This window comes from Balaenoptera acutorostrata, chromosome 15, assembly GCF_949987535.1.
Source record: "Balaenoptera acutorostrata chromosome 15, mBalAcu1.1, whole genome shotgun sequence".
Taxonomy (NCBI): Eukaryota; Metazoa; Chordata; class Mammalia; order Artiodactyla; family Balaenopteridae; genus Balaenoptera; species Balaenoptera acutorostrata.
The window spans coordinates 44968246-45037378 of NC_080078.1; the positions used below are offsets into that span (position 1 = coordinate 44968246).

Here is a 69133-nt window from a genome sequence, read left to right on the forward strand (position 1 = left end):
CAGTTCCCAAAGCATGTTCAAGAAATACTGATCCCTAAGCCCCTCGCTCTTTGTATTGGCATCTCGTGGAGCTGGAGTCTAGGAAGTGTACGTTTAAGAAAGAACACCACTATTCTGAAGCATGCAATTCTAGATTCTCAAATCTGTAGTCAGCGGAGAAGGAGGCAGGATGGACTGCCTCCTCTAAACCAGAACTTGACGTGATGGGTGGCAGGGGACATCTGGACAGTTTTGATGTTTCTGGGTATTTCGCTCAGTCTCTTCTTTCTCACGGGCACTCCCAGCCTTCCCCCCAGACCACACCCCTGTGGGAAAAAACTCCAAACCTTCATTGTTGTGTCAAGTGCGTGTTTTCTTCTCCCGGCGGTTGGGTGAGGGGAGGTAGCAGGGCAGAGGGACAGACGTCTCAGAATGAGCACTGACCAGATGGACAGAGGAGGGATCCTCAAAGCAGGAGGGAGGAGCTGTAGTGGACCAAGGAGGGGGCGAGGCCCTGGAGTAGATCCGAAGGAGCCGTGGCCCGCACCTGTGCCAGCCAGGATGGTGGCCACTTAAATTTAGATCAGATGATATGAAATGAAATGTAAATTTCACCCCTCAGTCAGGCCACATTTCAACTGCTCAACAGCCACATGTAGCTAGCGGCTGCCATTTTATCACTGCACAGAGTTCTAGTGGACAACACTGGCCTGTGCATACCTTGCCTTTCGGCAGCTCTGCACACTTTGAAGAAAAGAGGAAGACGGCTTCAGAGCTTCTGAGAAGATGGAGCTGGAAAAGAGGAGCTTCACCCCGAACGAGACGGAACCAGGCAGAAGCTGCAGGCCTATCCCTGTGAGCAGGTCAGGTGACGGACACACAGGAGTAGATGGAATGTCATGTCCACCCACCCACCTGAGAGGTGGTCTGCAAAGGCAGACACAGGTCCTGTGACAGCTGCAGCTCTAGGAAAGGCGGGTCAGGACGTGACCCACATGGGAATCTAGGTGTGGTGTCTGCATGTGCTCGCAGAGGGGCTGCAGCATGGGGGTCCCGTGTGGAGCCAGCACCTGCGGGGGCAGCGGGCGCCCTTGCGGCCTGCATCAGGGTGCCTCTGACTGCTCAGTGGCCAGGCGGCAGCTGCCAAGTACGGCTCACCTAGTGTCATCCTCTGTTCCAAAGTCAGTAGGAAACTTCTGACGGTGACTAGCACTTAATCTTCCTGTGCCTGCAGCTCCCACCTGCCAGCACCTGCAATTCTCCTGATGGTTCTCTCTGGCCTTCCAGCCTGCTCTGATTGGATGCTGCGGGAGGCAAGGGGGAGGTAATTAACCTCATGAACAGGGGAATTCACGCCCCTTTGCCTCCTGGGAGCAGCCCTCAATCAGCGACCGTTAGAAGTTGGAGGATAAATACCCCTCTGGTGGGACAGCTGAGGAATGTTCTACACTCTCCCCCGAGGTGCTCAGTGGGAATGAGCCCCTGTTGCCAAAAGGAGAAGGTAGCTTGTTCGGTGCCCTGCATTGGCTTCCTTCCCCGCCCTGTCCCCACACCCCTACTGGCGCTGCCTAGTGGTGTCACGCCCCCACAAACTGCTCTCACTAGAATCCTTGTCTCGAGGTCTGCTCCTGGGAGGACACCAGTCTGGACAGGGAGAGTGTGTGCTGAGGACCAGTAGGTGCGTTCCGGCCCCCGTGCTCATTGCAAGTTCATCAGCCGAGCTTCTCACCTGTGGGTCACTGCAGACGCAGGGCTCTGGTTCCCACTTCCAACGTGGTATAAAACCACAACAGCCATTTGTCACTGTCATCCCCCATGGTCGAGGCACTGCCTGGGATGCCTGGCGTCTCGCTCGGGGTCTCTCAGTGAGGGTGTAGCTGGAGCTGGGGTTGACTCTTCCCACTCACCTGGTGCCGGGGGTGGGAAGACTCATGTGGCCCCTCGCAGGCTCTCTCTGGACTCACGTGGTGGCCAAAGAGCCAAAGGTGCTGGGGGCCGGCACCCAGGCATCAGCCCCATCACCTTTAACCTAGTCTCCAAAGTTTCCAGGCATCACTTCCGTTTCCCGGAAGGAAATCACTCACCCGTGTTCAAGGGGAGGGTCTTAAAGGCTTTGCAGACATGTTAAAACCTCCACAGTTAGGTTCCAAGGAGCCAGCCCCCACCCTGGTCCACTCTGATTGTGCTGACAAAGCCGGGAAGCGGGAGCCCCCAAGCTGGGAGCCGCCCTTGCCTCCAAGGGTCCTGGAGCCCTGACAGGCTCTGCCCCGTCTTCAGCTGCCTCCTCCAAGGACATCTCGGCCTCGCTTCCATCTGCAGCATGAGTGGCTCAGAGGCAGTCAAAGCCAGTCCCCATCCCCTGCTCCCCTTTAGAAAGAGGGGAAAAGGAAGCCATTCCAGAAGGCCCTTCATCCAAAAGCATCCAAGTAACGAATTCAGGACAACGAATGTTCTCCATTCTTGTTGATGAGGTTGGGCTTCTGTACTTTTTGCAGCATTAAGGATAGAATTTAATTACTTTATTTCCAGTGGTTCTTTTCATTTTCCTCAAGGACTTGCAAAACGCAAGAGCAATTGAATGGGGAGCTTCAGAGGACTCATTGGATCTGTGTTTTTTATTACAATTGTTTTCACTTTTCAAAACAACATTTGGGTATGTGTATGCTTGAGACAGTTCACACCATGTCAAAATTTCTAGAAATATTCCCAAAGGCAGCTTTGTTAATATTATTTAACATTTCCTTAAGAAATTATTTTATAAAATTTAGAACAAAGAATTAGAAAATGTAAAATTAATTTAATACACAATATCTGTTATAGGAAACATAGAAAATCTTAAGTTAAAATAAATACTCATGAAAAAATAGTATTGTTGTTAATGTTATTCTTCTAATTAATCTATATGAAACTCTAAAACGTGTTTCGAAATTAGCTTGATGCTTTTAAATATGGTAAATAGGCATAAAAACAAAGATGACACAACTTTTATTCATATGATATGTTCAAAGACCTCTCTTCTTTCAGCTTAATATAATTCTTTTCAAAGTTATGGTTCTGAGTTACAGGTACAATGGCTTAAAGGGAAAAAATAGTTTATTTCCTGGACTGTTCTGATAGCTTTTCACATTATTTTTTTAATGGAATTTGTTTATTTTAATATTTATTTATTTATTTATTTGGCTGCACTGAGTCTTAGTTCCCTGACCAGGGATCGAACCCATGACCCCTGCATTGGGCGTACAGAGTCTTAACCACTGGACCACCAGGGAAGTCCCTCCTTTCACATTATTATTTAATGCCACATTAAATGAAATTTTAGGAAAAAAATTTTCACCCATATTTCTACCTACCTGAGACTTTCTTTTTCACAAATATGTTTTCCTATCAAATCTTTATCTTTTACACTGCTATATTTAAAATGGATGACCAACAAGGACCTACCGTATAGCACAGGGACCTCTGTTCGATATTATGTAACAACCTAAATGGGAAAATATATAACTAAGTCACTTTGCTGTACACCTGAAACTATCACGACATTATTAATCAACTATACTCTAATATAAAATAGAGTTAAAAAAATAAATAAAATGAAATAAATATTTTAAATATCTTTTAAACCTACAAATATGCAGGAATTATTAGGGTGTATATTTGTATTTTGTTTAGGAAAGAAGCATTTTCTACATTGCTACAAGTCTTTGTAATTGATTGTTCATGGGTAATAGTTCACTGCACTGAATTTAACATATCCGTTCCCCATTGTGGCATATTTGGGTTTTGTCACATTTGGCTATTACCAAAACACTCAGGGCCATCCCAAAGTGCAAGAAGGGTTTTCCCAGCAGCGGTCACGTGGACTCAGCTTCTCTAAGGTGTGGTGCTGGCCCCTCTTCACACTCCGCCCCTCTGTACCGGTGACGGGATCTGGAAACACTGGTGATGCTTGATGTCCACGGATTCTGTGCCTGCAACTGTCCCAATTCCCTAACATTTATTTGTAACCAAAATCAACACCCAGGGCACTTTTGCGGTCATTTGCAGACGTGTGCAGAGCAGGAGATATTGGCGTGCTCGATGCACACGAGGACGAGCCCACACGCTGGTCTCATGTTGTAAATGACTGTCCTTCTCGTAGTCTATTTAGTGCCACGTCTTTCACATTTTGTACTTTCTGTTGGCAATTTTGCTATTTAAACCGGCCCCCGAGCATGGTGCTGAAGTGCTATCTAGTGTCCTTAGGGGAGAAGGCGGGCCATGCCCTCCAGAGGAAACACGGCTGTTGGATAAGCTTCGTTCAGGCACGAGTTACAGGGCTGTTGGCTGTGAGTCCCTGTTAATGCGTCAACGAGATGTCAGATAAAACGATATATTTCATATACAAGATGGTGACATATTGATGGGTGACCAGACACTCACGGGAAGCAAACCTATGTTACCCTGGGATGGCGATGGTTCGGTCTTTGTTAATTTAGGGTTTGTGCTGACTTTACAGAACGGAACTACCTCGCATGATGAGAATCGACTACATTAGGAGGGTATCTGGTAAAGACAATGAAATGAAGTCAGATCAGGGAATCTCTCTTTCCCACTCTCTAAAAGAAATGGATAAAGTAAAAATCTAGCAACTCTTCCTGAGAATTAAGACTGAGAAATCTCTCTGTGTCAGATCACGTTGCCCCCAGCCCCACTCACCACCCATCTGTGAGGTGCTGTCTGTCCTGTGGTGCTGACCTGTACGGACTCCATCAATGGGGCCCTGACCTCTGACTTCCTGTTGTGTCTGGCCAAAAAGGTGCCCAGCCTGTGGTGGAGGGCAGAAGGTAAGGGACATTCCCCGACCAGGTGGCCAGCTGAGGCTCCCCTCATCCCGTAGCAAATGATGGCCCTATGCCCTGGGCTCCCTTGCCCTTGCAGCATTGTAGATCACCCCATAAATAAGCCCCCCTATTGCTAGTGTATCCTATTTACTGCTGGGACCCTGACAGACACACTCCCCAGCTCTTTGTCTGAAGGCAGTATAACCTTGAAACCCAGACCAGAAAAGGTCAGTGTGAGAAAGGACAATTTTGGGCCAGTCTCACTTAGGAACATGAACTCAAAAATTTTAAACAAACATTAGCAAACACACCATGCAAAAAAATCTTGATGGTTATGGACATAAATGTGAAATGCTAAACTTTAAAACTTTAAGAAGTTTTAAGTGAAAATACAGGAAAGAAGCTTTATGACCTTGATTTCCTAAATAGACATCAAAACTGCAAACCATAAGAGAAAAAATCGATACATTCACTCCCTTAAGATTAAAGATTTATTTTCACCAACTTTGCATGACTCTGACAGAAAGACAAAACCACAACCCAGAAAAAGATATTTGCAGCACATTTGCCCTCAGATAATTATTATTAAGGGTAAAGAAATTCTACAAATCAATGGAAGACCAACAACCAAATAGAAAACATGGGCAAAGGACTTAAAGAACTGAAGGTTGCAACAAAGTCTGGGTCCTCTTCAGCTTTTGCTGCTCATTGCCTCAGGAGGACAGTAGTTTGTTTATAGAAAACCAGAAAGACAGCAGGGAAGTAGCCAGTGGCCTGTGGGGCCTGGGTGCCTTTTCTTTGCTTTCAGGATGGGGCTTGATGGCTGTTTAAGTGGAGTAGCCTGCTTAGGAACTGGTAAACCAACATTGCAGGATTATGGACACCGTGTGCAGAAAAGCAATGTGACAAAGGACAACGGCGTGCGACAAACCCGCCACCCTCGGTCCCCAGGTGGAAGCCCCATGGAGACAGAATGCCAGCCCCTGTGACCTCTCTGACCTTCTGAGTCCCATGGTTTCTCAGGTGTCCTAGTCTGGAAAGAGCAAACGTCCGCTGGGCCTTCTGAGGTGGTACCAGCTCCGAGCCATCTGGAGCTCCGCCTCGTCACTGCTGGCTCTCTGCTGCTGGCCTGCTCCCCGGGGCCAGCAGGCCTCTCCAGCCGGGGTCAGCCACGTCCTTCCGCTGCAGCCCAGGGATCAGGGCTGCCGCCGGCGGCTGGCAGTGTCCCCTGCAGCCTCCGCCGGGAGCGTGCGGGACAGCCACCCCTCCATCCCGGGGCTGCTCCCTGCTGGGCTCTCTTTGAAGGGTTTCTGGTGGCAGGGTGAGCCTCAGATAGATTGGCTTCCTGCCTGGGTTACATCCAGGTCAGCAGCCAGGCCAGATCAGGACTATTTAGGGGACAAGGCAGAGCTTATCAGACACAAACACGAACGAAACAAAACAAAAAGACGGTGGAGAGAAGAACCCAGAGGAAGCCAGCCTGCTGTTTGCAAGGGCTCATTTGTTCCCCCAGATAGAGGAGAAGAGGCTCGGGGGCAGACGCAGGTCCCTAAGAGAGCGTGACACTGTGACCCGTGTCCCAGGCCCAGGCCGGCAGTGGCAGAGGGATGGAGGGAGGGAATGGCCAGAAGCCCAGGGCCAGTCCAACTACCTCACCTCCTCCTTCTTATTAAAACAGCTGAAGCCCTGCCCCAGGCACCGTGCTGGCACTTCTGTACCTTTTATCATTTAACTTTCACAGTCAGCTTCCTATGACACCGATTTGACAGGCCCGGAAACAGACTCAGGAGGTAAAGCAATGGCCAAGCCACAGTGGCGAGGCTGCCCCACCTCGGCCCCTGCTGGGCAGCGCCGCCCTTCACAGCAGCCCAGGCCCCACAGTGAGACCAGACTGACCACTGACCAGCCCGGATGTCTGGACCCAGCCTGGCTGGGCAGGGGATGCTCTACCTGGCAACCTGTCCTGGAGCATGCCGGGCGCCCTAGGGCATGGGTTCCCACCTGCTACATGACCTCCAGGTCCCCCCCCAACTTTGGGGAGCAATGGCACCCCACTTCAGATGTCCAGTCAGAGCGTAACACGACGAGCAGAGGTTTTGACCAGGGTGATCTGTGCCGGCCCTGAGAACTTCATGGGACAAGGGCGGCAGGGGTGGGGGACACAGCAATGACCAAGGTAGGACCAGGGAGTGGGTTAAAAGCCACAGCCAGGAAACTCCTGTCTCCAGACCCCAGCCTCACAAGCAGAGCCTTTCTGCTGAGTGCGAAGGCAGTTTCATTGCCTGCTTATCTTCCCTTGGGAGCAGCTGATAAAGAAATCCCAAGCCTGGTTGGCAACAGCAAAATGAGGAAGTTGTGCAGCTCACAGAGGGGACCCCCTTGGATCCCTGCTACCTGACCCCCACACAACCAGCCAAGGGCTCATCTGAGATAAATCCCATCCTCTTGCCACCGTGACTGGTGCAGCCATGGCTCTGCTACCAGGTTCAGCCTGTGAGTCAGGAGGTCAGGTTTGTTGGACTCTTGGGAAAGATGCTTCCTCTTTCTTAAGAACCAACTATTGTCTTCCTCTGGGTGGCGTGGCAGCAGACGAGAAGGTAGCCTGGGTCCAGGCAGGTGGAAGGGGCCAAGGTGCAGACCTCACTCTTCTCATCCTTGCCCCCGCAAGGCTCTGCAGGGGCAGCCCTTTCCCACTCAGTGGCCCGGGTACCAGTCAGGAAAAGGGGTGGTGGCAGGAGGGGGACTCCAGTCTGAGTGTCTGTTCCACAGGAAGCCCTGTGCTTCCTTCATCCATCCATCCACCCACCTGCCCACCCACTCACTCATCCATCCATCCATCCCTCCATCCACCCAACTGTCCATCCATCCTTCTATCCATCCACCTGCCCACCCACTCACTCATCCATCCATCCATCCATCCATCCCTCCATCCACCCAACTGTCCATCCATCCTTCTATCCATCCATCTGTCCATCCATCCACCTGTCCTTCCATCCACCTGTCCACTTACTCATTCATCCATCTGTCCATGCATCCGTCCATCCATCTGTTCATCCATCCATCTGTCCTTCCAACCACCTCTCCACCCACCCACTCATCCATCCATCCAAACTGCTCTTTTGAGGTATAATTGACATACAATGAACTCACATATTTAAACTCACACTTTGGTGAGCTTTGACATACGAATCTCCCATGAGATCATCTGTACAATCCATAAAAATGAACACATCTACCCCCCAAAGTTTCCTCATGCCCCTGTGCATTCCCTCCTTCCCACCCCTTGTTCCATGGACATACACAGGCCCCATATTTCCATGCTATAACCAGGCCATATTTTCCCCTTCTTCTATTGACAAGAACGGGGTTCCCATTTTTCACTTTTCATGAACATAATCAACGAATGTACCCTTATTTCATGGAAATAGTCAGGCTCCCTATTTTCCTCTTACCCCTTGGCTGTAACCAAGCAACATATTTTCCTATTATTCCATGGAAATAAATACGTCCTCTATTTTCCCCTTGTTCTGTGGACATGATTGGGCCAGATACGGAGCCAGGGCCTCTAGTTCCCTGTTAGTTATTTCATGGACATAACCAAGTTCCCTATTGTGAGATAATAGAAAATATACATACTGGTGTCTGCCCCTGGTTCCTGGCACAGGGCTCCTGGAACCCCATAACTTCCTGGGTGATGGGGGTGTCTTCTGTTCTAATGACGTGACTCTGGGTGGCTTCTGGATGGATGGAAGCTGGTCACCAGAAAGACCAAGCCATGATTGGAAGCTTGGGATTTTTAGCCCTACCTCTGCTTTCTTTTGAGAAGAGAGAAGGGCTGAAAATGGAGTTCGATCATGCCTACCTGATGAAGCTGCCGTAAAATCCCGGAAGTATGGGATACAGAGACTATCGGGGTTGGTGCACACATGGAGGTGCTGGGAGAGTGGCGCCTGGGCTGGGCGTGGAAGCTCCGTGCCCCTCTGCACACACCTGCCCTACGGGTCTCTTGCATCTCGATGGTTGTCTGTATCCTTTATCATATCCTTTTATAATAAACTGGTAAACCTAAGTAAATGGTTCCCTGAGTTCTGTAAGCCTCACTAGCAAATTAATCGAACCCGAGGAGGGGGTCATGGTGACCTCCGATCTCCAGCCGGTCGGTCAGAAGCACAGGTGACGACCTGGACTTGTCCTAGAACTGTGGGACGGGGGGCATCTTGCAGGCCTGAACCCTTACCCTGTGGGGTCTGATGCCGTCTCCAGGTAGATGGTGTCGGAATGGAGTTGAATTGTAGGACGTCCAGCCAGTGTCACAGGGAGTTGCTTGTTGTGGGGAAAACACCCACCTATTTGGGAACCAGAAGTGTCAGAAGGTGTGTTTAGTGGGAGTAGTAAAGGAGATTCATGGGAAACAAAGACACAGTCGGGGAGAAATGGGTTTTTCCTACACAGGTGGAAAGCTGAGTTTTTCCTTTATACCGATTTTCCCCTTTCCCGTAGAAATGTCCAGAGACCATCCTTTCCCTAATCCCATGGGTATGCCCAGGTTCCCTGTTTGCCCTGTTAATGGATGTGATCAGGCCCCTTCCTCTGACTTCATGGACTTGCCCAGGCCGTGGGTTCCCCCTTATTCCCCGGACATAGCCGCGTCTTCTCTTTTCTTCTCACTGCTGGACACCAAGGGCTCCACTGTCCCATGACTCCGCAAAGCAATCAGGCCTCATACTCTCCCTTTCTATGCATTTTATCAGTCTCAATATTTTTCTCTTAATTTGTGGACAGAGGCCCCTATTCCCACCATATTTCATGGACGTGACAGGCCCACGGTTTCCCCTTATTTTATGGACATTAAGTTGTCGCCTTCCCCCGCAGCGTGTTCCAGCTATTTTCCCTTATTCCATGATCTTAACCAAGCCCCTGTTTCCCCTTCTACCGTGGACATGACCAAGGCCCCAGTTTCCCCCTCAACTATGGAAACAATCCGTCCTCTGTATTTTCCCTCTGATTCATGGATGGAGCACTGCTGCCTGATTCATCTTGCCCTGTGGATGTCATCCGGCCCCTATTCTTCCCTTTCCGTGGACGGGACCAGGATGCCGTTTTCCCCTTAGTCCATGATCATGCCCTGCTGCATCCTTACTCCTGGGGAGAACCGTAGCCCTGCTTTTTCCTCATTCCACAGGCATGACCGGGACTCCTACTTTTCCCTTAGGTATAGAACTGATGGGGCCTCCTATTTCCTCCCATTTCCTCCTGTTTCCTCGGATGTGTTCACTCCCCTTCTCCCATTCCTGGGGCGTGACCAGGGCCCTGTCCTCCCCTTGTTGCATGGATATAATCAGCCTCCGATTTTCCCCTAGTCATAGTGTGATAGGCTAAATAACGTCCTTCCACAAGATATTCACATCCTAACCCCAGGAACCTGTGAACATAATCTTAAACGGTAAAGTAGGACTTTGCAGAAGTGATGAAGTTCCAGATCTTGAGGTGGGCAGACATCCTGGATTCTCCAGTCTGGCTCTGAGTGTCGTCCCTCTATCCTCATAAGGGGGAGGCAGAGAGGAGCAGGGAGGCCACGTGACCACAGGGGCAGGGATTGGCGTGATGAGGCCACGAGCCAAGGGCGTTGGCAGCCCCCAGAAGCTGGAGGAGCCAGGGAACAGATTCTTCCCTGGAACCTCTGGGGGAGGACAGGCCCGGCCGGCACCTTGATTCTGGTCCAGTGAAAATGACTTCAGACTTCTGGCCTCCAGAACTGCAAGAGAATACATTTCTATAGTTTTAATGCATCAATTTGGTGCTGCTGTGTTATAGTAGGCACAGAAACGAATACACACGACCCTGTGCTCTCAATTTTCTTCTTATACCATAGGCGCTTCAGTGGGTAGAACTGTGTTACCCCCCAAATATACGGCCATGTCCTGACCCCTAGTACCTGTGAATGGGAACTGACTTGGATACAGAGTCTTTACAGATCTAATGAAGTGAAGGATGTTAAGATGAGATTATATAAGACTGATTTTCTTTTTTTTTTTTATAAAATTTATTTGTTTATTTATGGCTGCATTGGGTCTTCGTTGCTGCGTGGGCTTTCTCTAGTTATGGCGAGCGGGGGCTACTCTTCATTGTGGCGCATAAGCTTCTCATTGCAGTGGCTTCTCTTATCGCGGAGCACAGGCTCCAGGTGCGTGGGCTTCAGTAGTTGTGACACGCAGGCTCAGTCGTTGTGGCTCACGGGCTCTAGAGCGTAGGCTCAGTAGTTGTGGCGCACGGGCTTGGTTGCTCCGTGGCAGGTGGGATCTTCCCAGACCAGGGCTCGAACCCGTGTCCCCTGCATTGGCAGGCAGATTCTTAACCACTGCGCCACCAGGGAAGCCCCAAGACTGATGTTCTTATAGGAGAAAGATGAGACAGATTTGAGACCAAGGGAGGCAGGGGAGGCCATGTGAAGATGGAGGCGTGGATTGGAGTGACACTGCCATGAGCCCAAGAACTCCGGGAGTGACACGACAAGGCTTCTTTTAGTTTTATTCTATGGACATAGCCAGGGTCTATATTTTCCTCTCATTCCATGGAAATCACCAGAGTCCCATATTCTCTTAATTTATGGGTGTTGCTAAGGCCCACATTTCTTAAGCAGATCTATTTGGTGTGTGCGTTACCCCGCGTTCACGGGTTTTCTAACACAGCTCACGGACGTCACCTTTCCCTCCTCAGGTCCACAGTCTGATGGCATGTCCAGGTGGCTGTCCACCCAGACGTCCAGGGTGGGCTGAGCTGGTCCAGGCCCAAGCATCTCGCACATCCCTCTCAATCCTTCCGTATCTGTTTCATAATGGCACTCCGGCCGCCCGGGCTCAGGTATTCCAAAGCTGCCACCTCCCCCAGCTGGACAAGCCCTGCAAGGCCATGGAGTCAGGGAGGACACCGTGGCAGGTCCTAGCAGGACTTTCATGCCAGAGGGTGGTCTGGATTCCAGGACACTTGGGGTCCGGCAGGCCACGGGCTTCGGCGTGTGGGTTCAGAGTCACAACAGAATAACACGGAGGGTGTTCTTGCCTGGCTTGAGAAACAGATTTCTCGCCTACGTTGATTGTCTCCACCCCAATCCAAGATTAGTCGTTTTCCCTGTTCTCATCTTACAGATGAGGAAACTGAGGCTGGGGAGACGAACCCAGCAAAAACCCAGGAGAGCCAGATTGCAAGGGCAGTGCCTCCCTCGCCATATCGTGCTGCTTCTCAAAGTCCAAGATCCTATTTATTTATTTTTGAACACTTTAACTTTTATTTTGAAATAATTTCGGACTTACAAAAAAGATTACAAGAATAGCATAGTGTACTCATATACCCTGTACCCCACTTCCCCTCATGCTAACATCCTGCATAACTCCAGGACAACGGTGGAAACCAGGGAGTTAACATTCTTACTAATGGAAGAAATGTTCACATACTGAGGTAAGAGGTAGTCATTCTGGCTTATACATGAGTTGACTTGAATTTTCTGCTAATTAAAACAGCCTGTTTGGGCTTCCCTGGTGGCACAGTGGTTGAGAGTCCGCCTGCCAATGCAGGGGACACGGGTTCGAGCCCTGGTCTGGGAGGATCCCACATGCCGCGGAGCAATTAAGCCCGTGTGCCACAACTACTGAGCCTGCGCGTCTGGAGCCTGTGCTCCGCAACAAGAGAGGCCGCAATAGTGAGAGGCCCGCGCACCGCGATGAAGAGTGGCCCCCACTTGCCGCAACTAGAGAAAGCCCTCGCACAGAAACAAAGACCCAACACAGCCATTAATAAATAAATAAATAAATAAATAAATAAATAATAATTTTAAAAAAACTTAAAAAAAAAAAAACAGCCTGTTTGTTGTCCATCAAACATACATTGCATATCTGCTTTCATCATTAAAGAAAAAGGCACGCTATCCAGAAGTAAAGAATGTCTGAAGATAGAGATAAATGCCTTCCTTCCTGGGATGTCAGTGCTGGGACTCTTTTGATGATAAGACTCCCTTCCCAGGTGCCAAGGCTGTACTGACTCTCTGTATGCATTTTGATCCAGTTTTTTTTTTTTGAAACCTTGAAGGAATGTATCCCTGACTTGTTGACGTTCTTTGTTCTGACAAGATATAAAACTGTGCTGAAGACCATGCTTCTCCGAAGCAGTTCTTCAGAGTTATCTGAGAGGCTGAGTCCCAGGCTATAGTCCTCAGTTTGGCTCAGATAAAACTCTTTTCTCTTCCTATTACAGATTGGCTATTGATTATTTGTATCAGCAGTATTATGCTATTAATCTACAGACTTTATCCACATTTCATCAACTGTGCCACTAATGTTCTTCTTCTGGAGCAGAACCCCATTCAGCATCCCACCTTAATGAGTGTTTTAAAAATAGGGAGCTTGGGCTTTCCTGGTGGCGCAGTGGTTGAGACTCTGCCTGCCAATGCAGGGGACACGGGTTCGAGCCCTGGTCTGGGAAGATCCCACATGCCGCGGAGCAACTAGGCCCGTGAGCCACAATTGCTGAGCCTGCGCGTCTGGAGCCTGTGCTCCGCGACAAGAGAGGCCGCGATAGTGAGAGGCCCGCGCACCGCGATGAAGAGTGGCCCCCGCTTGCCACAACTAGAGAAAGCCCTCGCACAGAAACGAAGACCCAACACAGCCATAAATAAATTAATTAATTAATTAAAAAAAAACCATGGTGCTATAGAAGCACTTAAAAAAAAATAGGGAGCTCTTACAGGCTTCTGGGTGCGGGTGATGGGGTTCAGGACATGCTACCCCCAAATATGGCACCTTGGCTTATGGACTGTCTTAAGCTGGGGGAGTCCGAAAAAATGGCAGAAGCAGGAAGGTCACTCTGACCTCCCACTGGCCCTTCCTCCCTGAAACAGGAGATCAATGTCCCAAGTGAAAGGTCCCCTCTCTGCACATGAAGATAGAGGATGTCCTGGTAACCAGAGACGGGAAGGCAGGGCCAAGGAGGCTGCTTAAACTAACTTGTTACCCTTTCACCACTGGTAACCAGAGACGGGAAGGCAGGGCCAAGGAGGCTGCTTAAACTAACTTGTTACCCTTTCACCACTGGGCACCCAGAGCCCAACCCCTTTGTCTTGGCAACTTCACAGATTTATTGTGTCCCTATCTACAAAGCATGAAAGCTCCCCGTTCTGGTCACTTCTCTGGGTCTTCATTCCCTTGTGAAGTCTCCCACATACATGTCAAAGCCAGTAAAATTTGTATACTTGTCTCCTGTTCATCTGCCTTCTGTCAGTTTAATTCTTAGGCCCAGTCAGAGACCCAAAGAAGGGAGAGGACATTTCCCTTCCCTACACGGGCAACACCTAACCTTCAGGGGTCTGCAGGGTTAATTTCTGAATAAGGCCCACAGCTCATTCCTCCCTCACAGAAGGGCTGGGATTACCTCACAAAGCTCTGCTGGGGTACCAAGATGGTAAGAGCTAGCGCTGGGGTGCAGGCACAGTGGGATCCAGCAGGCCGAACTCTGTGGTGAGTGGGTGTCAGAGATCCAGTGTCTAGAGGAAGCACGGAATAGTGGATGGCCGGGCTAGACAGCTGGAACCCACTGTAGGTAATGTGGAATGTATCCTGTTCTGTGTCCCTGATTCCTTGCATCCCAGTTCAAACACTACCTTCTCCATGGCCTTCCCCAAGTCCCACCAATGGCCCTTCTCTGTCTGATACACCAGCTCTTCTTGCCTGTGGGGTCTGCTCTGTGGGCTTTTGTCCTCACTGAGTGTGAAGGTAACGAGAGGGTCTTGCCCGCCTTGGTGGGTGTTTAGAAATCACGCTTGCCTCAATCGCTGAAGAACCCAAGAGGCAAGAAAGGTGAACGAGCTGACGGCGGGTTGGGCAGCCGCGCGGGAAGACTTCCCCGGCGCGTCCTCCGGTCAAGTCATGGGCAGGCCCCGAAGGAAGGGGTTGGGGCCTCAGTCTCTGTTTTATGGCAGGAGGGCATCTCCTGGGGACGCCTGCGTGGGTGACGGCTGCGGGGAGAGAGGGTGAGTGGACGAGGCTGGCACCTTTCTACCTGGAAGGCCCGGTGGAGAGGAGGCTTACGAGGCCACAGAGATGGGAGCTGGACCCTGGGGGAACCCTCTGCTGCTGCTGGCAGCCCTGGCCCTGGTGGCCAGGCTGGGTCAATTGCAACAGTGGAGCGGCTTGCAGGAGTCCACGAGCCCGAAGAACGTGAACTCCACCCTCGCCTTCTTCATGGAGGCGTACAACAACAACAGCAATGACTCCTACCTGTTCCGCGTGGACCAGCTGCTCCGAAGCCAGGTGCAGGTGAGAGCGGGTGCGCAGGGCCTTGTGGGCACAGGTGTGTCTCCCAGAGGGGACCAGGGGGCGCCTTCCCGGGAGCAGGGTTGTTCAGACCCAGAGCCGCCTGAGCACCGAGGTTACTCTCATTTGAACGGAAATGTCCCCGAGCTCTTTAGCTGCTCTCCCAAGGGAAGAATCGCTTTCATTCAGAAATTTGCCAGAAGGACAGCAAATGAGGATGGTCCCGTCTCCTTTATTACTCCTCTCGTTTGGCAAAACATAAGTGTTCTCTGTAGGTTCCCCTCAGCGATAGTTTTTCCATGTCCAGGGTTGTAAAATCTGAGTCTGGATGTTCTAGCCGTGTCCTTCAGAAAGCTAGAATGACACAGAGGACTTCTAGCAGGCTTCTATAGGAACCTGGAGGTGCACGTCATCTCTCATTTTATTTTACATATAAAGTTTCTCTGAAATACATCAATTGAAGGATAATAGAGGAAAGAAAAGTTGTTAAAAAACCACTTTTGTTGGTCCAACCTGCCCTCAAGTTTAGATAGTAAACTATATGAGTTAGGGCAGAGGCAATAATGCATCTTCGTTCAATTAACTGGATTTGGAAAAAAACTGACTAGGAGAAAAGGGCTAGAGAGAGGGACGGCAGGAACACAGAAACCAGCCAGGGTGGGGCAGGGCAGGCGGGCAGTGCTAGTGTGACGCTAAGGGGCCTCACAGGGCGTGGACAGCAGCCTGTCTGCCTGAGTCACACACTCTTGCTGCAAGACGGCGGCTCATGGCGCCAAGGACACTGAGGTGACATGGCCACAAGGTGGCAGCCATCCACCAAATTCTGCCCAAGTTGGCATTTTCTCCCCCATCAGTCTCTGGGGTGAAGCTGGAACCCAAGGAGGCCAGTCGTGTGGAGTTGGTCCTTTATCACTAACAGTTAACTGAAATCATTGTTTATAAGCAAACTTTTGATGTCATTCAGCCGGGTTAGTGGACAGAGCGGGTGCACCCCTGGGTAGCTGGGTGACAATCGCCTGCTGCCCCGTGATTGTGTCCATCTGTACCTCACAGAGGGCAGGGAGGGGATGCGGTGGCCGTCTCTGCTGGGCTCCTGGTCCCCCTTCTGGGTTTGACACCCAGCTCCTCCTAATCGTGGAGTCTTAGTCAAACACCATCCATACTCTCCAGGCCTCAGTTTCCTGACCTGCAAAGTGGGCAGAATAAGAGTGAAGCGGCACCTGTGAAAACATTTGTATCATCATGATTATTCCTATTATTATTTAACTAACGAGCCTAACAATGAATAAGAAAACACTGTGCACTCTGAAATGTTAGTTAAATTTGCCACCAGTGTTTTAATTTCTTCACACATGCGGGGTGTGCTGAGGGTCAGTGTAAAACCTCTTGGCACCAACCCTGCAAGCTGGATAGAGCCGTCCTTCGATGGAGAGCCAGAAGCCCTGCATCCTGAGGTCCTTCCAGTGGCTGCCGGGACCAGGGTGGTGGTCCTGCCCCAGGCCCCTTCCCCTGCTGCTCTGCCCTGAGGTTTTCTGGGGGGCTGTCCTCCCGGGGGCCACCCCAGAGAGTGCCCAGGCTTCTCACTGGTTTGACCACTGACTTTGGGACAAGGCAGCGGGGACGGAGGAAGAGGACACAGGCAGAGCCCAGGGAACAGATGAGGTTCCATCCATGCATTCTGAGGACCGTTGTGCAGACTAGGCGGGCACGATGGGGCTGCAGCCAAGTTGCCTCCCTGGTCCCAGGGATGCGAGGGAGACAGGTGAGAAGCCACCTGTGGCTGCAGCGGTGGAGCCGGTACAGAGCAGGGACCGGGCTCCGCACATGCTGGGTGCTGACTGGGGACCACTGGGCATCCTCCAGCCAGGAGGGGAGGAGGCAATGGGGACAGAGGCTCCTGGGACTTCACTCTCCAACCCAGCTCCTCCTGAGGAGCACCAGCAATGCTTGGAGTCAAAAACTAACAGCCCTTTGGGACTTCCCTGGCGGTCGGTAGGTAAGACTCCGCGCTCCCAATGCAGGGGGCCCAGGTTCGATCCCTGGTCAGGGAACTAGATCCCGCGTGCATGCCGCAACTGAGTCCACATGACGTAACTAAAGATCCCATGTGCCACAACTAAGACCTGGCGCAGCCAAAATAAATAAATATTTTAAAAACAAACAAACAAACAAATCTAACAGCCTTTGCTTCTTGGTAGCTGACGACAGGCGTGGAGTACCTGGTCACCGTGAAAATTAGCCGGACCAAGTGCAAGAGGAACAGCACGAACAACCCTTGGTGCCCCATTCAGAGCAAGAAGAAGCTGCAGAAGGTGTGTGCCCGCAGCTGTCTGAGAAGGTGCTCCAGTCAAGGGGGGAATAAACGTTTTACAAGGAAACGTGGACAGGATGTCGGAAGCTCTGGCGGCCGTGTGGCTGGGACGGAGCGAGGACGCAGCCCCAGGGCTGCCTGATGCCACCGGTGGTGCCTGGGGCCGGGAGAGGGGGAAGGGAAGCCCTCTGACTGGGTGTCTCCCCACCCTGCACTGGCACAGCCCTGGCCCCTGGCCTCCCGGCCGCTGGACGCCTCACCCACCTGGCACACTCCCCGGCCCTTAGGTGGAAGCGGCTTTACCTTCCTCGGGGACCTTGTTCTGTCTGGATCTGCACTGCTGGGTCCCTGTGGATTGTCCAGTCACCTCCTTGTCTTCCAACCTATGTCCTCCTCCTGGTCCCTCTTGGCAGCACCTCCTGCAAGCTGGCAGGTGCAGGAGGACTGGGCGGGGGAGCCCAGGGTGACACTCCTGTGCCAGCTCGGCTGACCCTCTCACCCCCAGCATGTGCCAGTGAGTAGATCTGGCCTTGCCCACGTGTCAGGCCGGGTCCAGACTCCCCAGGCAGGGGTTGGGGGTGGGGACAGGAATTTTTGTTGCCTTCAAAAAAAATATTTCCCTGAAAGCTGATTGTCCGTTTCCTTTCTCCTTCCACAGAGTTTCATCTGTGACTTTCTGGTATACACCGTACCCTGGATGAACCATTACCAGCTCTGGAACAACTCCTGTCTGGATGCCTAGGTGCATATGTGCAAAGATCCTTGATGAAACGTTGGACGGTCGTGCTGTGTGCTTTGCATTGTAGAATCTGAAAGGCCCTTGAATCCCTCATCAGGATCTCGGTACACGCTCACACGTACATGCACACTCACAGCCACCCAAACCTCACACGTGTGCACTCACACACTCATGCCCAGAGTCAATGGTCTTTAGGCGGCTGATGTGGTTTGAGTAGAAGGTTGTTAATCCTTTGGGGGAAGCTCGTCACTTAGTTTCTACCTCCAGCCTGCACCTCTGAGGCTTTTCACGCGTCAGGCACATCCTGACTTGAGCTTGGAGACCCCAGTTTCTGTCCCACGCACGTACAACTCTGTGACTGACACCTGTCTTTGTGAGTGTGCCAGGGGTCCCCACGCCCACCCTCTGGCTCAGGAATTCACTAGGAGGATTCCCAGGACGTGGCAGGTGTATAGTCGTACGCAGGGCTGTGAATTTTACAGTGAAGGATACAGGACAAAGGCAGCCAAGGGAAGAGGCTCGTGGGGAGAAGTCCCCGAAACCAGGCAGAGGATTCCAGGGTCCCCTCCGGAGGCAGCCACACAGGACACGCCTCATGCCGCCAGGAACTAGATAAAGTGTGTGCCAGGGAAACTCCCCAGGGACTCAGTGCCCCGGGATTTCACTGGAGCTGCTCACATCGGCAGCCTCTGCCCAGCATGTACCGAAATTTCAGATTTCTGGAAAGAAAGCAGGTGCTCAGCATAAATCCCATTGTTTGTATAAACATTGTAGACCTAGTGAGGCCCTCTTATCACTTAGGGAAAGTTTCATATCGGGAATGGTTTACCGTCCTAGTTCCCGGACTCCAGCCAAGGCCATCTTTGCAAGCAGGCCTTTCCAAGGACCCCGTGTCTTGGGCTGGCCGTGGGGTGGTCTTCCTGACAGAGAGTTCTCGAGCCGCTCACGGGCTCACTGCTGGTGGAGTGAGACCCACGGTGTCTTCCGTCATGTGACTCACAGTCGAGCAGAGAAGGTGTGCCCTGGACCACACACAGGGAGCGGCTGTGGGCTGAGACGTGTCCCCAGGGCAGCTGGTCTCCTCCCCAGGGAGCAGTCCCACCGTCAGTCACAATGGCAACTCGAGAGAGTGTTTCCGGAGGGGCAAGAGTAAACACACAAGCCAGAAACTCACATTTGCCGGAGGGGCCTGAGGCAGAGGGGAGGACGGAGGTGAAGGGTTAAACGTGGTGAAATTCTTGTGCAAAAAAAGAGGGAAGCTGGAAGCATCTGGTTTTGCAAATCTGATGTCACTGGGGGCTGCCTGGGGGCCTGGTGCTGCCTGCTGCCCTCACTACCTTACTTGACAGCCCTATAAAACGGCAGCTTATCCCCACATCACAGGCCAGGAGCCTCCAAAGGAAACTCTGTCCAGATCCTAACATCCCAGCCAAGGCTCGCCTATTGGCTGAACTTCTAGAAATGGAATGTAAAGGAAGGTAAACTTTCTCTCAAACTGGTAGAATACTGACACCAGTAGACCAAATTATATATACATAATGTAACATCTAAGCAACCACTAAAAAGGCTATGCAGAGATACACTCAAAAACAGTATAGAGCTTCCCTGGTGGTGCAGTGGTTGAGAATCTGCCTGCCAATGCAGGGGACACGGGTTCGAGCCCTGGTCTGGGAAGATCCCATATGCCGCGGAGTCACTAGGCCCGTGAGCCACAACTACTGAGCCTGCGTGTCTGGAGCCTGTGCTCCGCAACAAGAGAGGCCGCGATAGTGAGAGGCCCGCGCACCGCGATGAAGAGTGGCCCCCACTCGCTGCAACTAGGGAAAGCCCTCGCACAGAAACGAAGACCCAACACAGCCAAAAATAAATAAATAAATAAATAAATAATTAAAAAACAGTATAGATACGTGCAAGTGGAATTCTTAAAAAAGTGTTCAAGAAACTCACAGGGAGAATAAAGAAAACACAAATAAAAAGCAGAGAGAACAGAGAACAAATAGTAAAATAGACGTAAGCCCTGACATGTTAATAATGTCATGCATGGTATGTACAAACCACATGTAAATTGTCTAAACGAGCCAATTAAAAGACAGATAATGATAGAGTGGATTAAAAAAGTGACCCAACTGTCCGCTGTCTACAAGAAACTTACTTTAAATATAACGATACAGGTAGGTTGGAAGTAAAAAAGTGAAGAAGGTTATATTATGCGAACATTAATTGGAAGCAGGAGAGCCTATATTAATATCAGATGAAGTTGACCTCAGGGCAAAGACTATCACCAGGGATAGAGAGGAACATCACGATACATCTACTCTGGAAAAGTTTGGCAGTTTCTTTAAAAAACAAAAAATCCTAAAATATACTTTAGCGTACAAGTCAGCAATTGCATTCCTGGGCATTTAACCTAGAGAAACGAAACCTTAGGTCCACACATGAACCTTACATGCTTGTACGTAGAAGCTTCATTTGTAATAGCCCAAAACTTGAAAGCAACTAACACACCTACAATAGGTAAATAGTTAACTGTGGTACTGAGGATGCCATTGAATGCCACTAAGCAATTAAAAGGCACACACTACTGATGCATGAAACAACTTGGATAGGTCCCAAGGGCATTGTGACCAGTCTCCAAAGGGTACACACTGTATGATTCTATTTACACAACACGTTTGAATTGCCACAGTAATAAAGATGGAGAAGTGAGCGGTTGCTGGGAGTTTGAGATGGTGAAGGAAAGGTGTGACTACAGAGGGGTTAGTGCAGAATGTCTTCGTGGTGGCGGCCACACAAACCAACACATATGACAAAATGACACACATACACACTGTACGGTGTCAATTTCCTGCTTGTGATATTTTTCTGTAATTACAAAAGATGTAACCATGGCGGGAAGCTAGATGAAGGGTACAAGAGACCGCTCTGTACGCTTTGTAACTTCCTGTGAATCTACATTTCAAAATAAAAAAAAGTTTCAAAAACCCACTGGGCTGAGAAATCCAAAATCAATGAGCACAAATGTCCTACCTTTCCTTTATTCTCCCCTCCAACCCTCACCTCCAGACATAGTAACCAAAGTGCCGGAAGAGAGCTGCATGGCTGATTAATATTAAATTAGGCTGCTAGTGCCCGTATTCTTACGAGTCACTGTTTGTTTGAATATCTGCTTTGTGTTAGGCATTGTGTTAAGCAACTTACAAGCATTATCATCATTAATCTTTGCAACTCTTCCAAGAAATAGGTATTGTCATTCTCGTTTAAAGATGAAGAAATTGTAGGTTAGCATTTTCCCAGACAGCTGGCGGAGGGAACTCTCACCTGGGTCCCACCTGAAACGGGGTCCTGAGGACTCTGGAACTTTCATAGGGAGAGTAGAAGTTGAAAAACATTGTTCTTTCAAAGCTCCAGACTTCTCCAGCTGGTGGGGACGTGGGTGGCCGCTGTCAGCTCACGATTCACCTGTCCCTTTGGTGTTCTGCCCGTGCCCTCTCACATCTCATCCTTCTGTGCACACCAACTCCAGATTCCAACACCTGTGCCCTGTCACCTCTGGCTGTTTGCTCTGCCCTCGAGCCACCCCAGGCCAGAGGTTCCAGGGAATTAATGCCCCACAGGAGCTGTCCTGCAGCCAGTAACTGGGGATAAATGCCCCAGCTCCCTCTCTCTGCCGGTCGATGGATGCTGTGTGTGCTGGTGTGTTTTCCACAGAGTCCCTAGAATTCCCCTGCGATATTAAACCCCAAGGCTTTTGCCCGAACTCTTGCGGATGGGCTCGTCCTTTCCCTACTGGATGTGAACGAGGGCAGATGTGACCCAGTGAACTGCTGACACCGTCTTGAGACCACATGGAGGAAGTCGAGGGGAGAGCTGAGCCTGATGACATTATTTGAAACACTGAATCAAGCTGGTGGGTGAGGGATGCTTATTCCTCACTGCTAATGTGACATCCATGAAAAGGACACCACTTTAACGCAGCATTCCTGGTTTCACTCTGCCCTCGATCATTCCCCTCCTGCAGGAATTCATCAGATGGGTCTGTTTGGGAAGAATAAACGGGGCGTTATACCCACGTCCTCCTCCTCTCACAGGCGCCCACGGTTTCCTTGCCAATTCTGGGAGAGGAATCCCTCTGGGAAGAGACCTGCTCTGGTCCAATGTTGCTGATGCTGGAGGTGTGAGTCTAATTCTGGAGTCTGGTATCAGAAAGTGCACGTGCCTGCAAAAATAAGGCACATCTCCCAACCTAGCTCTTACCAGTAGCAAAGGCCCTCCTCTTTTCAATTACTTGCATTATTTCTCTTTGTTTCCCCTTGTTTCACACTTTAGGCAAGCAAGACTCATTGGGTCCCTCAGCGATGTCGTCACAGGCATTCTTGCCAGTATCTCTTAGCTGTTCATTTAAGTAATTAGAGCATCTTCCCTCGTTCTCCTTCTCCCTTTTCTCATCTCCTTATTTTAAAATCTAAAGAATCCTACTTGATATAAGGATGAGGTTGAAGGTCTGCTATCCTGCGGGTATAGGCTATAAGGCCAAAAATTATACATGTCACCTCATTTGGACCCCCAAACTGCCCTAGCCCAGAAGACCTTCAGATCATATTATTATGAGTTGAAGAATTTGGGGGAAAAAAGAGTGGAAACATAAACATTCAAAGCATTAAGAGAATAGGCTGACCAACATTTATTTTCTATATTGAGAACTGCTGTTTAATGCAGGGTTCTTTTACACACAGTGACTCCGTGTGGGCTGCACTCTGGGACACCTAGCCATCCGTGCAGTTTTTGGCCAGAACTTTATACTTTTCAAACCAGGGAATAACAAATACTGAGAAGAAGCAATCGATTTTCTGAAAAAGACAAGAAAACAAAGTATAAAAAAAGATCAACATGGAAAGAGGAAGGTGTAAGACAAGCAGATGGGGAAAATGACCCTGCCTCACCTGCCTCCAATCCACAGGTGGGTCCATCTTTATTTTGATTTCAATGACTTGAGAGTGTCACTGCTGAAACCACCCCACAAAACGTCCTTCTGCTTGTGGTTAGAATTGGAGACTGGAAATCAAGTGTCCACCCGCCCACATCACCATGGTAACGACTGACTCTTCCTCTTCTTTTCTGCTCAGGTGCTGTTCACATCACACTTACCCTCACTCGGCTCCCTCTCTCTCTCCCTCCACCCACTCTCCCACCTCATCCCTCCTGCTTCCTTCCCCCTTCCTCCCACCCAACCCCTCCCCTCTCCTTCCCTCCTGCTGTCCTTCCTTCCTTCCTTCATCCATCCATCCGTCCGTCCTTCCACCCGTCATCACATCCTCTCCTCCCCCTTCCCTGTTCTATTCCAGGATCCCCTTTCTTCTCCACCTCCCTCTTCTCCCACAAGGAAAGATCAATCAACATATTTTGCACATTATTATCATTTCGTAGTGCGATTTTGCTTTCCTGCTCTTCGCTGGAAAGCCAGGGCGGGGACGAGGTGGCGTGGGAGGCGTAAACGTTGACATTTCTCCTAAAGTAGAATTCAGAATATTAACCTCACAATTTAATCTCTCACAGTGATGAGACTCTCTAAGTTTACCTCACTGTTATCGTCAATTAGTCTTTTCATAGATTTCATGATCTTCTCCAGGGAAGAACCAAAAACGTCTAACTTGCTAGATTTTGAAGACTTCTCCATGGAGGGGGGAGCCCGTGGATGGACATGTGTTTGTCTTGAGAACACCTAGGCCATTAGAACTAGGGTGACCATGGAATCTATGAACCAAACCAGGACATGTTGTAGGCAAATGGGGATGCTGTTAACAATGACACTAAGAAGCTGGGCACAAATCAGGACTGTTCTAGGCAAGGTGGGTCATGTGATCACCATCATGTTAGTTCCTTTGGGTAAAGAGCAGAGATTTGCAGGGCCTGTAGGACTTGGGACCTTCAAGGCCCCTGAGCACGTGGGCCCACCTGACGCGTGTGTGTGTGTGATGGTCCACCACTTGCAGTGATGATGGCCCAGCCGGCTTCCCTGATGTGACAACACTGGGTGGGGGCGAAGCCACTGTTGGGGAGGTGGGCACGCATTGTGTCACTTGCCTGCAGGCTTGTCCCCTCCCTGACCCATCCCACCACCGGTTGAACTATTTCTGAACGCATTTTCCCACCTCCTCCTCCTCGTCTTTGCCTAAACACTGCTGGATGAAAGAAACAGAGGCTGCAGCCCAGCGACTGTGTCTTACGTCAGGCTGAGGTTCAGATATTCAGTGGGTGCACCAACAAGGTCCCCCGGCTGCTAAAATATTATTAAAATCAGCTACTTCCCTCGGGACCAGAGTGTCCCCCCCGACTCCCCCGCAGCTCAGCCACCTTGGCTGCTCCCTCTGGACCCCCCAACTGCTTCATCATTCTTCCAGCGACAAAGGAGCAGAGCACTGAGAAATAAGCTCTTTCTGGGTGACGTGCCCAGTACCTTGTAGAGCTCGCCTTCCTGGAAGGAGCAGTTGTTCACCTCCATCTTGAGGCAGATGGTCCGCCGCATCTCCAGGTTTATGCGATACTCCATGTGGTCGGTCAGCTGTCGGAGGCAAGGACAGGGGGATAAAGGACCTCCTCTCCCTTGTCTGTAGCTTCCGGGGCTGGGGACTCCTAGCGTGGCGCCCCAGGTCGAGGGCCTGCACTGGACAGACCCGTGGGCTCCCCCCACCCCCTGTCTGCCTCCCGTGCCCCTTTCTGCCATTTGAGCAGAATTCCCCAGAAGCCACTCCATGGGCAAAGTCGCCCTTGGGTGACCCACGTGATGCTCACGGTTTGTAAAGGGCAGAGAGCAGCAGCCTAGACTCTGAGGGCCAGCCCGTCTCAGCTGTGGGTCGTGGTGCTGCCGCCCCACGTGGAAACAGCCCCCGACGTGCACACATGTGGTACGCCGGGCACCCCGGGGACCCCTCACGTGGGGCCACAGGTGGCTTGGGCCCTCAGGCCGGGATGTGCAGCCCTGGTCCTGGGTATCAGTTAAGCAGCTCCACTTCATCCACTCCAGGGGATTTCTGTTTCTCTTAAAACCTCCACTTCGGACTAAATGAGGCTGAGTTCACTTGTGCGGCCACCCCGAGCCTGTGGTGCCCTGGCGCGATGGGAGGGGGACACGGACCCTCTTCAGGACCTTGAGGACGCGCATGATCCGGAAGTTGTACTTGTCCTCGCTCTTCTGGTTGAAGTCCTTGGTCACAAAGTCCAGGGTGGTCACCACGACAGGATCTGACACGGGCACCTCGTGGACACTTATGAAGGTTTTCCTCTTTGTTTGGTAGGTGAGGGCCACCAGGGCCCCCATGATGGCCAGCAGCAGCCGGGCGCCCTGCTGGGGTCTGGCCATGGTGGCTCACCCTGCCAAGGCTGCTCTGCCCAGACGGATTTAAGGCAGCCGGGGGCGCCCATGCGTGTCCTCCTCCCTCGTTACCTGCAGCCGAGCCCGCGGGGAGACCAGGGCAGGCTCGCGTCCTCCTCGCAGGCCTCCACATCTCACATGCACACACACGCCGAACTCCCCTCTCTCTTGGGGGGGCTGCTCTCTCAGCAGCACAGACCCTCATGCTGCCCCAGCATCTCTGGGTGGGAGCCAGGCCGGGGGTTTCTGTCTGCTGAGCTTGGCCCAGCCGAGCTGTGGGAGGCCTGAGCGGCAGGCAGGAAGCGATGGGCACTTGGGGGTGCTGGATCCCAGGGCGGTGGAGCGAGACGGAGCCCTGAACACCTCGTCCTCCTGTCCCTGTGATCTTCCTCAGACTTTCCTCTGGTCGTCCCCTCCCCACTCCCCGGGCTGGCTGGGATGCAAGCTCGCCCACAAGCCCAAACCTTGACATCTTCCTCCTGCTAATATTTCTTAACCCTGGGAGGTACCTGGGCCTCCCTGGAGAAGCTGATACTCCCCAGAAAACGGAGGGTGTGCCCCGTACGGGAAACTTGCGGGTGTGGCCACGACGCGGCTCTGTGTTCGTGTCCTGCTGTCCCTGTGGATGCACCAGCCATGCTCTCCGTCCCTGCGACCCTCTGTGGCACTCATACAACACACGCGCCCTCGGTCCAGTACCAAGGGGCCAGGGTCTTCAGATGCCCAGAGCTTAGAAGGCAATTGGAGCTGCCCTTCTCCATCCTGGAGGCCTGCCTGGAGAGGGAGAGATGGTTTCTGTCATTCTCCCCTGCCCTCTGTCTGCCCTGCCTCCCGTCTTACCACCCGCAGGTCCTGGACCTTCCTGGTCTGGATGAGGCGAGGAAGGGGAGGGACTGGGAAGGTCCAGCTGCGGGACCCCTGCCCTGGTGGGATTCTGGAGCTGACTGCCAAGCGGGTCCCTTCCCTGTTCTCCCCCAGCCTCCGCAGCAGTGACCTCTCCTCTCTTGGCACCTGGTTAGTGTCCTGTGGCTACGGTGACAGGTGACCACCAACGGTGGCTTAAGACGACACACACTTATTATCTCACAGTTCTGGAGATTGGAGGTCCCAAAATTATGGTGTGCGCAGGGCTGCACCCAGAGGTGTTAGGGAAGAACATTTTCTTTGCCTCTTCCAGTTTCCAGAGGCATTGCTCAGCCTGGGCCCCCTTCCTCCATCCTCCCAAACAAAAATATCAACATTCCCCATAGGATGTAAATAAGATATAGTCTTATAACACAATTTTCAAATGTCCCGGACACAATCCAAGGTTACTCAGCATATGAAGAACCAAGAAAATTTCTCTCTGTTAAAGAATTCCCTTAGCCCTTCTTTTATAGCAGGTCTGCTGGCAATGAAATACTTTAACCTTTCCTCATCTGATAACATCTTTATACCACTATTATATTTTCCCTAAATATAGAATTCAGGTTTGGCCGTTCTTGTCTTTCAGAATTCAAAATCATGTTCTACTTCCTTCTAGCCTCTGTGTTCCTGGTGAGAAATCTGCAGTCATTCAAATCTTTGTTCTTCTGTAAATTATGTCTTTCTCTAATGGCTCTCAGGTTTTTTCCTTTGTCTTTAGTTTTCAGTGGTTTGAGTATGATATGCTCTGCTGTGGATTTCTTGGAATTTACTTGTTTTGGGGTTCTCCAAGCTTCTTAAATCTGTGTTTTCGACAAATTTGGGAAAGTCTCAGCCATTATCTCTTCCCCTTCTTCTCCTTCTTCTCCTTCCTCCTTCTCCCCTCCCCCTCCCCCCTTCTCTTCCTCCTCCTCCTCCTTCTTCTTTTTTTTTTTTTTTAAATAAATAAATAATGAGGGAGAAGGGAAAGATCTTCCTTACAGTAGAACACCAACTGATAAATGCATGAGAAATAATGGAATTAGAAAATCACCTCCATCCAATAACCATGGTCACTGATTGAGGAAGAACGAAAAATCTGTGGAAGGAATATTTACATTGTCTCAAAATATCTTCTCACATATGACATATTAATGACCCACTTTTTAAAGTGAACAAAGGATACCATCCTAAAGGAATGATCAAAAGTTTACATCACCAATAATATAGATAAAAGCAAAACAAATAGACAACAACAAAAACAAGGTATGCCTTAGATGTGATGCACTGTGAAGGATACAGTATGACTTCTGTGAAATTCTTGACAAATGCATAAATTGAATCAAATCATGAGGAAAAATCAGACAAAACATCAGACAAAGCCTTCAGTTATTCTACAATATAACTGGCATGTACTCTAAAGTATGTCAAAGAATGAGTGAGAGGAAAAAAAGAAGAGTGAAGAACTATTCCAGATTACATGAGTCTAAAAGAGAGATGATGACTAAACACAATGAGTGATCTTGCACTGGAAAAGAAAAGCTAAAAGGACATTATTGGGACAACTAGTGACATTTGAAAATCGACATAACTTGGGTAATTTTTTTTTTTTCCACACACACACACTGTATTTTATTTTTACAAGAGATAAATAGACTGACACCAAGCATTGTACATGGATGACCACAACAAAAGCAACAATGATTGCAATTACCAAACATGAAACACACTCATACTATGTCATAATATTGACATTCAGTCCAGTAATCCTCCACTGTAACAGCTCCTTTACTTTGCAGTGAAAATTGATTTGTATATTCTTTGCCTCTGAGTCCTTGTGGGATTTTTTTTTTTAATTCAGACAGAAAGTCACAAAAATTATACTCATCCTCATCAGTTCACTCAGTCCCATGTAATTAATTTTTTTTTCATCTTGATCTTTTGTTAGCACTTTTATGAGTTCATCAGTTTTTCATTAGAGTTCTGAAAATGCTTATTCATTCAGTTCAGCAGTACAGTCAGTTACCAGAAACCTGTACTTGTCAGAGTCTTTTCCATGAATTTCTTGAAGATGAAACCCTTTTATAGGAACATACTTGCAAAATCATCAGAGTACACCCAGAACTGTCTGTAAATGACAGAAGACTTAAAAATGACCATGGTTAAAGATTTGATGAAAGTTCATAATAATGCAGTTGACAAGAAAATTAGTTATTTCTGAGATATACATTTTAAAGTAATAACTAGGATTATTACTTATAACATTATACCAGAACATATAAGATTTTTAGAAGTTTCCTGTAATGTCTGAAACATTTATATTAACATATTTCCATACATATTTCCATACAAATACAAATATAAGATTTTTAGAAATTTCATGTAATGTCTGAAACATTTATATTAACATATTTCCATACATATTTCCATACAAATACAAATATAACATTTTTAGAAATTTCATGTAATGTCTGAAACATTTATATTAACATATTTCCATACAAATAACCCAATGAAAGTTTAGTATTAGTTGTTTTGTTTGTTTTTTTATACTGCAGGTTCTTATTAGGCATCAGTTTTATACACATCAGTGTATACATGTCAATCCCAATCGCCCAATTCAGCACACCACCATCCCCACCTCACCGCAGTTTTCCCCCCTTGGTGTCCATATGTCCATTCTCTACATCTGTGTCTCAACTTCTGCCCTGCAAACTGGCTCATCTGTACCATTTTTCTAGGTTCCACATACATGCATTAATATACGATATTTGTTTTTCTCTTTCTGACTTACTTCACTCTGTATGACAGTCTCTAGATCCATCCACGTCTCAACAAATGACTCAATTTCGTTCCTTTTTATGGCTGAGTAATATTCCATTGTATATATGTACCACAACTTCTTTATCCATTCGTCTGTTGATGGGCATTTAGGTTGCTTCCATGACCTGGCTATTGTAAATAGTGCTGCAATGAACATTCGGGTGCATGTGTCCTTTTGAATTACGGTTTTCTCTGGGTATATGCCCAGTAGTGGGATTGCTGGGTCATATGGTAATTCTATTTTTAGTTTTTTAAGGAACCTCCATATTGTTCTCCATAGTGGCTGTATCAATTTACATTCCCACCAACAGTGCAAGAGGGTTCCCTTTTCTCCACACCCTCTCCAGCATTTGTTGTTTGTAGATTTTCTGATGATGCCCATTCTAACAGGAGTGAGGTGATACCTCATTGTAGTTTTGATTTGCATTTCTCTGATAATTAGTGATGTTGAGCATCTTTTCATGTGCTTCGTGGCCGTCTGTATGTCTTCTTTGGAGAAATGTCTATTTAGGTCTTCTGCCCATTTTTGGATTGGGGTGTTTGTTTCTTTGATATTGAGCTGAATGAGCTGTTTATATATTTTGGAGATTAATCCTTTGTCAGTTGATTCATTTGCAAATATTTTCTCCCATTCTGAGGGTTGTCTTTTTGTCTTGTTTATGGTTTCCTTTGCTGTGCAAAAGCTTTGTAGTTTCATTAGGTCCCACTTGTTTATTTTTGTTTTTATTTCCATTACTCTAGGAGGTGGATCAAAAAAGATCTTGCTGTGATTTATGTCAAAGAGTGTTCTTCCTATGTTTTCCTCTAAGAGTTTTATAGTGTCCAGTCTTATATTTAGGTCTCTAATCCATTTTGAGTTTATTTTTGTGTATGGTGTTAGGGAGTATTCTAATTTCATTCTTTTACATGTAGCTGTCCAGTTTTCCCAGCACCACTTATTGAAGAGACTGTCTTTTCTCCATTGTATATCTTTGCCTCCTTTGTCATAGATTAGTTGACCATAGGTGCGTGGGTTAATCTCTGGGCTTTCTATCTTGTTCCATTGATCTATGTTTCTGTTTTTGTGCCAGTACCATATTGTCTTGATTACTGTAGCTTTGTAGTATAGTCTGAAGTCAGGGAGTCTGATTCCTCCAGCTCCATTTTTTTGCCTCAAGACTGCTTTGGCTATTCGGGGTCTTTTGTGTCTCCATACAAATTTTAAGATGATTTGTTCTAGCTCCGTAAAAAATGCCATTGGTAATTTGATAGGGATTGCATTGAATCTGTAGATTGCTTTGGGTAGTATACTCATTTTCACAATGTTGATTCTTCCAATCCAAGAACATGGTATATCTCTCCATCTATTTGTATCATCTTTAATTTCTTTCATCAGTGTCTTATAGTTTTCTGCATACAGGTCTTTTGTCTCCCTAGGTAGGTTTATTCCTAGGTATTTTATTTTTTTTGTTGCAATGGTAAATGGGAGTGTTTCCATAATTTCTCTTTCAGATTTTTCATCATTAGTGTATAGGAATGCAAGAGATTTCTGTGCATTAATTTTGTAACCTGCAACTTTACCATATTCATTAATTAGCTCTAGCAGTTTTCTGGTGGCAGTTTTAGGATTCTCTATGTATAGTATCATGTCATCCGCAAACAGTGACAATTTTACTTCTTCTTTTCCAATTTGTATTCCTTTTATTTCTTTTTCTTCTCTGATTGCCGTGGCTAGGACTTCCAGAACTATGTTGAATAATAGTGGTGAGAGTGGACATCCTTGTCTCGTTCCTGATCTTAGAGGAAATGCTTTCAGTTTTTCACCATTGAGAATGATGTTTGCTGTGGGTTTGTCATATATGGCCTTTATTATGTTGAGGTAGGTTCCCTCTATGCCCACTTTCTGGAGAGTTTTTATCATAAATGGGTGTTGAATTTTGTCAAAAGCTTTTTCTGCATCTATTGAGATGATCATATGGTTTTTATTCTTCAATTTGTTAATATGGTGTATCACATTGATTGATTTGCGTATATTGAAGAATCCTTGAATCCCTGGGATAAATCCCACTTGATCGTGGTGTATGATCCTTTTAATGTGTTGTTGGATTCTGTTTGCTAGTATTTTGTTGAGGATTTTTGCATCTATATTCATCAGTGATATTGGTCTGTAATTTTCTTTTTTTGTAGTGTCTTTGTCTGGTTTTGGTATCAGGGTGATGGTGGCCTCATAGAATGAGTTTGGGAGTGTTCCTTCTTCTGCAATTTTTTGGAAGAGTTTGAGAAGGATGGGTGTTAGCTCTTCTCTAAATGTTTGATAGAATTCACCTGTGAAGCCATCTGGTCCTGGACTTTTGTTTGTTGGAAGATTTTTAATCACAGTTTCAATTTCATTACTTGTGATTGGTCTGTTGATATTTTCTGTTTCTTCCTTATTCAGTCTTGGAAGGTTATACCTTTCTAAGAATTTGTCCATTTCTTCCAGGTTGTCCATTTTATTGGCATAAAGTTGCTTGTAGTAGTCTCTTAGGATGTTTTGTATTTCTGCGGTGTCTGTTGTAACTTCTCCTTTTTCGTTTCTGATTTTATTGATTTGAGTCCTCTCCCTCTTTTTCTTGATGAGTCTGGCTAATGGCTTATCAATTTTGTTTATCTTCTCAAAGAACCAACTTTTAGTTTTATTGATCTTTGCTATTGTTTTCTTTGTTTCTATTTCATTTATTTCTGCTCTGATCTTTATGATTTCTTTCCTTCTGCTAACTTTGGGTTTTGTTTGTTCTTCTTTCTCTAGTTTCTTTAGGTGTAAGGTTAGATTGTTTACTTGAGATTTTTCTTGTTTCTTTAGGTAGGCTTGTATAGCTATAAACTTCCCTCTTAGAACCGCTTTTGCTGCATCCCATAGGTTTTGGGTCATCGTGTTTTCATTGTCATTTGTCTCTAGGTATTTTTTTATTTCCTGTTTGATTTCTTCAGTGATCTCTTGGTTATTTAGTAACGTATTGTTTAGCCTCCATGTGTTTGTCTTTTTTACGGTTTTTTCCCTGTAATTCATTTCTAATCTCATAGCGTTGTGGTCAGAAAAGATGCTTGATATGATTTCAATTTTCTTAAATTTACTGAGGCTTGATTTGTGACCCAAGATGTGATCTATCCTGGAGAATGTTCCGTGCGCACTTGAGAAGAACGTGTAATCTGCCGTTTTTGGATGGAATGTCCTATATATATCAATTAAATCTATCTGGTCTATTGTGTCATTTAAAGCTTGTGTTTCCTTATTTATTTTCATTTTGGATGATCTGTCCATTGATGTAAGTGAGGTGTTAAAGTCCCCCACTATTATTGTGTTACTGTCGATTTCCTCTTTTATAGCTGTTAGCAGTTGCCTTATGTATTGAGGTGCTCCTATGTTGGGTGCATATATATTTATAATTGTTATATCTTCTTCTTGGATTGATCCCTGGATCATTATGTAGTGTCCTTCCTTGTCTCTTGTAACATTCTTTATTTTAAAGTCTATTTTATCTGATATGAGTATAGCTACTCCAGCTTTCTTTTGATTTCCATTTGCATGGAATATCTTTTTCCATCCCCTCACTTTCAGTCTGTATGTGTCCCTAGGTCTGAAGTGGGTCTCTTGTAGACAGCATATATATGGGTCTTGTTTTTGTATCCATTCAGCCAGTCTATGTCTTTTGGTTGGGGCATTTAATCCATTCACATTTAAGGTAATTATCGATATGTATGTTCCTATGACCATTTTCTTAATTGTTTTGGGTTTGTTTTTGTAGGTCCTTTTCTTCTCTTGTGTTTCCCACTTAGAGAAGTTCCTTTAGCATTTGTTGTAGAGCTGGTTTGGTGGTGCTGAATTCTCTTAGCTTTTGCTTGTCTGTAAAGCTTTTGATTTCTCCATCGAATCTGAATGAGATCCTTGCCGGGTAGAGTAATCTTGGTTGTAGGTTCTTCCCTTTCATCACTTTAAGTATATCATGCCACTCCCTTCTGGCTTGCAGAGTTTCTGCTGAGAAATCAGCTGTTAACCTTATGGGAGTTCCCTTGTATGTTATTTGTCGTTTTTCCCTTGCTGCTTTCAGTAATTTTTCTTTGTCTTTAATTTTTGCCACTTTGATTACTATGTGTCTCGGCGTGTTTCTCCTTGGGTTTATTCTGTATGGGACTCTCTGCGCTTCCTGGACTTGGGTGGCTATTTCCTTTCCCATGTTAGGGAAGTTTTCGACTATAATCTCTTCAAATATTTTCTCTGGTCCTTTCTCTCTCTCTTCTCCTTCTGGGACCCCTATAATGCGAATGTTGTTGCGTTTAATGTTGTCCCAGAGGTCTCTTAGGCTGTCTTCATTTCTTTTCATTCTTTTTTCTTTAGTCTGTTCTGCAGCAGTGAATTCCACCATTCTGTCTTCCAGGTCACTTATCCGTTCTTCTGCCTCAGTTATTCTGCTATTGATTCCTTCTAGTGTAGTTTTCATTTCAGTTATTGTATTGGTCATCTCTGTTTGTTTGTTCTTTAATTCTTCTAGGTCTTTGTTAATCATTTCTTGCATCTTCTCAATCTTTGCCTCCATTCTTATTCCGAGGTCCTGGATCATCTTCACTATCATTATTCTGAATTCTTTTTCTGGAAGGTTGCCTATCTCCACTTCATTTAGTTGTTTTTCTGGGGTTTTTTCTTGTTCCTTCATCTGGTACATAGCCCTCTGCCTTTTCATCTTCTCTGTCTTTCTGTAACTGTGGTTTTTGGACCACAGGCTGTAGGATTGTAGTTTTTCTTGCTTCTGTTGTCTGCCCTCTGGTGGTTGAGGCTATCTAAGAGGCTTGATGGGAGGCTCTGGTGGTGGGTAGAGCTGACTGTTGCTGTGGCGGTCAGAGCTCAGTAAAACCTTAATCCCCTTGACTGTTGATGGGTGGGGCTGGGTTCCCTCCCTGTTGCTGTGGCGGTCAGAGCTCAGTAAAACCTTAATCCACTTGACTGTTGATGGGTGGGGCTGGGTTCCCTCCCTGTTGCGTTGTTTTGCCTGAGGCAACCCAACACTGGAGCCTACCCGTGCTCTTTGGTGGGGTTAATGGCAGACTCTGGGAGGGCTCACGCCAAGGAGAACTTCCCAGGACCTCTGCTGCCAGTGTCCTTATCCCCACGGTGAAACAGAGCCACCACTTGCCTCGGCAGGAGACCCCCCAACACCAGCAGGTACGTCTGGTTCAGTCTCCCCCAGGGTCACTGCTCCTTCCCCTGGGTCCCGATGCACACATTACTTTGTGTGTGCCCTCCAAGAGTGGGGTCTCTGTTTCCCCCAGTCCTGTCACAGTCCTGCAATCAATTCCCACTAGGCTTCAAAGTCTGATTCTCTAGGAATTCCTCCTCCCGTTGCCGGACCCCCAGGTTGGGAAGCCTGAGGTGGGGCTCAGAACCTTCACTCCAGTGGGTGGACTTCAGTGGTATAAGTGTTCGCCAGTCTGTGAGTCACCCACCCAGCAGTTATGGGATTTGATTTTACTCTGATTGCGCCCCTCCTACCGTCTCACTGTGGCTTCTCCTCTGTCCTTGGACATGGGGTATCCTCCTTGGTGAAGTCCAGGGTCTTCCTGTCAATGATTGTCCAGCAGCCAGTTGTGATTCTGGAGCTCTCGCAAGAGGGAGTGAGTGCACGTCCTTCTACTCCGCCATCTTGGTTAATCTCCCCTCCTTCTTCTTCTTCTTCCGGCACAACACTTCTCCTCTCCCTCTGGGAGTCCAATGACATGAAAGACTTTTTAATATTGTCCCATAGGCTGCTGAAGCTCTATTCATGCTTTTTAATGTTTTCTTCCTCTTTAGTGTTCATAGTGGATAATTTCTATTGATCTATCTTCAAGTTCACAGGCCCTTTTCTCTGACATCTTCAGTCTGCTCTTGAGTTCATCCAATGAGATTTTTATTTTGGTTTTTGTATTTTTGCAGGATATCAGTAAAATATCCATGTGGTTTTTAGGGATATCTTCTATTTCTTACTAATAGTTCCTACTTTTCCAGTCTTTGAAGAGTGTTTACCCTTACTAGGAACTTTTTGATAATAGCTGCTTTAAAGTCTTTGTCAGATATTTCCAACATCTGAGTTATCTCAGCATCAGCGTCTGTTGATTGTTTTTTCCCGAGAGAGCTGAGATTTTCTTGATTCTTCATATGCTAAGTAATCTTGGGTTGTCTCCTGAGTGTTTTGAAAACTGTGTTATGAGACTCTGTATCTTATTTATGTTCTTTGGGGAATGTTGGTATTTTTGTTTCAGCAAGTGATTCACCCAGCTGCATTCAGGGTGCAAATTCTGATCAGCCTTCCGGGGGTTGTGATTTCAGCATCAGGTCAGCTCTGTGTCAACCCTCTGTAGGGCTGTTTGGGTCTGTGCATGTGTGTTCTTCCAGGGGCTGGGCTGCCTGGGTGGTGGTCTGTCCCTTCCTTCAGTTCACATCTTTCATGTGCCATTAGGGTTATACCCACACTTGTGCTGTTCAGGGTTCACTTTCCTGAGCTCCCATGATCCCTCTGGTCCTTTCTGGTTCCCCGGATCTTCCTCACGTTGCTCAGCTTTGCAGGCCCACATCTACACCCAATTCTGGGGCCACAGAGTAGGAGGACAGAGATGGGAAGAAGCAGTGGAGGTTTGCCCCACCGTCTTAGAACCACAGCTGCTCTGATCAAAGAGGGAGGCTCCCCCCTCCCCCAATGTTTATGTGGCTGCAGTATCTGCCGTCCCTGTTCTGCTGTCAGTACTGCTGCCATGGATCGCCCAGGGGCTGGGGCGGGAGAGGACTAAGGAGAGAAAAGACAGGACTTCTCCCACTGTCCCTGTGCTTGTGAGCTCCCCATCCTGCTCCTAGAGGGCTTCTCCCAGAGCTGTCGGTCAGCTCAGCCCCAGCTACATACACGAGGATGGGCACGCCTGCTCCACCCCCGGTAATAATGGGGCGTCAGGAGGTATGTGCCAGCCCTCCCCAGAACACTTCCAGAAAGCCCCCATTCTCCCCATTCTCCCCTCGCAGGGGCTGGAGCAAGGACACGAGGCTGGGCCAGCACAGCCCTCCTGCCCCAGGGCATTGCCAGGAGAGGGACAGGATCACCCCCCAGGGGACAGAGCAGCAGAGGGCTCCTATGTGCCTCCCAGCAGAACCGGGCCTCCTACCATGTGCCCTGTGCTTTGCCTGAGGCTTCTCTGGCCACGGGCATGTGTGCCCACGGGTGGAGACAGGCCAAAGCGGCAGGCGATGGGAGCAGCCTCTATACAAGACAGACAGGAGCTGGAGACTTGATAGCCCCCTCAGGTGGGCCCCTTTGAGGCACACACTCCGTGTTGCCTCCCAGGAGCCCTAGAGGAACGGAGCCAGTGTCACCTGCTCATCAGCATCCCCGCACCGGCTTCCCTCCGCCGCTCTCACTGTGCGCCCTGAGCGCCACCAGCACCGTGGGGCCTCCACCTGCCTGAGGAAGGCGGGCCTGAAGCTCTGCTTAGGGCCCCCTCTGATGGCCTGGGGACTTCAGCCAGAAACGCTCCCAGGGATTTCTGCTCCCCTCCCCGTGGAGGTGGCGCTGGTCTGTATTTAAGTCACCTCCAGCTGCAACAATGTGTGATTCCGTGTCAGAAGCAGCAAGGCGTGGTCCCGTTGCTGGATCAGGAGCGGTGGTCCCAGCACTTCCCGGGCACACCCCCTATTGCAGTTGGTATCCCCTGGTGCGGGGACAGCCCCATCCTGCTGGGCTCGCCTCCCCTCTTCTGACCTATATCCACATACTGAGGGCATCGCAATGTCTCAGTGCTGCTGTGTTTTCAAAAATAGGTTTCATTTTAAAAAGAATCTCAAACTTAGGGAAATGTTGTAATTACAACCCAAAGAAGTGTTTCCCTTGAAACTTCGGAGAGGAAGCTGCCAACGTGTTGCCTATCACCCCCAGCATGTTAGTGAGTGAGGCCCACACACAGGTGGGTCCTCCTCTCCAACTGCAGTGCAACCAAGGGATCCCCCTGCTGGTCCTCAGACCCGTCTGGCGTCAGGGGACATGCATACCCCCTGCCTCAGCAGTGACGTGGAAGCACCTTTCCTGCCAAGAGTTCCTGTAGAGAAGGATGTGTTGATCGTCTTCCATCTGGGACGATCAGTCTTTCATTGACTTCACGACCTTGAAGCTTTTGAAGGGTCATTATTTTGTAGAGTTTCCCTAAATTTGTGTTTCCCTAATGTGGACAGTAGCCCAGCACCATGGCTCGTGCTCTCTCAGGGCAGAGGGTGATCCATGTATCTCTCCTGTCTGTGCCCATTGGCCTCCGTGAGTGCACCCCCTCACCCCCCACTCCCTGACATCACCCAAGACCCCCTCTGGCCCCACTGCTCCGAGAAACGGCAACTCTGTTCTTCCAGTGGGTGCTTGGCCAGCTGTCCTGGTCTCTCCCGACTTCTGAAATAGCAACAATCAGACCTGCTGAGAGCTAAGGAGTAGGCATGTCCTGTAGTTGCATGTTTAGTCACGGTTCTATCATCCCAAGGATAAGGTCGGAGGCATGGGATGAGGCAGGAGAGCAGAGGCCTGCTGGCCTTGGTTTGCTCCTTGGGCTTTTGAACAGCCTTAGCCAACGTCTCTGCTTTTCCAACCCCCATGTTCCTTTTCAGCAAGGTTCCCTATGATGCTCACAATGGTATTTTGCCAGATGCTGGGGAGAAATGTCACTGGAGAAAAGGCATGTTCTTTGCTTCAACTTGGGGAACAAAACCTGGGGTTCAGAACCTGCCAAGAAGGGCTGTGGTAAATATACCAGGATTTCAGTTGAGACCATGAAGGGCTGCATCCTATGAGTGAAAGTCAACTGGGAGTAGATCATTCTCAGAAGCCTCACTTTGAATCTTCAAAGAACTGAAATCAAATAGGTAACGACCTAGAATTCTATAGCTAGCAAAAATAGTCTTCAAAAATGAAGGCAAAATAAAAACATTTCAGACAACAAAAGAGGAAAGAAATCTCAAAAATTTCAAAAGATTGACATGGTTCAGAGTATGTTCTCTGTTCACAGTAGACAACTGCAATAAAAACTTAATGTGAAAACCTCTAGCTGCCCATAAATGTAACAGTATAATTCTAAATAATCCAGGGATCAAAGAAGAAATCGTATAGGAAATAAGAAAATACTTTGAATCGAAAGATAGTGAACATACGACATAGCAAAACTTCTGAGATGCAGACAAAGCAGAGCTTAGAGGAAAATTTATAGTCTTAAATTCATATATTAACAATGCTAAAGGGACACAGAGAGGAGAGAGGAGAGAGACTTGGCTGAACCACTAGAACAAGGGGCTCCCATAGAAATAGAATTGTTTAGTGAGAAGACAGCTTTTTCCAAAAACAGAAAGATGTATTAATAATATCCAACCCCCCCCAAAATCCTTAGGAGAGTTCTTTAGGGGAAGGGGAAATGATCCCTCTGGAAGAAAAGTTATGTTGAGGGAATGATGCCCAGCAGAAGGGTAGGTATGTTGCTAGATCCAAGTGAATAGTAAATGTGTAAGGCAACAATCATATTGTTCTATGGACTTTCAAATATGACAACAATAACACACAAGGCAGAAGTGAGGTTAAGAGCAATAGTGTTCCCACCATCCTTGAAATGGTAAAGGTACTAATTTACAGTAGATTCAATTAAGTCAGTGGTACTCATTACGATCGCTTGAGTTACCACTGAGAGAAGAGAAATAAGGGCAAATAAAGCCATTGAGAGGAAGAAATGGAACAATGAAAAGACCATGAATAATCCAAGAGAACACAAGAAAGGGGAAAAGAAGGAACAGAGACAACCGATATGGAGAAAAAACCCACAGTAATATGGTAGATTTGAACCTGAATATACTGATAACAATCAGTAATAGGAGTCATCGCAAATGGGATAAATCCCCCAAATAAAAGAATGCTAGACTGATTTAAAAACCTACATGCTGTTTACAAAGACACATCTGAATTATTAAGGTACCATCTTCCAGTAAAAAGATGGATAAAGATACACAATGGAAACGCTAATGAGAACATTGCTGATGGGGCTACTCTGATGTCAGACAAAAGCTGATGCTAGAGCAACAGCATCACTGGGAGGCAGAGGTGTGATCGATGAGGATAAAATGGCCTAACAGCTCTGTTTGTACAAGCACTTAATGACAGAGTCTCAAATATATACAGCAAGAATTATGAGAAAAGAAGACCAGACAAATCCACAATCACAATCACAGTGAGAGATTTTAATGCATCTCTCAGAAACGGACAGAACAACAGACCAAAACCCAAACCCAAACCAAAGAAAACTCAATAAAACAAACCAAAGTAAAGAGAGTCAATATGTGGAAGGTTTGGTCACATGGGCGACCTGAGATACGTCAATAGCTAACTCTGCACCTGAAAAATGCAGAACATACAGTCTTTTCAAGAACATGCGGGGACTTCCCTGGTGGTCCAGTGGCTAAGACTTTGCCTTCCGATGCGGGGAGTGTGGGTTCAATCCCTGGTAGGGGAGCTAAGATCCCATGTGCCTTGCCGCCAAAAAACAAAAACCTTAAACAGAAGCGGTATTGTAACAAATAACACTGAAGACTTTAAAAATGGTCTACATCAAAAAAAAAAAAAGAACCTGTGGAATATTGGCCATAAAACAAATCTCAACAAATTTCAGAGAAGAGACATAATGGAAAGTATATTCTCTGACTGTAGTGGACTTGAGCTGGAAGTCGATAAGAGAAAAGACAATTAGGAAATCAACTATGGTTAGTAATTCCTATCAGGGCAGTGATGAGGACAACTCCTCCTAGACACCTCCACTGCTGGCTGCACACCCTGTACTCCCCTGTGCCCGGCTGGTGGTGTTGGCTCCAGCCAAGGTCATAGGCAGGCTTGGCTTCCTGGAGCTCCCAGGAAATCACAGGACTCTGGCAGTCCCTGCCTGCACAGTCCCCAGGGCAAGCAGGGGGCATGCAGGGCCCTGCGGAGTGGGACCCTGTTAAGATGAAACTCTGAAAACAAGAGGGACAGAGCCTGCTCCGTGCATGTCCCTGCGTCCAGGCTTTCTGTGGTGAGGCAGGGATGTAACCCCCTGCTCTGCCTCTTTAGTGCCGGCAGGAGGGACAGACAGGGGATGCAGAGGAGGAGCTGGGCACAGGCGTCTTCAAAGCGGGAGGCCAGAGCGCAGGGCTGCGTGGGCTCTGGGCTGCGGAGGGCCACCCCCCCCTGCCCCCCATCACCTGTCTTTCGTGCTGACTCTGGACAGCATGTTCCCAAAGGCAGCTCTGCTTCTGGGGCTCACTGTCGTGGCATTCACGTCCGGACCATTCAAAAGGAATTTGTAGACATTAGTAAGGACCACGATTATTTTGCGGTGTCTGTGGAGTTCGCCGTGGCTTGGTTCAACAGTGGCCATGAGGAGGGGCATGCCTACAAGCTGCTGGAGGTCAGGTGAGCCCAGCAAAAGGTGAGTGGCAGTCGTGGGCCCAGGCTGCTGGATGGCCAGCCCCAAGCCGGCCCAGGTCAGTGAGGCTGTGATGTGAGGGTCCCCCGCTGCACACACTACTGATGGGACTGGAGGCTGGCCCCCTCCCTGCACAGACGGCCCTGGCTTCCCTCAAGGGCCCTCATTTCCTGACCGGCTGGCCCTCCTCTGGGCTGTGTCGCAGCCCTGGACCTGTGGAGGCTGAGGGCCCCTCGAGCATCACTGCGGACTCAGCTGCCCCCAACCCCCGCCAGGCCCTAAGCCTGTCCTCGCCCAGGGTCCAGCGGCAGTGCAAGGGGCTGGGCATGTGTGTCTCTGTGTGTCTGTGTGTCTGTGTGTGTGTGTGTGTGTGTGTGTGTGTGTGTGTGTTTGGCTGGTGGCATCAGCTGCAGGCATTCCTGAGCCCCTAAGGAAGCCAGCTTCCTAGACAATTCCAGGTCAGGGCCGTGCTCCTCCCTATGGAAGTTTCTGGTTACATTCCTCTCTGTGTTGGAGTTCTTCCGAGTTTTCACGACCTCTCTGTAGGGGATGAAATCCTATCTTGTGTTAACTTCTTAGAGAAGCTGATGAACACACAGAGCAGCACCCGGTTCACAAACATCCACCTGGATGAAGGTTTACAAGGTGAGCCCTTTGGTGCCGCAGCTGCCCCAGGAGAGACAGAGCACCCAGCCCCCAGCCCCCTGTCCTGGTCTGGATGCTGCCCCCGAGGGACAAGGCAGCTCTGATGGCGGCTCGGTGGAGAAGCGACCCCGTCCGCCTCCCTAGAAGGAGCCGTGCGATGCCCTCTGTGTGTCTGGCTGATGCAATTGAGAGCTGGGTCTCGTGTTAGGTGTGCTGTGCGTGTGCTCTCAGCGCCGGGGCCCTACCTCCCGTGACCATCCCCCTCCCCACCGCCATGTACTCGTGACGCGGCTCCTGGGTACCAGCCATCAGGAGGGCGACAGGGAAGAGTCCAGGGCTGCTGGAGCTGCGCTCAGGGACATCTTTTTGTCGGTTATGTGCTTGCAGAGAAATTGCACATGGTTTGTGTGTCCTATTCATGTGCATATTGTAGTCTTTCGGCCCAGTTTTCTACTGGATTCTCTGCCTTTCTGTTTCCTAATTTTTCCTTGAGAGAACTGGACAATGATATATTTAATGGACCTGGAGCTGGGCCGCACAATTTGTAAAAAATACGACGAAGACATTGACAACTGCCCCTTGCAGGAAGGCCCAGAAGAGAAAAAGGTTTGAGAGTAAAATCAACCCAAAGCATCACAAATCTGAGAAGGAAAAATCGTATCAAGGAGAGTGTATTAGGAAAACACATAGTTCCCGTGCATCTCCTTTATCCCCCACACTGAACACCTCTCTCCTGACCCTTCTGGTCACCTAATGTGTGGGGTTTATCCCCCACCAAACAATTCTTGGGGACACCAGTTACCTACCTGGAGGTGGCATCAAGTCTCACAGGTTAAGGGCTCAGGCCCACGAGACACCCCGACCCATTCAGCTGCCAGTCACAGGGAGTAGGCCCACAACTTCTGTCCAATTGACCACAAATCGGAGGTTCCCATCTCGCCTTCTTCAGGTTTGATTAATTTGCTAGAGTGGCTCACAGAACTCAGGGAAATACTTACGTTTCCCATCTTATTAAAGGATATGGTAAAGGATACAGATGAACAGCCAGATGCAGAGATACACAAGGTGAGGTGGGGGAGGGTTCTGAGCACAGGAGCTTCTGAGGATCCAGGTGTATCACCCCTTCCCCCAATATGTGGATGTGCTCACCCACATGGTTGCTCTGAACCCCACACCATCAGGATTCTAGGGAGGCTTCCTCACGTAGGCAAGACTGTCCCGAGCCCCATCATTGGTCATCATTGGTCTTTCTGCTGACCAGCCCCCAGCCAGGAGCCCACCCAGAGTCACCTCAATAGAACAAAACATGCTCCTGGTGTTCTTATCACTTAGAAATTTACAAGGGATCCAGGTGTTCTGTGCCAGGAATACAGGCAGAGACCAATATACGTATTTTCTTTATCTCACAGCATGCCGAGGGGAGGGTGCTTAGGGAAGTCCTCAGGGATGACCGTGGGGCAGAATGACAGGTCCTGGCCCCTCCCCGCCAGGTCCCAGGGCTCCCCCTGTACAGAGATGTTCCCAGCACAGCAACAAGCTGGGCCCTGTGCTCACAGCCCGGCTGGCCCACCAGAGAGCCCCACAGACCCCCATGGGCCCTTCCCTCTTGGATGGAGCCTCCCCGGGCCCCAGCCTCCAGCTTCCTGAGAACTCGGGTCCAGGAAGACGCTGTTCTCCCTGTGGGCCTCTCCTTCCTTTGCTCTGATTCTTCTGGACAGGGGGACAGTTCAGTTTGCTGGTCGCCCCATCCCTCCCTCTGGTCTCCTGGGCGGCAAGGAGGAGTCCTGGTCAGTCAGACCTCTTGTCATCACCCTATGAACTGACATCTGGTCCGTTGGACTGAAAGCTTGGATATGGGCCTCGGTCAGGGGATGCCCTCAGTGGGGCTGGGGTCTCCCCGGACCCCAGCCTTGGGGCAGCCTCTCCTTGGGGTGGCTTTGCAGCTGCAGCTGATGGCGGGGTGGGCACCAGCTGGACCATCTCCTGGGCAGTCTGCTGGCTCCCCCAATAGCTCATGGGGCAGAGACCCTTCAGGCAGCGTCACGTGCCCTGGGTGGGGGGGACCCTGAAGGGCAGGTGATGGCCCCACCAGGCACCCTCTCAGGAGCCCCTGCCTTGATAGTGGAGACTTGAGCTCTGGAGCCCAGCCCCAGGCCACTGTTTGATTCTGCTTTTCTTTCCTCTTTAGTTTTTAATGCACCTTGGGCTCCTGGTAAGTCCTTCCTGCTAAGCGCTCTCATTGTTACATTGTTCTGATTTTATGTCTTACATAAAATTACTTTTTTCAGGTGAGCTGCACTTTCATTGTGGACTCACGGCCATGGTTTACCCAGTTCACCCTCCTGAACAGCACCTGCCACCAGCAGAAATGGGGCGAGGAGTTCCCGGCTCCCACAGCAGCTCCTTTTCTCGTGAAGAATGAGGGTCTGGAGTCCTAGGTCTGCGTGGCACCAGAGCAATTAAAGGCATCTCAGAGCACGTTCTGGGTCCCTGTCAGTTTTGCATTCTCCCTGTTGGTTTATTTCCATGGATGTTGCTGCCAGTGACAAGCGATGGAGAATTTACCATTGTTGTTCTCACCTTGGCTGTGGGTGTAGGGTGCTGAGTCAATCAAACTCCTCAGCTTATGGGAGGGTGCCCTTCCTGATTCTTGCAGGGTCCTCATGATTGGTGTGTGTACTCATTCATTCATTCATATATTCTCCATTTGTCCATCATCTGTCCATCCATGCATCCGTCCATCCTTCCATCATCCATGCATCCATCCATATATCTAGGCATCCATCCATCTTTCCATCATCCATGCATCCATACATCAATCCATTTATCCCTCCTTTCATCCATCCATCCATCCATCCAAACATGCCTCCATCCATCCATCCATCATCCATGCATCCATTCTTCCATTCTTTTGTTCCTTCATTCTCCAATCTCTCCAGGCCCCCATCCATTCCACTCAAAAGGAATCCAGACGGTTTTGCCAGGCGACAGCCACCTGTGTCCCTTCTGTGTCCATCTCTGAGGCCAGATTCACAGTGGGTGGCCCTTCTGCGGTGGTGGTGTTGGGTTGATGCCCAGGCACAGGGGTGGGAGGTGGGTGACAAAGATGACAGAAGGCTCTGTCCTCTGTGGATCCCCATCAGGGCATCTGCCCTGGAGCTGCCTGACTGATGAGAAATCTTCTCAGGGCCTCTGGGGTCAGCTCAGAAGATGGCAGCTCCAGTCACCCCCTCCCCTCCCGCTCCCTGACCCCTGTGTTCCCCCATCGGCACCCAGCCTGGCCTCCATGGCCGTCAACACTGATCACTAGCCCTGGGACAGGCCCTGAGGTGACAGAGCCCCCATGAGCACCTCTCTCTTCCCGGGTCCTGGTGGGGGCAGCCCTGAAGGGGCCGAGGGATGGGGGCCTTGGGCCCTAAGTGGGACAGAGAGGCCATGGGACGCTGTCTGGAGGAGGACTTCAGAGCGAGGGGCTGAGGGGTCTTCCCTATGCCTTTTGAGTTCGGGGATCTGGTTTGCGTGTCCCGTGGTTGGCAGGCTGTCCCTTTCCTGACTGACCTATTGCCATGATGTGGCCATAAGCACTGGTGAAACAGGTCTCCCCCTCCCTGCCCCCCAGCTCCGGGCAGCTCCATGAGCACAGCTGGCCTGAGCCAGCTTCGGTCCTTTAGTACCTGTGTTTGGGATTTCTAACATCTCCCCACAATTTGATAAGGGCAAGTACAAACTGATAAGGGTGGCTGTGTGGTCAGTGCCTTGAGGGCACTTGGGCTCAGAGGGGTGGAGCCATTGTTCCTGGGCCCCGTGCCGGCCAAGGCCAGACAGAACCCCTGAACAATAGTGGCCACCTTCACCTCAACTCCCGTTTCCCATCGGAAGGCCTGTGTCCTGCTCTTTTCAATTCTTCTGTGGTCTGACCTCAGGTGCGCTTTAAACTACACCGGGGGGCTTTGCACATGTCCCTCAGCATTCAGACCCAGGCATGGGGTGATTTGGAACCCACCACGAGCCTCCCGTGGGTCACCAGGGTATGAATACAGGTGCCAGAGGCTGACTGCAGCCTCCATTTGTTGGTTGTAGCTCTAAACACATACAGGATTCATACAGTTCCTTTGGGGAACTGACTGTCACAGCTTTGCTTGGTTAAGGAAGTTACAACAGGTCTCTCAGGGGGGTCACCTCTTCTCCTGGTCACTGGAGAAGTAAAGTCACACGTGAAAGGACCAGGGGGAGAACAATCAGATGTCTGGCCCCGGGGGGAGAGTGAAAGCACCCTCTCAATAACTGACAGAGCCCACCAGGTGAAACTCAGATGATATTTACAAAAACCTAAGAATTCATTTAACAAATTTGATTTTGATTACCGTGGAGAGTTTAACTTAGCTACTCCATGGGGCGTCCAGTTTGTATGGTCAGGTGGCTTGTGGGGACCTTACACTGACACCAACCCCTCATATGAGCACGTGCCCGAGAGAGCAAATAAAAGGCTTTGTGTGACTTCCCCCAAAGGCTCCCCTGCCCCCCAGGGCCCGCCCCTGTCCCGCCCTTAGATAAGACCCCTGCGGAGCTTTTCAGAACCTGCTTTCTTGGCTTGAGTTGACCAGTCTGGCATTACCCAGGAGCCCAAGGCCTCGGGTGAGGGCATATGCCTCTTGGTCTCTGTCTGCTTCCGGCTGTGACCACCCCCAGCCCACACTACGTGGAAACTGCCGGTACCTCCTCCAGCGCCTGTGAGCAGTAAACGTCTCTGTTTCAATTTCTCTGTGGTCTCTGCTGAGCCACGGCTCACCACCAAGCGCCCTGGGCTGCACCTCAGTGTTGATTTGACAAATTAATAACAGTTACGTAGAACATTCACCAGCAGCTGCAGAACATGTATTCTTTTTGAGCTGATAGAACACTTATCCAAATTCAGCACATTCTGATCCAAATTTCAGTGGATTTCGAAGAACCTACATCATATAGAATGAGTTCTCCAGGCACAGTGAAGTATAGGTTAAAATTAAGGAGGAAAGTGAAAATTCAGCAACACACCCCTAGGTAACATGCGGGCTGGAGAAGCCCTCTCGTTTCAGGCTGGGGTATATGTTTAAAGTAAATGATGAAAAACTTTATGATAAAACATACTCGAGAAGCTGCTGATGTCTGGGTCCAAGGAATGTGAGATCTGGACATCGCAGGCGCCCGAGGTTGGACAGGGCTATGGCCGGTGATCTGTCCCTCCCTCAGTGGAAGGAAACTATCACAAGGAAGCAGAAGGAACGGGAAAGAAAACAGAGCCTGTTGGAGACAATCGAGGAATCCAACAGCCGACCCTTCGCAACGTCTCATGAGGCTGCTCCTCCAGCAGGAGGTATCTAGACGTGGAGAAGGTGGGAAGAAAAACGCGGTCTCCTGACAGATCCTGCAGATCTCGGAAGACTACAGATGCTACAGTCACCGCTGCCTGGGGTGGGGAACCAGCGTGGGGGCCGCAACTTCTCTGTGGAGGAAACGATCAAGCCCGCACACACCTCGGAGCAGCTTGCTGCATCCTCATCGGGATCGCCCTGACGGGACCCTGCCGTGTCTCTTAGACCCCAGGCTGACAGCCGTCCACTGAGGCGTGACCGTGAGGGTGGTGACGAGGGTGTCCCCACTGTGTCCATACTCCCCTCTCTTCCTGGGCCAGCCCCAGTCCTGTCCTACAACCTGTCCCCACGGCGATGGCCCAGACCCCGCATCCTTTCTGGGATCATCATTAGCATACAGGAGTCCGTCTCCCTCCTCAGGTCCACAGGCAGCACATCCCACTTTCCCGGCCCGCTCGCTCCCACGGCCTGGTGTGCATCCCAGGCGGGGCACGTCAGCAACACGGTTCCCGTGAGAAGAGCCTGACACGGCCACACGGCAGAGGCCACAGCGCCACAGATGGCAGATCTGCGTGAGAATGCACATTGGCTGGGGCAAGGCAGGGCCTGACCTTCCCCAGCCCTGGAACCCCTCCTGCCCCTGGCTACCGCTCACATGCATTCCAGCAGAGCCCCTGCCTTGGCTGGCTTACCCCTTGTCCCCTGCCCACTGCCAAGCACGGCCAGGCCTCCTGTCATGTAGGTCAGCAGGTGCCAGCGGTGGTGGAGAGGATGATGCCCCGGCCCCCGTGCTGCCCCTCACTGGACCTTCCCGTTGTGCCCTGAGGTCATCGGCTGCAGCCAAGGTCAGAGGTAGATCTGGTTTTCTCCTCGGCTCCCGGGACTCGGGACCCACCAGCATTCCTAAGTGCCCGTGACTCTGCCAGCCCAGGGAGGCACGGCCATGAGGGCAAAGCCCAGTGGGCTTGAGACCCTCACCCAGGCCCTACCGAGGCTGGGCTGGGGATGCCCTGGAGATGAGGCGGAACGGAGCCTGCATGTCCTTGGGCCCAAGGCTTACGTGATGAGGGGTGGAAATTGGGACACGCCCCCGACACCAGCTCCCATCGGGGGATGATGGGAGGGACAGAGAGGAGGAGCTGGGCAGAGGGCCTAGCCAGCAGCACAGGGCTGTGTGGGGCAGGGCGGCGCTGGCTGGGGAGCTGGGGAGGGCGGCCCACCGAGTACTGCTGGCTTTCAGGCCGACGCCGGACAGCATGTTCCTGAAGCTGTCTCTGCTCCTGGGGCTTCTTGCTCTGCGGCCTCATGTCTGCAGCTGGAAGTTTGAGGACATCAGTAAGAGTACGCCAAACTTCCGCTTGTGTGTGGAGTTTGCTGTGTTTCACTTCAACGAACACGAGCCAGATGAGTACGCTTACAAGCTGCTTTGGGTGGGGCGGAGCCAGCGCAAGGTGAGGGGGATGGGAGTGGGGGATAGGGATGGGGGATGGGTGTGGGGGTGGGAGTGGGGGATGGGGGATGGGGGTGGGTGTGGGGGGTGGGAGTGGGGGATGGGTGTGGGGGGTGGGGGTGGGGGTGGAGAGTGGGGGCCGGAGGGTGAGGCAGTCTCCCTGTCTGCGGCTCCACCTTCTCCCTGAAGCCGGGACCGCGGTCGGGGGAAGGGGCAGTCTGTGGTCTGCAGGAAAAGGTAAGGGATGTTTCATTTGGTCAAGGATGTTTAAAAATACAAGGTACCAGAATAGAAGGGCTCCAAGTTTCTGATGTGTTAGCTTTGCGCTTGGAACAGGGAGAGAAGGAGAGGGAGGCAGAGGGCAGGTGAGGAGGGAGACGGAGGGGAGGCAGCACCCCAACATCAAAGCCCAGGCAGGATGGGCAGCACAGAGTGGAGCCGATCGCAGGCCTCAGCTGCCAGGATCACTGCCTGGATGCTGGGCTGAGGCCCCTCGTGAAGTGAGCCGGCCTTGGCCACGTGGCCGCCGTGGGTCAGGCCTGGCGGGAGGCAGCGGAGGCAGACAGGGCGCGATCTCGTGGGGCTGTTACGCTGGTGGTGAGAAGCACGCAGGCCCCAAGTTCTCGGGGGAGATAGTGGAAGACCTGGACAAAAGTGGTCAGTGTAGGACCGCAGGGTTGAGGGGAGGGGCGGCCGGGGGGGCGGGGAAGCGCTCTTCATGACGGGCACTCCTGGAAGGACCCGGCCACGTGCAGGTTTGGGGACAAGAAGGGCGGGCAGCCCCGGAGAGGGCCCTGGACCGGGCTGAGCCGCGAGTTCCCGGCAGGGCCAGCCTGAGGGCTATGGGCCCATGTCTCAGGGAAGGAGGTTCAGAGAGGCGGGCGTGCAGGGTGGGCGTGTGCCAGGGCTGGGTCAGGATGTTATCCTCGGAGGAGCGGGGACTCACGGGAGGCGGTCGCTCAGCTTTGTCCAGCATCCCTCTGGACCCCGTGGGGGCAGTGGGCTCCACAGCTTGGGGGCAAGTTGAGACCAGGGTGCAGGAGCTGGGCCCTGGACGCCAGAAGGCAGAGGAAGAGCTGGCTTCTGAGTCGACTTGGAGGTTGACGTGGCGTGTAGGGGGGTGGGGGTCAGGCACAGACCCCAGGTCTTTGTCCTGAGCAGGTGGGCAGACAGCAGAGTGAGGGGCGGGGGAGACAGGAAGATGGCCGGGCCGAGTCTGTCACAGTCAGTGTTCCCGAGGCAGTTCTGGGAAAGAAGGCTGTGGGTTACAGAGCATCAGGGTGGGGAAGAGGCGGGACCCGATGGGAGTGTGGGTGTCCTTAGCACCTGGCTGTGCAGCGCTTTCCCACCGATGCTCATACCTCCCCCGCCCCGGATACTTTGTCCGGATTAGTTTTTGTCCAACAGTCCTGAGCCGAGACCCATTCTTGGCCCCGGATGGCCAGCCCCAAGCTGGCCCAGGACAGCGGGGCTCTGATGTGACGGTCCCCCACTGCACACATTCCTGATGGGACTGGAGGCTGGCCCCCTCCCTGCACAGACGGCCCTGGCTTCCCTCAAGGGCCCTCATTTCCTGACCGGCTGGCCCTTCGCTGGGCTGCACCCAGCCCTGGACCTGTGGAGGCTGAGGGCCCCTCGAGCATCACTGAGGACTCAGCTGCCACCCCCGCCCTGCCCTAAGCCTGTCCTCGCCCAGGGTCCAGCGGCAGTGCAAGGGGCTGGGCATGTGTATCTGTGTGTCTGTGTGTCTGTGTGTGTGTGTGTGTGTGTGTGTGTGTGTGTGTGTGTGTGTGTGTGTGTGTGTGTGGCTGGTGGCATCAGCTGCAGGCATTCCTGAGCCCCTAAGGAAGCCAGCTTTCTAGACAATTCCAGGTCAGGGCCGTGCTCCTCCCTATGGAAGTTTCTGGTTACATTCCTCTCCGTGTTGGAGTTCTTCCGAGTTTTCACGACCTCTCTGTAGGGGATGAAATCCTATCTTGTGTTAACTTCTTAGAGAAGCTGATGAACACACAGAGCAGCACCCGGTTCACAAACATCCACCTGGATGAAGGTTTACAAGGTGAGCCCTTTGGTGCCGCAGCTGCTGCAGGAGAGACAGAGCATCCAGCCCCCAGCCCCCTGTCCTGGTCTGGATGCTGCCCCCGAGGGACAGGGCAGCTCTGAGGGTGGCTCAGTGGAGAAGCGCCCCCGTCCGCCTCCCTAGAAGGAGCCGTGCGACGCCCTCCGTGTGTCTGGCTGATGCGATTGAGAGCTGGGTCTCGTGTTAGGTGTGCTGTGCGTGTGCTCTCAGCGCCGGGGCCCTACCTCCCGTGACCACCCCCCTCCCCACCGCCATGTACTCGTGACGCGGCTCCTGGGTAGCAGCCATCAGGAGGCGGCAGGGAAGAGTCCAGGCTGGAGCTGCGCTCAGGGACATCTTTTTGTAGGAAGAGTAGAGAATTAAAGTGGAAAAGTAAAATAATACATAAATTAAAAATAAGAAAAATGCACCTAGGTTTGTCCCAATTTATACACATGTGCACATTCATACCCATTTGCCCATTTTCTACTTGGTTCTCTGTGTTTCTCTCATTACTGCAAAGTAAGTATTTCACAGAAGTTTCTACAATCTCTCCTTGACAGAAGTATAGGTGGATATATTTAATGGACCTGGAGCTGGGCCGCACAATTTGTAAAAAACACGACGAAGACATTGACAACTGCCCCTTGCAAGAAGGCCCGGAACAGAATAAGGTTTGAGGATAAAATCAACCAAAAGCATCACAAATCTTCAGAGAATGAAAAATAATGTCAAGAAGGGTCTATGAGAGGAGGCTTGGAAGTTGTCAGGGATGACCGTGGGGCAGAATGACAGGTCCTGGCCCCACCCCGCCAGGTCCCAGGGCTCCCCCTGTACAGAGATGCTCCCAGCACAGCAGCAAGCTGGGCCCTGTGCTCACAGCCCGGCTGGCCCACCAGAGAACCCCACAGACCCCCATGGGCCCTTCCCTCTTGGACGGAGCCTCCCTGGGCCCCAGCCTCCAGCTTTCTGAGAACTCGGGTCCAGGAAGACGCTGTTCTCCCTGTGGGCCTCTCCTTCCTTTGCTCCAATTCTTCTGGACAGGAGGACAGTTTAGTTTGCTGGTCGCCCCACCCCTCCCTCTGGTCTCCTGGGCGGCAAGGAGGAGTCCTGGTCAGTCAGACCTCTTGTCATCACCCTATGAACTGACATCTGGTCCGTTGGACTGAAACCTTGGGGACAGGCCTCAGTCAGGGTGATGCCCTCAGTGGGGCTGGGGTCTCCCCGGACCCCAGCCTTGGGGCAGCCTCTCCCTGGGGTGGGTTTGCAGCTGCAGCTGATGGCTGGGTGGGCACCAGCTGGACCATCTCCTGGGCAGTCTGCTGGCTCCCCCAAGAGCTCACGGGGCAGAGACCCTTCAGGCAGCGTCACGTGCCCTGGGTCGAGGGGACCCTGAAGGGCAGGTGATGGCCCCACCAGGCACCCTCTCAGGAGCCCCTGCCTTGATGGTGGAGACTTGAGCTCTGGAGCCCAGCTCCAGGCCACTGTTTGATTCTGCTTTTCTTTCCTCTTTAGTTTTTAATGCACCTTGAGCTCCTGGTAAGTCCTTCCTGCTAAGCGCTCTCATTGTTACAGTGTTCTGATTTTATGTCATACATAAAATTACTATTTTCAGGTGAGCTGCACTTTCACTGTGGACTCACGGCCATGGTTTACCCAGTTCACCCTCCTGAACAGCACCTGCCAGCAGAAATGGGGGGAGGAGTTCCCGGCTCCCACAGCAGCTCCTTTTCTCCTGAAGAATGAGGGTCTGGAGTCCTAGGTCTGCGTGGCACCAGAGCAATTAAAGGCATCTCAGAGCACGTTCTGGGTCCCTGTCAGTTTTGCATTCTCCCTGATGGTTTATTTCCATGGATGTTGCTGCCAGTGACAAGCGATGGAGAGTTTACCATTATTGTTCTCACCTTGGCTGTGGGTGCAGGGTGCTGAGTCAATCAAACTCCTCAGCTCATGGGAGGGTGCCCTTCCTGGTTCTTGCAGGGTCCTCATGATTGGTGTGTGTACTCATTCATTCATTCATTCATATATTCTCCATTTGTCCATCATCTGTCCATCCATGCATCCATGCATCCATCCACTTATCCATCCTTTCATTCATCCATCCATCCATCAACCATGCTTCCATCCATCCATCCATGCATCTATTCTTCCATTCTTTTGTTCCTTCATTCTCCAATCTCTCCACCCCCCATCCATACCACTCAAAAGGAATCCAGACAGTTTTGCCAGGCGACAGCCACCTGTGTCCCTTCTGTGTCCATCTCTGAGGCCAGATTCACAGTGGGTGGCCCTTCTGCGGTGGTGGTGTTGGGTTGATGCCCAGGCACAGGGGTGGGAGGTGGGTGACAAAGATGACAGAAGGCTCTGTCCTCTGTGGATCCCCATCAGGGCATCTGCCCTGGAGCTGCCTGACTGATGAGAAATCTTCTCAGGGCCTCTGGGGTCAGCTCAGAAGATGGCAGCTCCAGTCACCCCCTCCCCTCCTGCTCCCTGACCCCTGTGTTCCCCCATCGGCACCCGGCCTGGCCTCCATGGCCGTCAACACTGATCACTAGCCCTGGGACAGGCCCTGAGGTGACAGAGCCCCCCATGAGCACCTCTCTCTTCCAGGGTCCTGGTGGGGGCAGCCCTGGTGGGGGCAACCCTGGAGGGGCCGAGGGATGTGGGCCTGGGGCCCTAAGTGGGACAGAGAGGCCATGGGACGCTGTCTGGAGGAGGACTTCAGAGGGAGGGGCTGAGGGGTCTTCCCTACGCCTTTTGAGTTCAGGGATCTGATCTGCGTGTCCATGGTGGTTAGTCTATCCTTTCCTGGCCAGTTGGTTCCCTTGAAGTGGTCATCAGTGCTGATGGGACAGCATTTCCCAGGACCACTGAGGACAGCTCCACTGGGAAGGTCACAAAGACAGCGGCCTGCGTCAGCTTTGGCTCCTTGTGCAGCCTGTGTGTAGAGTCTTAACATCTTCACGCCCTGATAGGGGCATGTACACACTGACAGGGTGAGTCTTATGGTCAGCAGAGCCAGCCTGTTGCCCACCCTTGGCTTAGAGCTCTTAGTTCTGAGGGTCGTTGCTCTGGGCCTCAGGCTGGCCCGGGAAAAACAGCCCTGCCCTGAGGGCCGGCGGGCTATGCTCACAGGTGAGCACCTTCAGCCCAACCCCCATTCCCCTGGGGAAGGCCTGCCATCTGCTCTGTTCCATTATAAGTCAGTCGTTTTCTACCTTGGAAACCCCAGTGGCTTCATTTCACTCATCTCCTAGAGACCCACTCCCCCCATCTCTGCTACCTGATGTCAGAAACACACAAAGTCCCCAGGTGGTTGGCACTTGTGCCCAAGATTGGGAAATGGTTTCTAAGGAAGCCCAATATTTTGAGGTGTGTGAACCGCAGTGAGGATATTTTGTTTGTGGCCTGCATCTTGCCTCTGGCTCCCACTCTCTGGGAATATGGGGTTAAAACCATGGCCCATTCACCGAGCTGAGGCTCAGGGTCCTGGGCCGTGTGAGGGTCTTGGTGGGGCTGGTGAATTTTATGCCCACCACTGTTGTCACTGGCGAACCCACGTTAGCAGATTGGGGATGATGGCCTACTCCCTAAGGTCAGTCACAACCAGGAGTGGCCTGTCCTGTGTCACCGTGTCCTGGAGGAACTGCTCCAGATTTAGCCTAGTCACCAGTCATCCCAAATCAGTAGGGAGTGAAAATATACACACAAGCACACAACAGAAAAATGGACACGTATTTTAGAAATTCTTGATTTCCACCAAACCCAGAATGTTTTCTGGGATTACCTGGTTTGGAGAAGCAGGGCCCTTTGGGATACCCATGCTGAGACTCCTCCTTAATCCAAGTCCCAGCACTGGGGAATGCGTGCAGAGGCAGCAGGGAAGGATGAGGAGGTAAGAGAGAGAAAAGTCGGGTGATTTAAGGATAGAAGTTGAAGTACAAACATCTGTAGAACTGTGAACCTAGGAACACCAAAGGAAGAGAAAAGGAAAAAGAAATATTTGAAGAAAGAATGGAGATACACTTTCCAAAATTAAAGGAAAACACAATGCAAAGATTTTGTATCAATTAGCTCTTGCTGCATAAGAAGCAGCCTCAAAATATCAGTGACACATAGCAGTAAGCATTACTCCTTCCTGACAGGCGTGCAGGATAGGGGGATGATTGTGTTCAGAGCTGCCCAGAATTAAACTTTTCTAGGTAATATCAACATGCTGTTGGGGTGTGTGTGTGTTTGCACATGCTTGTGAAGTTCAAAGGCTTATGAGAGTGTTAGGGGCATAATATTTGGTTCTTTTACAAAATCAACAACAGTAACCACATATTTCTACAAAATATCCAAACCCTAGAAATATCACTTCAGTTTGGTGAATTTTAGTCTACTGATCAGCTCTTGGCACAGAAATGCTGCACTACAAACCCCCCTTGACCTCAGCAGTGCATCACAGCAAGAGTCCATTATCAAGTCATGGGTCTGAGGCTGACCCGGAGGCGTGGCTGTGTGGCTTCCCTTCAGATCATCACAGCTGGGCTCACCCTGGAGTGGGGACAGGTCTGTTCCACCTGTTCTGGGGCCCTGACTAGGTGTTTCCAAACAGCTGGACCTTTAATAGTTCCCAGACCAGGTTGCCGGACACTAGGAGCTCCCATACCACGTGTTCTCCGGCTAGGTGCCCCCAGGGCACCCCTCACATTGAGAGACCACCCGAGAGTAGGAGGAATCTTCACACCTCGTCCTGACGCTGTCAACTCTGCCTCCACGGCACAGGTGGAAACCAGCCATGTGCCAGGCCCACCGCAGTGAGAGGCTGGGAAGTCAGGGCAAAGCGTGCAGATGAGCTAGTCTAAACCAGGGAGGGCTTGAGGACCACAGTGATGCTTCCGTATGCAACAGTTGGTACCATAACCTTGAGTGGACAGCCCAGGTCCCAGGGCTGCATGTGCCATGATGGATACTCCTCTTTTCCCAAAGTACAAAACCCAGCAGAACTGGGCATGTCAGGGTTGCGGACACTGGTGACGAAGCTCTGAGTAAAGGCAGGGATGAGAAGCACAACATCCAGAGTGGGGTCACAGGGCAGCTGAGGACTACATGTCAGAGACTGATAACATTCCAGCTCTCGGCTTGTGTGATGGATTCATGGGTATCCATTGCGTCATACAGCTATGCGTGGACCAATGCCAGGAGTGCCACAAACCAAGACAGATGATGTTTAAGCTGACTTTGGGCAACTAGGGTTCATAAAAAAAAAAAAAAAGGCGAGCAAACAAAAACCTCAAATGCACCCTAGAGTCAGACAGAAGTCCAGCAGGTGCTTTGAACTTGGTAGTTCATGGGGAAACGGCTGAGGGGCAGCTGGTGGGGTTACTCCATCAGACCAGCCTTGGAGGACATGGGGGTGGGGGACTCCATGCACTGATGACCCTCGAAGAGGGCTCTGCATCTGCCGGGTTGGGTCTTGGGGTTTGCCCTCCATGACCCCCCCGGCCTGAGGGGCCCAGTAGGGCCTCGGGCGCTTGCCAGCCTGCACGGGCTCCCCTCCCAAGGGCCCTCCCTCACCCCTGTTTCCCTGGGTCGTGGGAACCACTGAGCGTAGGAGAGGGCCTGTCTTCTTTACATTCTCGACCATGACAGAACTGGGAGGCGGACCAGGTACCCCGATCCCAGGAGGCACGTGGAAGCCCAAGGAAGAGGCCGCTGTGGGCTCTGGAGCTTAATCTGCCCCCAGAGCGGGGTCTCCCCTGGGTCAGACCTTGTGCTATGGTGCCTGAGGCCTCCTGATCCCAGGGGCAGAGGGGCATGTGTGGCTAAATCCCTAGAGGTGAACAAATTGTCAGGCCTCAGGCCCGGTTCCTCTTCGATCTTCTGCCATGAGCACAGGAACTGCCCTTCGCTCTAACCCCGTTTTTATTTCCGTACCATCATACCGTTGCTAAGGTTATTTTCCTTTTTTTCCTAATTATTGAAGTAATGCATATATAATATAGAAAACTTGAAACAATATAAAGAAAAGTCAGAAATGAATGTTTTTTCATCAAAGCAAAAGCATTTCTCTGGGCTTCCCTGGTGGCGCAGTGGTTGAGAATCTGCCTGCCAATGCAGGGGACACGGGTTCGAGCCGTGGTCTGGGAAGATCCCACATGCCGCGGAGCAACTGGGCCCATGAGCCACAATTACTGAGCCGGCGCGTCTGGAGCCTGTGCTCCGCAACAAGAGAGGCCGCGATAGTGAGAGGCCCGCGCACCGCGATGAAGAGTGGCCCCCGCTTGCTGCAGCTAGAGAAGGCCCTCGCACAGAAACGAAGACCCAACACAGCCAAAAATAAATAAATAAAAAAATATATATATAAAATTTAAAAAAAAAAAAGTTTATTTGAGCAAAAATCGTTTGGAATCAGGCAGCACCAAACTGGAAGTGGTTAGGAGTGCTCCCAGATTTCTTTAAAAAAAAAAAGCATTTCTCACTCAGTCCACAAATATTGACACGTTCTCTCTGTGTCCCGCCTGGCTCCAGGCTCTGGGGGCGTCGTGATGAGTGACAGGAAGGATTCCCTACCCTTAGAAAGTCCCTTATATTTCTCGTGGGGAAAGACAGGCAATAAAGATATCCACCAGTAACTAACTGCAGGTTGTGATGGGTGACACAGAGGAACAGACAGGGAGATAAAAACCGGAGCCGGGAGAGGCCCTGGAGATTTGGGGGGTGTCTGTGTTGAGACTTGCAGGGGGATGAGCCGGGATGAACAGCTGTGTGGAGGTGAGGGGGGAACCCCAAGCCCCCGAGAGAAGGCTGTGCCCGGCAGGGCAGGTGGGGTGCCAGCCTGGTGCTCAGTGCAGTGGGAGGGGCTGCCGGGGATGAGGGTGAAGCGGTGGCACACACGATCAAAGTGTGGTCAAGAGTCTCCTACATTTTTTCATAACACATTTTTATTTATGAAGAATTGCATCATATTTAGTGTTTTGCATCTTGTGCATCACTTTTTTTTTATAAGCATTTTCCAACATTGCTGAGAATTCTTTAGTTTTTTTTTTTTTTTTTTTTTATAAATTTTATTTTATTTATTTATTTTTGGCTGTGTTGGGTCTTCGTTTCTGTGCGAGGGCTTTCTCTAGTTGTGGCAAGCGGGGGCCACTCTTCATTGCGGCTCATGGGCCTCTCACTATCGCGGCCTCTCTTGTTGCGGAGCACAGGCTCCAGACGCGCAGGCTCAGTAGTTGTGGCTCACGGGCCTAGTTGCTCCGCGGCATGTGGGATCTTCCCAGACCAGGGCTCGAACCCGTGTCCCCTGCATTGGCAGGCAGATTCTCAACCACTGCGCCACCAAGGAAGCCCTAGTTTTTAAGTCAACGTAATAGGCTTCTTTTATTCATATCATAATGCATTTGTATATTTACTAAAGGTGGGAACCTCTTAAACTCCCCTGGTGCTATTAATATGCAGCAAAATTCAAAAATCATGAATACATTAGAGTTGACCTCAGAACAACACGGACTTGAACTGGGCGGGTCCACTTATAAATGGATTGTTTTCAATAAATACATATATGGACTGTAAATGAATTTCCCCTTTTTCATGATTTTCTTAATAACATTTTCTTTTCTCTGGCTTACTTTACTGCAAGAATACAGTATATGATACATCGAATATGAAAAATATGTGTCAATCACCTGTTTAGGTTATTGGTAAGGCTTCTGGTCAAACGTAGGCTATTAGCATTTAAGTTTCGGGGGAAGCCAATGTTACACGTGGATTTTCGACTGTACTGGGGCTCGGCGCCCCTCACCCCTGCGTTGTTCAAGAGTCAACTGTACTAGTAAGTGACCGGCAATCGGCCGTTTATACTAAATTTAAATTCGTATAAAGCTTTTGCATCAATTCTCTCTCTCTTTTTTTTTTTTTTTACAAGGAAGTTTTTGTTTTCTTTTTAAATTAATAGACTTTTACTTTTTTTTTTAAGTATTTGTTTATTTATTTTTTATTTATGGCTGTGTTGGGTCTTCGTTTCTGTGCGAGGCCTTTCTCTAGTTGTGGCAAGCGGGGACCACTCTTCATCGCGGTGCGCGGGCCTCTCACTATCGCAGCCTCTCTTGTTGCGGGGCACAGGCTCCAGACACGCAGGCTCAGTAGTTGTGGCTCACGGGCCCAGCCGCTCCGTGGCATGTGGGATCTTCCCAGACCAGGGCTCGAACCCGTGTCCCCTGCATTGGCAGGCAGACTCAACCACTGCGCCACCAGGGAAGCCCTCTCTGTCTTTTATTATACAGAAATACTTGAATAATTTTTCAAAGATATTGGAAAAGTGTTGTCCACTACAGCACTGTTTGTAGCAGCTGAAAATGAGAAACAACCAAACCTCCAATAGTTTAAGTACAACGTGGAGGAAGGGTTCCCACCCAGCAATGGTTCCAGCAGCCGGATGTATGCAGCAGGGCTGTGGTTTCCCATACATGGCCCAGTGTCAGGAGCCCATCAACCTTCACATCCTGGGACCAATGCCCACCTCTCTGTCCCTCCAGGAACGTCCAAGAGCCCAGGGGTGCCCACGCCCCCTCCCACTAAGGTGCACGCCTGAGCCGCAGGGTGGGCTGTGGCCACTGCTCCCCGGAGGACAGGACAGCAGAGGGCGGTGCTGGGGCTACAGAGGAGGGAGTCAGAGGCCAGGCACTTAGGAAGCCAGGGTCACGGCGTGGGTGGGCCCTCCGCCCCGAGGGCAGAAGCAGGACGGGCTTGCCTGCTGTGTGAGCTGCCAGGACCACGGGCCAGTGGCCGGCAGGGGAGAGGTGCCCTCACCGAGACAGGGTCACCGGTGTGGGATTACATCACAAAGTGGGACCTCCCTGCAGGGCATGGACTCAGAAGGTGACCACACACCAGGGCTCAGGAGCGAGGAGGCCCCAGACCAGGGCGTAGATACAGCTGAAAGTGCTGGGTTTGCGGGAGAACCCTGGGCTGGGGCACCCAACTCCACAGGAGGGGGAGCAGACTGGAAACAGGGCCAGGGCAGGAGACCTCAGGGCAGCGACACCCTTCACAGCCGCATCTTACAGGCCTGAGACACAGAAACAGGAGTGGGCGGAGAGGCTCGCAGGGGAGGTGCGGGCCCGCCAGCTCTAAGCGCTCTCCCTGGAGCTACAGAGCCACCCAGGAGGAGAAGAGCAGGAGGCTGGCGGGGGGGACTCCTGAACTGGCTTCTCGTGGGCAGGGCTCCTTGGAAGACAGGGGGAGCCCCACCAGGTGACCCTGACAGTTCTGTCTTCATCCAGCTGGGCTGATGTTCTCAGGGTAAGATCTCTGGACCTGTAGTGGCATCCGTGGCCACCCCACCCCACCCACAGCTCCAGCCCTGGGAGGACGAGGACGTTCACTTGTGCCCCCGGAAGGAGGGACCATGACCAGACTCTGGGGGTCCTGCCTGCTCCTGCTAACCATCCCGGTGGTCCTGGTGGATAGCACATTCCTATACAAGAACACAGGCAAGGTGTTGAGGGAATTAAGGGCCATCAGCACCTCAAGTGGCAATGTGAAGCAGTGTCTGTGGTTCGCCATGCAGGAATACAACAAGGAGAGCAAGGACAAATGCCTCTTCCAGGTGGTCAAGGTGCTGCAGGTCCAGCTGCAGGTAAGGGTGCTTCCTCCCAATTTGCATATTTGTTTCTGGCAGCACAGACTGAAGCCAGGCTGAGAGAGTGGGCGTGTGAGCATCACCGGGACCCAGCGGTTCTGGACACTCGAGCGCCGGACCCCACGCCCAGCGTCTTTTCTCCACGCGTTGCGACCTCTGTCCTAGGGGCCCCAACCTGTGAACTCAGTTAAATCCCAAACTGCAAATCACACGTCTGTGATCCGTGTTTGCTAAGGCTGGGAGACAAGTTGAGCGCCATGAATATTTTGTAATAATGCAGCCCTGGGCGACATTCAATCTATCCACGTCCCATGGAATGTGGATTGATATCAAATAGATAGGCTCATAAAGTGCCTCCTCCCAGATTCCTTCATTCTGTCAGTCCTACATTTCTTTAGCGGCAGTGGAGACATTCTGTCCACAGAACCCCTCCTCGCAGGACCTCAGGTGGCCCAAGGCTGGGAGACATTGCTCGCTTGATTCCCATGTGGGTGACGCTCCACATGGCCCCGCCTGCCAAGTCCAAGAAGAGGCCCTTGGGGTTGAAATTCCGCTGACTTCCAGCCTCAGTCGGGTGGTTGGGGCATAATTGCACCGGAGGTTTGCAGGGATGAGTTGTAAAGAGAGTCAGCAGGCAGGCCATTGAGAAAGACTTACCCCAGGTGTCGGACTCCACACTGCCCCCATTGGCAGGAGCCGGGCCAGTCTACACGTGACCCCACATCCCGGCACAAGTGAGCCATCGACACGGTGTTCCCAGCACACGAGGCTGATGGCTGCACACTCCATCAGGGACAACCCCACCGCCCTTTGAAGTTAAGGCTCCTGGCTCCTGTAACTTCCACACCCCCTTCACAGTTCTCCCCTTTGGTACCCATGCATCATGGGCATGCAGCCCTTCCATGCCAGCCACTCTAGATAGGGCTGAGATGGACGCAAGTGATCACAGCCTTTAGGGAGCCAGGGGACCAATTAGAAGACAGGCTGCCAAGCTAGGCCGGAGAGCTGGGATGCTGTCTGTGGCGTGGTGCTTGGGGCCAGGCATCAGGGGGCTTCCTTAGACAGCTGGTGGGACCTGGGTCCCCTACACAGTCATGGTTGAGCACCACCTCCCCAGGGAGAGATGAAGGTGCAGCCCGAGGGCAGATGGGCTGCAGGGGAAGGAGGCTGGCGGGCAGTGTTTTCTGGGGGGTCCCCAGAAGCAGACCCTAGTGCTAGTGTTCCAGTGAGGTGGTTTATTTGAGAGGCCATCCAGGAAGCACCAGGCAGCCTGGAGAGGATTGAGAGGGGGCAGGGAAGTGGCCAGTGCAGGGGAGCCACTGAGCAGGTGACCACCAAGGGCATCTGGGCTCAGGGTCCCTGGGGCCTTGGGGAGAGGGGGCAGCACCGCCGAGCTGGGCCACCTGCAGGAGAGGAGCTGGGTTCCTCATCCACAGACTCTCACCTGTCATTGGCTACGAGCTGCTCCAGGAGCCCTTGGCTCCTGATGGCAACAGGGAGCCCCGGGAAGTGACAGCGTGGGTGGGTGCCTGGGGCCCCACCCATGGCATCTGCCGCAGGAGGGGAGTGGGGAGTGTTTAGGGGTGCGGCGGAGGGGAAGAAGGAGCGTGGCCCATTTCAGCAACCCTAGGGAGCCAGTGTGAGCAGCCAGACGGGTGGGCGGTGACCAGGCCAGGCCAGGCCTCATAGGCTGTGGGCAAGACTTTCAGGCCACCTTAGGAGGATGAAAAGCCAGAGAAACATTAGGTCAGGGAGTTCTTGGGATCCATATGATCAGATATGGGCTTTGAATCTGTCACTCTGGTTAGCTCACCTTGAAAGGGGTGTGAGTGCTCAGGTTCCCGTTTCCCTGGAATCAGCACACAGCCATCCTCTTCCTTCCTGTGGCCGGATGAGCAGAGAGGCCGGGCCCTCTGGGAGGTAGGAGGAGTGGGGACGGCTGTTAGGGGTGCACGTTCTAGTACCCGACGCCCCCGTCTCAGCCCCGGGTCAGTTGCCAGCTGGCTAACCAGCTTCTCCCACTACAGTCCAGTCACCCTTGTTAGTTCTTTGGAAAGAAACTAAGACGTCATACGACCTCGTTAAAGGCTGGAGTTGGCAGTGAGGGAAGGCCTGGCAGAAAAGCGTGAGTCCAGGTGAACCTGGACCCAAGCTGCAGACACACCTTTCATCTCCTGCTGTCATCTTCTTTTTGACCTCACTGGTCATCAGAATCACCTGGAGGCTTGTTCAAACACAGACTGCGGGGCCCACCCCTGGAGTTTCTGATTCAGTAGGTCGAAGCCCTGCATTTCCATCAAGTTCCCTGGTGATGTTGATGCTGTCGGGCCAGGGACCCCACCTGCGAAGCCTGGAACACCACTGCGGAAGGACGGCCCTTATTCCTTCTGTGATTCCAAGAGCTGATGGGAGAAGGATTTTCTGGGTGGCGGGCTTGGCCATCTCTAAATCCTGCTGTAATCTTTTAAAACCAGATGGGAGCAGATTTTAAACGGACATATGAGCAGGCTTTACCTCACTCAAGTGTTAGCAAATTCTGTCAATCACTGCTGTTCTGCTTCCTAAACACTCAGAGAACAGGAAGACAAACCCTGGCCACGTGGGCCCCTGGGATGGTGGGAGGGGCCTTGGGTGGGGAAGTCCCAAAGGACGGGGGATTTCAGATGACAGAATCTGAGGGGGGTATGTGTGGGAAGGGACTCAGGGAGGGGGTCCTATGTGGTCGAGGGGCCTGTTCCCATGGGGCACACGTGAACTGGTAATATCCCGGGCCCAGGAGAGCCCAGGTTCTGGAAGTAGAAGGTCTTGCCTTCAAGAAAGCCCCAGGCTGGATGGGGCCTTCCCCCGGGGAATCCAGCTCCAAGTGGTGGTATCAGCGTGTGGTGGGCATTATAGGCCATCCCCTAAAGATATGTTTGGAGAGGGGGAGAGGGGAGGAGGAGATAGGGAGAGAGAATGAGAGTGAGAGCAATTTGTTAAGGGTTAGCTGAACCTTTTAAAAAGTAGAAAAAGCTTTTTTGAACAAAATTGCATGATTGCTAATCAATAGGCCACAGATCGTCTGGAATACTTTATTGATGCTGTAATTGCCCGCACCAACTGCAGAAAGCTTCCAAACGGTAATGAAAACTGCATGGTTAATGAAAACGTCAAACTGGAAAAGGTAGGTGACAAACCAACTGTCTGCGATGGTCTTGGCTGCTCTGAGCCCCAGGCAGAACTTGGGGTACACAGACCCTCTCCTTGAGGTCAGCATCAGTCCCAGTGTTTCGCCCCAGAAGTGGTCAGCCCTGTGGCCTTCAGAGCAGAGGGTGCAGGGCAGCAGGATGTGGAGGACCCCTTGTCCTAGGGACAGGATGCTGTCAAGGTCACTCTTACTGCAAGGACTCCATCCCTCCAGGCTCCTGGTGCAGGAAAACTTGCTAACACACATTCCGAGAGTCTGCCCTCTCGGACCCTGATGCACCACCCAGCTGTTGCCAGCCCCACAGTCGTTCATCCTTGTGAAGGCACAAAAGGGAGTCCATTCACTCAGCCGCCCATCAAAGCTTACTCGGCACTTGGCGCTATTCTGGATGCTGGAGATTAAGCAGTGACCAGGCCAAGTGGTGTCCCCACCCTCCCAGGCTCAGCCATGGTTTCCACAAATGTCAGGGAAGAGCCCCAGGCTCTCAGTAGAGGGCTGACATGGCCTGAGGGCTTTTGGCCTCGAGCCTGTATTTCTGACTCAGGGTGGGAGTGCCCGGGGCTCATCCAAGGGCTTCCTCTGAGGTTGTTGAAGGCCCCGGGCTCCCTGAAGGTGGGCCCCTTCCTTCACACTCAGTGGTCCTCCATGTGAGCCATGTCAGAATCACCTGGCGGCCTTGACACACCTGGATGGTGGGGTTTCCCCCTGCAGAGTCTGATTCAGTAAGTCTGGAGAGGAATCCAAGACCTGGCATTCCTCACGAGCTCCCCAGGCTGGGGGTCCGGGGCTGCTGCTCTGGCCTTGGGACCATACTCAGAACCGCTGCTCCATGCAACCACAAGGGCCCGTTGACAGGAGCCTAAAACTGCCTCTGTGAGCTCGCCATGAACAAATTCCATCATTTCCAGCAGAATAGAGGCCCTTCAAGGACAAACATTCAAGCAGGGAGCGTGTCTGATGCCATCTTATCTTTTATGTTAGTTTTGTTTATCTTTTCCTGGTAGTACAAGTATGGTTGGTTGAAGCTTATATTTTCTACTGGGAGCATTGTGGATAAGGGAAAGTTGTCGCTTTTTACCTGTTTGTAGAAAATATTAAAGAGAATTAAGGAAACTTGTCTTCAGGAAGCTCTTTTATTCTCTGTAAGGTTTCCATGGTCCATCTCGGTTTTAAAGCACACAGTTATCGATAATGAAAACTTTGTTCCTTTCTTTCCAAGTGTTTGGAATAATGCTGAAGAGGAGTAATGCTGGGCATTCTCTCTTATTCCTGGGGGATTTAATGGGATTCTCTTCAGTATTTATACCTTATTACTAAATATTGTATCGAGTATTGATTTCTGAAGCTCCTCCAACTCCCTCTTTACCAAGATTTTTTAAATTAAGAATGTTTCCTTCTGGGGCTTCCCTGGTGGCGCAGTGGTTGAGAATCTGCCTGCTAATGCAGGGGACACTGGTTCGAGCCCTAGTCTGGGAAGATCCCACATGCCGCGGAGCAACTAGGCCCGTGAGCCACAGCTACTGAGCCTGCGTGTCTGGAGCCTGTGCTCTGCAACAAGAGAGACCGCGATAGTGAGAGGCCTGTGCACCGCGATGAAGAGTGGCCCCCGCTCGCCACAACTAGAGAAAGCCCTCGCACAGAAACGAAGACCCAACACAGCCAAAAATAAAATAAATAAATAAATTTTAATTAAAAAAAAAAAAAAGAATGTTTCCTTCTATCAATTATTCTTTCAGTATCTACCAAGTTTATTGAATAATTTTTTCTTCTTTGACCCATTACTATAATAAATTCAAATAATAGATTCAAATAATAGATAATAATAAATAAAATCAAGGTTACATCTGATCTCCCACCAAAATATGATGATTATTAATATTTGCTGTCTATCCGTGGGTGGGACGGGGACAGATACCACTCCAGGTACCTGCTGGTGGCTACAAAGGTCTGCAGCCTCCAGCCAGCAGATTCCTGGGGACAGTCCTTGATGGGTGATGACACGTCTTCCAACACATTCCTAAGCTGACACTTAGCATCCCAAGCTGACACCTGGCAACAGAGCCATTTTTTTCTCTTCCTCTTGGCACACTGCTGACTTTTGCTGTGGTGGTGGTCTTTTTCAGAGACGAATGTGCACCTTTCTGGTGGGCGCACTCCCGTGGCACGGTGATTTCACCGTGATGAAGAAGAAGTGTGTGGATGCCTAGGGGCTCTGGAGCTCCTACCACCATCCCTTCCTTTGTCTGTGAAACAGCAATGGCCTGTGAGTCGTCACCAGCACACTTTCCTCATACATGTCACCCTGCTTGCTGTTCTGCTTTCTAGATTCAGGTTAGGTGGTAACGAAAGATGGGCGGGACCAAGTCCTCCTTCCTGGCCTCACGGGAGGCCACTTGCCTTTGTCAGGCATGATGGCCCGCCCCCAGGAATAAGGAACATTTGTCACTGAGCACAGAGGGTGAGGTGAGGTCTGATTCCATTTCCCACCACACCCCTGGGAAGGAATCTCCTTTTGATCTGGTAATCCACCCCCCCCCCCCCCACCGCCCCACAGAGGGCTGAACGCAGTGGGTACTCACAGGTTCCTTCTGGAAGCCTCCTTTGGCCTGAGGCCCCTTTCTCCCTGGGTCCCGAGTGGATGGGTCACCAGTGGGAGATGAGGGGGACGCAGCTGGGAGACCCCCTGGCAGAAGCAGCAGTCTTCCCCTTGGGGGCTCTGTGAATTGGGAGAATTTGTGTTTCTTTTTATGTAAATGTCAACAGTGGTCACAGATCTAGAGGGGTGAGGACAATAAGGCCTTCAAAGGAAGCTGCAGTGTTCACATGTGTCTGTGGGTGCACGTGTGTGCAGGTGTGTGCTGGTGTGCATATGCAGGTGTGTGTATGGAGAGAGATGGAGGAGAGATGGGGGTATGTGGAGAAGGAAGTACACAAATAGAGATGATAACAGGAGATAAAACTCCCTCAAAGAAAGTAATCATTAAAAATAGGTGTGTCTGAGGGGGCATTCTTTAATGGATAGAGTTTTAATTTCACAGGATGAAAAGCTTGTGGAGATCAGTTGCACAACATTGTGAATATACTCAACACTACTGAACTATACACTTAAATGGTTTGGATGGGCGATGTTATATGTATTTACCACAGTTAGATTTTTTAAAAATAAATAGGCTGTTTTAAACGTGCTGTTGGGTACAATTTGGGAGACCAACTGTGTTTCCAACGTTCAGGGCTTCACCTCAGGGCCTGGTGGGTGGCGGGGATACAGCATTCCTGCCCCAGACAGAATGAGGCCTCGGGACTAAAAGGCCACTTCTTTTGTCTCTGGTTCCTCCAAATTAAGGTCTCACGGTTGGAGACACCATGCCACCTGGGGTGACAGGGGACAAGTGGCATTCACCTTGCAGAGCCCTTGCCTCTCCTCTGATTGTCTCTTCCCCCCTGTCAGCCCCCCTAGTCTCTCTTCCCAGCCCACCCATGTGTGCCCCGCTCTCCTCCGACACAACTCCTGCTCTGCCCCCAACCCTGGAGCCTCCCCCAGGTAAGGGCCCAGGATTTGGATCTGAAACAGGCTTAACATCACTTGGACCTAATACACTTATCCTGATGAAAAACTACTCTTCCCCTCAGGCCAGGAGGGCTGCATCCAAAAGTGCCCCCCAGATACCCTGGTGGGATGCCCCCTGCAGGAGCAGTAGACCCACTGCCCAGCCCTGGTGCCCGGGTCGGACCACAGCTGCGCATCCCCCCCCTGCTCGCGAGGCACATGTAAGCGCCTTAGGAAAGACAGCCTTTTGGGACCAACCTCTTGGGATGGTCCTTCCTTCCGGACAGTTGGGTGGGAACTGCAGGAATCCGGTGTCTGCAGCAGGCGGGCAGGGGACAGTGCGGGGCTAGCCGGATGTGCTGGGGGCAGGGTGATTGCCCCCCGGCTGGTACAGGTGTTCCTCCCACGTGGACAGAGATACCCCGAACAGGCCTATTTCTAAGTGTGTGTTAACTTATATCAAAATTTAATCTAATTTCACCTCTTTTCAACCTGTCTCTCCAAGTCTCTTTTCATTTTCTCTTTCTTCACATGGAATAAGATGCCAGGCTGGCCTCGCTTTCCCTTGCTGGGTTTCATGTCCTTTCTGCTGAGATGTTACTGGAGTCTCTCTCTCTCTCTCTCTCTCTCTCTCTCTCTCTCTCACACACACACACACACACACACACGTGCTCACTTCCCCGGTGGGAGGTCAGACCCATAGCCTCTACTCCATTCTGCTGAAGCCCCCCTGCACCCTGGACCCAACACTGTCCGCCTCAGTCTGGGACGCAGGAGCAAAGGGGCCCTGGAAGGCCACAGAGATCAAGGAAATGCCGCCCAACAAGACTGGCCACGTGGCCTCGGAGGCTGCCCAAGCTCCGGACTGGTCTGGGGGTCCCGCCCTCTGCCCTGCCCCTATCCTTGTGGGGACCCAAGGCCTTTCCAGCTGGTGACCAGTCATGGCCATCCTCTGCGAGAACAAGGAATCCATTTAGCCCAATCCTGGACCGGGCTGTGGAGACCCCGCAGGCCAGTGGGAGATGAGGCCAGAGCTGCCAGGACCAGGGGTGGGTGCTCCGGGGATCACCTGGGTAGCAGCAGCAGGGAGCTCAGGGCCTCCAACCTGGGAAAGGGCCAGGTGGGCTGTGGGGAGGGTGCAGGCTGGTCCTGGTCTCAGAGATGTAAGCCCTGTCCCAGCTCTGCCGTGTCCACTGGGCGCCACACCGCTGACCACACCCCAGGTCTGCTCGCCTTGACCCAGGCCAGCGTGGGGACCGCCTGGCTCCCAGGCCCTGCTGGACTGAGAGCCCACGGGGAGGGGCACAGACTCATAACCCACGAGCGCCTAGCGGGTGGTGTTCCCCTTTCTATGTGGTAGGTACATGCAGACACAGGAGGTGCATTTCTAGGGTCTCCAGAGGAGTCAGGGACAAAGGGTCAAGACGTGGGCACTGGAAGTGTGCGGAGTGGCCACCAGTGCCCACCATGCGCAGGGCATGGGGGGGGTGGCTACGTGGGAGCTCTAGGATGGACCCAGGCCAGCAAAGTAGCGGTTCCCCTCCGACCCCGGGAATGAAATAACAAGGCCGATCTGTTTCCAAGGCACATGGGATAAAGATTTGGGTCCTCTCCCGAGACCAACGGACTCAGCCAGGGGAGAGGAGAGTAAGCAGAAGTGGGGCTGCAGCCGGAGCAGAGGCCCAGGGGGTGAGACGGGCCTTCTGCGGTCCAGGGGTCCCTTGCCCGCAGGCTGCTTTCCTTGGTGAACGGCACTCCTGCCAGCTCTCCTGACGTCCACCATGGAGGGCTCCCCGATTCGTTGGCAGGTCCTGGACGGAGGGAGGCCACTGCACCGGCCTAGCCATAAACCCCTCCTGTCTTCCCTCCTGGCGTCTCCAATCTCAGCCAGGGCCACCCCGCAAGTGTTGTCCCAAAACCAAACCGAGCAGGACATTTCCCTCCTCCTGTAGTCAACGGCCCGTCAAGTGCACTCGAGCATACTTGGCACAGAAGCCCGTCTCTGCCCCAATCACCAGGCCCCTGCTGGACGTGCAGGGCCAGGTCAACGCACTGCCGTGGATGTCACCTAGGGCCAGCCAGAGGCTCTTCAGCTCCCCCCAGGGGAACCATCCCCTCCTGCAGACTGACTGGTGTGGATCATCTGGAAGGAGAGGCAACTTGCTGGGCCTGGATGGCCCCTCTACGGGCCGGTGACCAAGCCGGCGGGGACCGGACGGTGCCCTTGTGCGCCCACTGTGCCCCGAGCATCTTGTGCCCACCTGCTCTGCCCACCCATGGCCCACCCTGGACCCCCTGCCCACCGGCGGAGACTCCACATGGGCACTCACGCACCATGTCCCCACCCTCGGTGGGCTGCCCCCCATGACGGGCGGCCTCCTGACTCCTGGCTGCATCTGTGGGCCCAGCCTGGGCCGTGGAAGGATGGGAGCCCAGGAAGCCATGGAGAACAGAGGACAGAGGGGCCCAGGACAACAGGACACTCGCAGGGGAGCTCGGGGCCAGGCTTGGCAGGGGGCAGGCCCTCTCCCCACAGCGTTTTACAGTCTCTGCAGGCAGATCCTGGCTATCTGGGTACCAGTCCCAGCTAACAG

At 51.1% G+C, this 69133-nt stretch overlaps 5 protein-coding genes across 5 annotated transcripts; 4 read left to right on the plus strand and 1 right to left on the minus strand.

The window, feature by feature from the left end:
* The first annotated feature begins 14887 nt into the window (after nucleotides 1-14887).
* On the plus strand, nucleotides 14888-18153 carry CSTL1 (cystatin like 1). The gene is made up of 3 exons (XM_007191871.2): nucleotides 14888-15103; nucleotides 17299-17412; nucleotides 18070-18153. The coding sequence occupies exons 1-3, from the start codon at nucleotides 14888-14890 to the stop codon at nucleotides 18151-18153; spliced, it is 414 nt and encodes a 137-aa protein (XP_007191933.2).
* A 4760-nt stretch (nucleotides 18154-22913) lies between these two features.
* On the minus strand, nucleotides 22914-25507 carry CST11 (cystatin 11). Its single transcript, XM_007191916.1, has 3 exons — nucleotides 25283-25507; nucleotides 24605-24709; nucleotides 22914-22997 (listed from the first exon to the last, which is right to left on the minus strand). The coding sequence occupies exons 1-3, from the start codon at nucleotides 25505-25507 to the stop codon at nucleotides 22914-22916; spliced, it is 414 nt and encodes a 137-aa protein (XP_007191978.1).
* Nucleotides 25508-40162: 14655 nt separating this feature from the next.
* LOC102997282 (probable cystatin-16) lies at nucleotides 40163-43787 on the plus strand. Its single transcript, XM_007191870.2, is given in 4 exon segments — nucleotides 40163-40515; nucleotides 40518-40678; nucleotides 41816-41926; nucleotides 43609-43787. Coding segments are annotated over 4 exon segments (459 nt in total). The 5' UTR covers nucleotides 40163-40478; the 3' UTR covers nucleotides 43759-43787.
* A 4140-nt stretch (nucleotides 43788-47927) lies between these two features.
* LOC103012282 (probable cystatin-15) lies at nucleotides 47928-51942 on the plus strand. Its single transcript, XM_007191915.1, has 3 exons — nucleotides 47928-48122; nucleotides 50744-50854; nucleotides 51796-51942. The coding sequence occupies exons 1-3, from the start codon at nucleotides 47928-47930 to the stop codon at nucleotides 51940-51942; spliced, it is 453 nt and encodes a 150-aa protein (XP_007191977.1).
* A 7629-nt stretch (nucleotides 51943-59571) lies between these two features.
* On the plus strand, nucleotides 59572-65199 carry CST8 (cystatin 8). The gene is made up of 3 exons (XM_007191914.1): nucleotides 59572-59802; nucleotides 62855-62968; nucleotides 65116-65199. Exons 1-3 carry the CDS (start codon nucleotides 59572-59574, stop codon nucleotides 65197-65199), a joined length of 429 nt encoding a protein of 142 aa, XP_007191976.1.
* Nucleotides 65200-69133: the final 3934 nt, after the last annotated feature.

What these genes read in the sequence shown, in the direction of transcription:
- LOC103012282 (XM_007191915.1), top strand. Translation starts at nt 47,928, where the DNA reads ATGTTCCTGAAGCTGTCTCTGCTCCTGGGGCTTCTTGCTCTGCGGCCT. An exon ending in TGGGGCGGAGCCAGCGCAAG is followed by an intron (nt 48,123 to 50,743) that starts GTGAGGGGGATG and finishes TCTCCTTGACAG; the next exon opens with AAGTATAGGTGGATATATTT. An exon ending in AAGGCCCGGAACAGAATAAG is followed by an intron (nt 50,855 to 51,795) that starts GTTTGAGGATAA and finishes TACTATTTTCAG; the next exon opens with GTGAGCTGCACTTTCACTGT.
- CST8 (XM_007191914.1), top strand. Translation starts at nt 59,572, where the DNA reads ATGACCAGACTCTGGGGGTCCTGCCTGCTCCTGCTAACCATCCCGGTG. An exon ending in TGCTGCAGGTCCAGCTGCAG is followed by an intron (nt 59,803 to 62,854) that starts GTAAGGGTGCTT and finishes GCTAATCAATAG; the next exon opens with GCCACAGATCGTCTGGAATA. An exon ending in AAAACGTCAAACTGGAAAAG is followed by an intron (nt 62,969 to 65,115) that starts GTAGGTGACAAA and finishes GGTCTTTTTCAG; the next exon opens with AGACGAATGTGCACCTTTCT.
- CSTL1 (XM_007191871.2), top strand. Translation starts at nt 14,888, where the DNA reads ATGGGAGCTGGACCCTGGGGGAACCCTCTGCTGCTGCTGGCAGCCCTG. An exon ending in TGCTCCGAAGCCAGGTGCAG is followed by an intron (nt 15,104 to 17,298) that starts GTGAGAGCGGGT and finishes GCTTCTTGGTAG; the next exon opens with CTGACGACAGGCGTGGAGTA. An exon ending in GCAAGAAGAAGCTGCAGAAG is followed by an intron (nt 17,413 to 18,069) that starts GTGTGTGCCCGC and finishes CTCCTTCCACAG; the next exon opens with AGTTTCATCTGTGACTTTCT.
- CST11 (XM_007191916.1), bottom strand. Translation starts at nt 25,507, where the DNA reads ATGGCCAGACCCCAGCAGGGCGCCCGGCTGCTGCTGGCCATCATGGGG. An exon ending in TCCTCAAGGTCCTGAAGAGG is followed by an intron (nt 24,710 to 25,282) that starts GTCCGTGTCCCC and finishes TGCCTCCGACAG; the next exon opens with CTGACCGACCACATGGAGTA. An exon ending in AGGAAGGCGAGCTCTACAAG is followed by an intron (nt 22,998 to 24,604) that starts GTACTGGGCACG and finishes TGTCTTTTTCAG; the next exon opens with AAAATCGATTGCTTCTTCTC.